The following is a 72089-nucleotide window of genomic DNA, read 5'->3' on the forward strand; positions in this document are numbered from 1 at the left end:
TAACCTCTTACATAACCCCCCCCCCCCCGAACTATCAAAGTCATGGTGTCCATCTGAGTATTTGTTAATGGTGGAGTTACATAAACCTAAAACTAGGATAAGTGCATAGAAGGAGACTTTCAGCAGGGATTTTAGATAAATGTCAATGTTTCCCACCCATGTTGTTATTCAACTGATTAACATCAGTAATATGGTGCATATGCTTGCACCCAGCAATGCATTTACACCCCAGCCAATCCCCTTCTCGTTGGAGTCTACAATGCTATAAAAGGTGCGCTGTGCGTTTAATACATGGAGCTCCGGAATATGATGTCATATCCCTGTATTCAGTGTCTTAAATGCATGCAACACCTTCTATTGCAGACTATGGGGTCTTCTCTGCGTCAACACAGCCTCCATCGTGTAAATAGACTGGTGTGTGTGTGGGTATGTCGTTGTGTGAACATGTGACTTTGGGTATGTTAGTATGTGTGTTATACATTTATTAAGTAGATATCACAGTGCATAGCAGTGACCCAGGTGCACCTGACAAGTTGGGATTTATTTATTGAAGAGAGCATTTTCTGAATTAACTATACATTGTACAGGGTTAGCCAAGCTCTTCCACTAGCAGAAGCTCCCTGCGGATGGACCTTCATAACATATAGTGAAGTCAAGGAGCTGAAACCACAACTCTCCTACAAACATTCCTGTCAACTAGACCATTACATTACAGACCCCGATGATGTTTTTAATCATGATACATTGGGCCTAGCAGTAGTGATTTCTGCACTCTGCCTGATATGCTATATCAAGAAAATCTTAAACAATCACTGAGTATTAACCCTTTCATTTAGAATGGACATTTTCTTTAGACTTCTTGGATGAAAAAGTGTTTATTAAACTGAGGGGCTGAAAAATTTCTGTTTTTAACCTTAAATCTCCCATTAAATTCTTTTGTTCACCTGTTGTAGTTTTATTAATTTATGTTAAGCTCCTTTTTAGCGCTGATCTATAAAATATACCTTGTAAATTGTAGATCATTCCAAATAAGAAATGTTGCACATAATTGCAAGAATAATAGTGTTTAATAAAGGCCTCTTTGCTTTATTACACAATGTTATAGCAGTGCGTTCTTTTCATCAACGCCTCCACAATCAATCTTTTCTTAATGATTACATGACTGCATTCCTTGTCACTCACTTTTGTGTGATCGAGACAAGACCCACCTATTCTGAGCAAAAATCTGTTAAATCCTTTGACAATGCTGAAAGGCTAAAAATAGAAGTGTGGAATGATCGAGCTTTGTTCTTGGCAGTGGGGAGATTTGCAGCGTGGCACAATGGTTATTCATTGTGGTGACGTTTATTGATGAGTGTTACCCTGGCTTAGCTGACGTTAGTCTGAGTTGCACTTGAGACTAATAGAAATCAAGAACAATCAGATACAGGACTTTGTGATTCCCACACTGCCCATAAAACAAAGATCATATTCAGTGGCTTTTATTAAAAAGTATAATAGAAAAGAATAATCCCACTTGACAGTGTTTTGTTATTATTATTCATTGATTTATATAGTGCCATCATATTCAGCAGCACTGTTTTCAGGGATGTAGGTAATTTTGCCTCAGTTTAACTGTGAATAAAAGAGGTTATGTGTGTGTATATATATATATATATATATATATATATATATATATATATATATATACACTAGGGATGCACCGATACTGGTATCAGTATCGGTGCCGATACAAGCGGGATTGAAAGCCGCCTCCTCCAGCCGCCGGCGCCTAATGAAATTAAAGAGGCTGGCGTGCACGCACCGCGCCGCCCAATGGCCGTTTCAGCACTTCGTCCCACGTCTTAAAAGGGGTGGGATTGGGCAAGGTGGGATTGGGCAAGGTGTACCTAATAAAGTGGTCAGTGAGGGTATATGTGTATGTATGTATGTATGTATGTATGTATGTATATATATATATATATATACACACACACACACAATACCATTCAACTTTGTTTTTTGACAGAAAAGCAAATTTTCGCAATTAAAATCCATCAAAATCAGAAATACAGTGGAGACATTGTTAGTGCTGTAAATGACTATTGTAACTGGAAACGGCTAGTTTTTTATGTTCGCTAATCCAAGTTTAAGTTTAAAAGGCTAATTGGTCATTAGAAACATATTTTACAATAATGTTACACAGCTAGAATTGTCCTTGTTTTTTATTTTTATATGCTAGACGTGTGCACATTGGCCAAAACTGATTTGGTCAAATTTTTGGTTAGTTTTTGGCCCCTTTGGTAGAGGGGCTGGTCAGACAGAAGAACATGGAGGGAACACCGGACACTTGTCCTTGTGGCAATTGAAATGCTGGGCAGGATGGGGTCCAATCAGGGTGTAGCATTTGCATTTGGTCCTTACTTTAAGCCCTACCCAGCGTGACTGACCATTCCCATGGTAACAAGGCTAATATACACAGATTAGCAACAACATTATGACCACTGGCACGTGGTATATTAGGCAGCAAGTAAACATTTCAGAGGTCATTGGGTCTGGGCTGTTTTGGCGGCGAAAGGGGGACCTACACAATATTAGGTAGGAGGTCATAATGTTATGTCTGATTGGTGTATATATTATATTGAAATTACATGGCCAAAATGTCTTTCCTCCTTTCTCTCTCTCTCGCTTTTTTCTTTCTTTTCCTTACCTCTTCTCTCCCCCTTTTATCTCCTCTTATCTCACTCTATTTTCTCTCCATCCCTCTCTCTTTTGATTCCTCTAGTTTCCTCTCTCCCTTATCTCCTTCTTGCACACTTCCTCTTTCTCCTCCTCTCCCCTCTCTCTCTCTCTTATCTATCTCTTCATTCCATCTCTCTCTCTCTCTCTCTCTCTCTCTCTCTCTCTCTCTTTACCTTCTTTCTCTCTCCATCTTCCCTCTCTTTCTCTTTGTCCCTTGCCACTTTCTCTGTTTCTTCCCATCTACTCCTGCACACCTACTCCCCCCCCTTTCTCTCTCCCCTACTCTTTTGCTCCTTTCCCATCTCTCCCCTTCCTTCTATTGTTACCACTAACATACATTAAGATACACTGGTTGACAAAGAGGAATGAGGCAGAAGGTGGGTGTCTGGTTGGGCAATGATGGGCATAGGTGATTGGATTGTAGTGAAGGTGAAGTGGAGAAGTAAGTGGCCAGGGGTTCTCTAATATATGGGGAAATATATTTTCTTTCAGGATATAGATTGTGGGTATTTTAAGGATAGTTGAACTGAAAGTTATATTGCTTGGTGAGAGAATAACAAAGAGACCTAGAGAGTTAATTATTTCTTAAACTAATGTATGTTTCTGAGGTGGAATTATGGCAGCTTTCACTACAATATAACTTAGCAACATTGTATAGCAAGTACAGCCAAGTTCGATGTGAAATGCTTTGTGGTTAACGTGGAATATGAATCAAATGATTGGCCAAAGTAAATTTAGCTTGATCCTGGTGCACGATTTAAAATGGATTAGCAACAGCAGAGCTCAGTCCCAATAGGCAAAGGCTCCAAGGGGAGATTTATGTCTGATATCATGCCGAGGAACCTTAGTTATTTAGTGCACTATATGGACCCAATGAAGTGATAAGGACATTTTCCTCCAACATTCCTCCTCTATTTCACTTCTCTCTAACCTCTCCGTTCTTCTCATTCCATTCCTCATTTGATATCACCTATTTTTACTCCTATAAATGATCCCCATTTTATTAAATCCTTCAAAACCCATTGACCGTCATTGATTCAAGGATATTGTTGCTGTGAAAAAAAAATCACAAAACTTGCCAAAACCTGACTACACTACCATTATTTCTCTTTACGGTAAAAGTAGATAGTAAAAAAAGTTACAGGTGATTCTGAACAGAAAAACAGATACATTACTTCAATAATGTATCTTTAAATGTAAGAGTTGCCAAGTCCAAAATGAAAACCATTTCACAACAGGAAAAAGATAATAGCGGTATTCTCCTTTCTTACATTGCTTCAAGTACTGAGTTATCTGTTTAGGAAACTGCAATTCATCAACTGCCAGACACATCAGGTATTTTTTGCTGGGCTTGGCAAAACAAGAGATGAAAGGAGATGTCTACACAGAAATGTGTATTTTTAGCTCTCAACAAGAATTCTGTATGCTTTAATTATGGCTTAGAACTAGAACGGGCTTTTAAGAATCTACAATTTACAATCCAGAGGCATTGCTAAACTTTCCTGTAACGTTTACCATCATAGTACAGGCTGTCATTCTGTAGGAACTGACATATGCAACGTTATATTAAAGGATGCGCAAAAAATGGAAAATCTGGCACACGAAAATAGGATGCAATAAAAGAGTTCTTTATTAAAGCGTCAGTGGGTAAGACAGAGAACCTGTGGGAAAGGCTTAACGTGTTTCGCGCCCCAACTGACGCTTACTTGAAAGTTCTGCCTTATTATGTAATTACAGAATGGTGTAATATTATACTAGTAATAACAAATGGTGGTTTTTCATTTTTAAGTTTAAAAAAAATGAAAATGTGCTTCTCTTATTCTTGCTTACAATCATTTAGACACTGCATTTTGATATTTAATCCTCCCTTATATGTTGTAAGATAACGAAAGCTTGAAAGCAGGTACAGTGGATGAGCACACATACGGTAGTTCTTAACGGGATATCATATACACCATGACCTTAAATGACTCTATATTTGTTTATTGTTTGGGTAACAACAAACACAGTAATTGTTTACCTTATTACCAGATGTGTATATAAAATGACATTTACTGAATAATTATAGAAGCAGATTTTTCAGTTCAAAGGTTCTGTATGTTTGTAATGATGCACAGTTAATACACATAAAGAGAGCACATATATAGACATATGTGCAATGTTTAAACTTGTTTTCTCACTAGGTAATGAAGGGTTATATGTGTTCCTTCTATTTTCAGCTTGCCTGTGCTTTTCTCATCTGTTTAACGGTGCAGAGTTGCTTGTGTCAAGTTTATGAAGGAAGAATATTGATAAATTTATATATCACACCAGCAAAAAAATAAATAAAAGATGAAACATATGTTCACAAATGAAAAATTGATTAAATATACATAAATACATAGATTATCCACTTAGCGTGGGTTGCTTCATCAGTATACAAGGAACTTGGGCTGGAGGCAAGCTACACCTTATGACCAGAAGTATGTGGACACCCCTCCTATTTACTGAGCTTAGGTCACACCCCTTGCTAAGTGGTGTATCAAATCAAGCACACAGGCATGCCATAGGTATACTTAGCAAAAGAAAGGGTCACACTAAAGATGTCAATTACTTTAAACATGCCACTGTCGTAGGATACCATCCCTGCCACAAGTAAATTTGTGAAATCTTCTCTGCTAGATCTGCGCCAGTCCACTGTAAGTGCTAATATTGTGAAGCGGAAAGAGTAACAACAGCTCAGCATTATATTAACGCCCTTGGATTTTGAATGGGATGTCCAACAAGCTCAAAACATACTTTTTGTCATATAGGGTATCTGCATAAATACTCCCCTTCTGTTTTTGGATCCTTGTGTGCACCATTTCCATAACTAGTATGTGAATACAGCTTTTATTGTGCTTGTATCCATGCCTCTGTCAGATCAGGTGCCAGAGCCCTTATTATTAGATTTTTCTAAAACAGATATATGGGATTTGATGGCAGAGAAGAACGATTCGGTCCATGCCCAGTTTTCCTGCTATAAAGTCTCCAACCTTAATCAGTCTTTGGTCTTCTCTTAGATCCAGGATAGCCCAATGTCTATCCCATTCATGTTTTTCTATGTAATAGTGGAATAAAGATACATTGGATGCTAAGACAGAGCTACAATTCCGAAGAATGGAGTGGGGTTCTATATTTAAAGTGCATGTGGAAATTGATACATCTTGTGCTTTATGTATTTTTAAATCATTCAAAAGTTATTTCATTTAGTAAGTTAATGGTACTCGTCAAATTGAGACCGGTACTTTGTAAAGCCAACAGAACATATCTTTGACATTTCATGAAAAATTAACATGATACATTTTGTACACACTGTGCCAAATAGTTCACACAGAATGAAACCACTAGCGAGCCTTGTGAAGATTGGATGTAAAACTCTCCAAATTATTTCATTGAATGGTTACATTACATAAATTTAAATAGCACCAGTCAGTAAAATAACTTAAAGTTACATACAATAAAAAAAAAACTGGTACAAAAGGCGAAGAGGCCCCTGCTCTTGCGGGCTTACAATCTAGTTGGTGGTTGAGGGGGAAGTGAAACAGTAGGAGACGATCTGAAAGGGGAAAAGGCTTCATTGGACAAGTAAGGCATTGCCATAAACCATAAATCATCTTAGTGTGGTGTTTGGTCAGGGAAATTCTTCAGAATATTACATGACTGACAGCAATGACAACCTCCGGGTAAGCAGATAAATGCGATAAACTGTATTGGAGCAAAATGAAACCAGACAAGTTTTCTTTAATTTATCTTTGAGAAAATAGCATCTTGTTCCATGAGACTTCACCTTAAAGGTTAAAAAATGTGTCTACTCAATGGGTTAAGCCTTTAAATATATGTATCCTTCATTTGCCTTTGCTTGTATGTCCATCATTGTAAGGCAATCCCCTAGAATCTTCTTCAGTCGAGAAATGGTACCCATCCATGAAACAATGAATCCTAAAATGTACTAATGTACTATTTTTGCAATAAAATATAAACACATTTTCACTATTTCCAGGACCAGAGCCATTATTGTTATAAACCCAACAACTATTTAATTTAGGAAATTCAGGACATAAAACGTACAGACCACTGAGCTGTGCTGTTGGACAAATGTCAGGCTATTTGTTAATGGATATCAGGCTTACAAAAGAATAGAGAAAGAACATTAGCTTGGAGAGTGGATTAGGTCAGATAGCGTTTCTATCTTGCAATGAAGATTCAACTGGGTTATTCGTAAAGGTCCATTCCAACCTTACTTCTGTGGTAAATGCATATTGAGACTTTTTGCATTTTATTGCAGATTGTTGCAAACATTATTTAGTTTAGTATGAAAATGTAACTACTGTCTCATTTAACTCCCCCCAGCTACTCAAGCAGGAAGCATTTTATGTAAACTCCTTGCACATGCTCAGAAGCATTCCCATTCTAGTCAATGGCAGTAGCATGGGCCAATCACATGTATGTTAGCTGAACGCTGTTAGCATAAATGGTTTTGAATGCAGCTAATCCCGCAGAATGGGAGTTCAGCAGAAGTATGCTTCCTGCTTACACTTCCTGGTTTTACTGGGAGGACTTAAGTGAGACAGAAGTTTCATTTTCTAACACCAACACCTAAGGAATACATGTACCAATTTGCTTTCTATGAAATGTACAGTAAAATAGACTCCAATGTGTATTACAAAATAAAAACTTGAGTGTTATTTAAGCACTTCATGATGATGGGCACTGTCTACTGTCATGAGAACTATGGCCCTTTGTGATCACGTGGATGACATAAAACTTCCTTCTTCCTTCAATCTACTGCTTATCATTCATGCTGTCAATATCACTGGCTCGGAGAGAAAGTGTTCAGTTCAAGCACCATTATGTTGACATTTAAATACCCAGACTGAACCGTAAAAGAGACCTTGTAGGGTTCATACAAACTCTGCTGGAGTCTCTGATGACTCTCGCTGATACTGAGTACACAAGATGTGATTAGGAAAGCAGGGCCATTGAGCCCTACTGCTGTTCCATTATGTGATCATCACAAAGTTCCCCCCTTCAAAAATAAAAATCTTTAAAAAAGTAATACAAATAGTTAAGACTTTCATAAATAAACCATTTAACCCATGTGATGTCACTACAACAGCTTAAGGTATACCTGTTAGTAACAAGAGATCTCAAAGAGAATCTCTAGTCATGTTGCATTGCTCTTTCATAAGGGCAAATAAGTAAAAGAAAAAAACTGAAAAAAGCAAATATTATATCAAAATGTTAATAAAAAGCACAAAATAGTCCCTTAATATCTCTTACCCCTTCCAGTAAAATAATGAAATAATAATAATAAAAAAAACTAATGTGTGGGGAAGGTGTAAGAGTTTTGATCCTCCAAAACATAAAAAAAAACCCTATGCATGTGAGAGATTATTGTACTCAGGAGGTATAAGGGGACATGAGTATATGTTTAGCAATGACACCTATACACAGTATACATAAGTGGTAAAAATGCTTTTGGTACATAAGTGTAAAAGTCATGAACCAGCCTTTGATCCGTAAGTGGTTGCATTTTTAATTATATGTTCACATAAACTGCTCAGTGCTATTTTTTTTAATAGTCATAATATGCCTTACTTAGGAAAAAGCTTTGTGCTGTAATAATTTGCCGACAAGAATTGTTGTAAAGGTTTCTGGATGAGTTCTCGGTAAAGTTATTTTTATGTGCTCTTTCAAACTACATTTTCCCTTTCCGCAGTAGCGATTTGCTGTAAAACTAATGTCTGATCCTACTTCCTTGATAAATTTCTAAAAATGCCACACATATGATAGTCTAGGTAATTACATCCATTAAATAATCATAAGAAGTATTTAAAGGTCATTTTAAGAAGGACATGTGGCACCTTAAGCATTATGCCTTTATTAATGTGTTAAAATATATCTTAATATTTAATTCTAATTTTTGTAACATAAAGAAACCATTGGTTATTTTGTAAAAATGCTCATATAGCTGTCCTTTATTGCCTACAGTCACTCTAATATCTAATTATAAGTGTGTTTCTAGCTGGCCATTATTTGGCAAGTGACATTCCACGAGAGAATAGGACCATTCAGCCGTGACTTACAGATGAAAATCAAAGAGAGGTAAAACAAACAAGCCGGTAGATTGGAATATATTGTGAAAAAAATATGACTTCTGAGTTAAAAAGACAGAAGACAGGTCTGAATTAATAACCGGAATACAGTTTTGTGTTCATCATTTTCTATTTTCTGTTACTACTCATGTGGAACAAAGGTCGGCTTGTAATGAGGTAGACAGTTAATGGCATTGGTAAAATATATAGCGAGAGTAAAAAATATTTCTTTTGGATGGAAGTTTTTAAGGGGGGAAAAATGTGGAAACCATTTTTTCCTGGAAACTTAGAATGTTTGCTAGGTATAAATTATATCACAGTGCCTTACAGCCATAACAGCTACAGTGTGCATAAAAACAGCAGATTTCCGTGAACTAAATTGTGTAAAAAAATATTATATATAATATATAATAATATTCTAAATGCCTCAATAACATAAATAGCTAGCAATAGGACAAAAAAGTCACATTTAAAGCCCCATGTGTCACATTTAAAGACCCTATTGGTCATTTAATATGCAGCTCTCACAAGACCAATATTACCCTTGAATAGTGTATTAATAATACTGCATTTTATAAAATGTACATATAGTAATAGCTAAATAATTCTGAAAGAGTGTGTGAAAATATTAAACCAATATCACATTCTAATAACAGTCTAGAACTGCTCTGGAGTAAGAAGATCAGGGGGATGGATAGCATGACTGTGTTGCAAGAACAGACAGGGGCATAACTAGAAACCACATTACCCCTGGGCCCCCAACTTTACCAAGCAACATGTCCCAAAATCCTACAGAGCTTATTAGTACATCCTTTGCCCCAAGCAGCTTATCAGTGCCCCCTAACAGATTGTCTTTGCCATCATTGCCCCTGTCCCCCCTGCAACATGCACTATGACACACATATGTAATCAAACACAAATTTACCCATGCTAACAAACATACTCATGCTAACTACTCATACTCACTGACACACACACACACTTATTCTAATATACACACTCCGTCTCACACCACTCATGTTAAGACACACTCCACCTCACAGCACTTACACAGCCACACACATACACTTAAACATAGACATCCATGCTGACATACACTTATATATAGACATCCATGCTGACATACACTTATATATAGACATCCATGCTGACATACACTTATATATATACACCCATGCTGACATACACTTATATATAGACATCCATGCTGACATACACTTATATATAGACATCCATGCTGACATACACTTATATATATACACCCATGCTGACATGCACTTATATATAGACATCCATGCTGACATTCACTTATATATAGACATCCATGCTGACATTCACTTATATATAGACATCCATGGTGACATACACTTATATATATACACCCATGCTTACATACATACAAACATATATACCCCTCTTTTATAAAGGGGAAAGGCTTGGTTGACATTACCTCAATCAAGGACAGAATCAGAGGTAGAAGAATAGGGGGTGCAGATACTAGGTCAGTGGCCGCTGCCTCACTGAGTCTGAGAACTGGGATATGACATAGTTTCCCATTCTCAATTGGTTGAGATTGCAGGCGACCAATAGAGTAGTCGCTCCCGTTAACCCCTGCAATGCTGCTTAGACAAGGTAGGCTAGAAGGGGAAAGGACCAGGGAGATTAGTAAATGAAGACGAACAAGAAGATTCTTTGTGTTGTGTTTCTTCGTCTTTGTCTACGTTTTGCCACCGCCATGTTTGTTTCTTTGGTATTCAGGCTGAACAACGAAAACGCACCCTTCGTGTTTGTTTTCATGTTCACCCGAATATGAATGCACAAATCTAATTTTCATCCAAGGGTTGCATCTTACTGCAAGGCTAAAGAGATCATTAGTATCATAATCTACCCATACATCTTGTGATAATATACAGGATATACAGTACCTATAAAATACATAAAAATGAGTTTTCTCCCCATGATTCAATCACTATTTGAAGCATTTTTTTCTTGCAAGTGACAGAATTAGAAATCACATAACATGCTTGCACAGACAGTTTGGGCGAAGCTATGTTTGCAATGTCAGGGAAAGAAACTAATTTGACAGGTGACATTCCGATCTCCTTGCTGCATTTTTCTAGGAAAGAAAAAAAAACAGATTTATTGTTTAATGGACCAAAAATTCTCGAATGAAAAACTGTATAAGTTGTCTAGGTAATAATTATATTTTATCAAATATCAAATGCCCGTGGATTTTCTAGAATTGCAAGCGCTACTATTCAGAAACCTTCTCTGAAAATCCAACATATGAAATACAGTTCACTGCACGAGAATGTTATATTTTATATAGTAGATTTCTGCATTGTAATGTACTGATATATTAAACAAGACCCCTATCTTTGTGTTCAAAGGTTGTTGTAGTGAGGGGTGCTGGTTGTAACCAGCCTTTAATGCTGTAACCTCAATATGGTAAGCATCAACTCAAAACAAATAACATGCGTATCTTCATCTCCCTAGGTCTGCATACCTCCCACCATCACCCTACCATTACCCCGACCTGCCTCCTCACAGTGTATTAGAGTGACAATACAATGTCCAGGTTATGAAGATATTAGACCTAGAACACATACGATTACTAACATGTAGAAAGGGTTAATGGGAGCAATGTGTGTGTAGCTCATTTTCAGTAAAAACAGATTACCCCTTCTTCTGCACTGTATATTCTTATCTGAACCCCTTCTAGTAATTTAGTAGCCCATCTGACCCTGTGTTCTTCCTCTCCTTGTCATGCCTAACCTGCGTCTTTGGGGCTGCCTTTTTCGTTCATTGTAAAAGTTTAAGCAGATTGCAATACAAGTGTCAATGCAGAATTAGAGTAAATGCCTAATATTCCTTTTTGAGAGATATTTTGCTGCCAACAATAATGTAGCTCTGTGAGTAAGTATAATCTATCCTTTGCACTTTAGTGCTTTTAGTAAACGGCATTTAATAAACCTGCATTAGGAACAAAAACATAAAAACATCCTCATTGTTTGTTATTTTCCACCAAATATAAATCATCCAAAGTTACATCGTGATGGTTTATTCAAAGGCTTTTCCCCTGAGTTTAGATAGAATGCCACCAATCATTACTAATCTAGACAAAACAATTAACGTCTGCTTGTAAAATCTCTCACCCAGCTACATTATTTTATTTTTAATTGTCTGAAAGTTATTTTTAAAACTGCAAACATTTATTTAATGACTTGGTTATTATTACATTGAAAACCTCCTCACGCATTGGTTCAGACTATCCTGAATACTTGTGTTTTTGAACTAAGATTATAGTGTAAAGATGACTCCTTTTATAATGCAAAGTAAAGCCACATTGCCAAAACTGGGCAATTAACAAACACAAGGTCACTTCTATGGTGTGTCTATTTCTTTCCCACTTGTGGTTCCTCTAATACATGTGTTGTGCTATGAGTCTACAAAAACATGCAGTGATTTATCCACTGTGGTAAAAAAATCTAAACAAGATCAAGAGAAGATCAAAAAACAAAAGTAAATATATTAATTTACTTGTGTTGAGTTTGGAAGCGTATTTATACCTAGGGTTTATCTATCACTAACCTCCTTTGTTGCAATCTTTTTTCCCCAAAATTTGGTATTCTGTGGCTGGGGCGCGACAGGGGATTAAAATTGGCACGCAGGAAAGTCAAGAGCTAAGAGTCACTACCAAAGCTACAGAATCCAGAAAATATGCAAAAAGTCCAAAACCAAAGCTCTTAATATAGAGAATGTGAATTTATCCCAGAAAGCAACTGAATGACTTGGTAAGCCTGTTCTGACAGGATGCGGTGGGTGTGAAAACCAGGTCTGTAGCGCTAAAGTATTAGTTGTTTGCAACACATGTGGGTGCATGTTTCAGGAAAATTGAATGAAACATGCATTCAGCAACTGAAACCCTCCATATAACCCTCCTTATAATAACTAGCACCAGCAGGTATAAAAGCCCAACAAACAAAATTGCAAGCAATTGACAGAGTTTGGGGGCTTATTTGGTATATATGTCCCCCAAAGGTAATTTCGGAGTCATTTTTTGATTCAGAGATGACAGTCTGGGGTTGTTCCCAAAGAAGAAGGTCCCTGACACCGTTTGGACGTGCCTTTCACCTACAGCAGCACCATCCCAAGGTTTAGGACTGGGAGTAGGTAGATCCTAGCACATATCCAGCCCCACCATATAGGGCACTGAATTTCCCCCCAGACTGAACCCCACATATTAGAAACAAGAATTGACCCACCACAGTCAGGAAAAGCATTGAGGCACAGAGTAGGACCCCTCCCCGTTTTAGAAAAAATGAGAATTGATTCCCCAATGTAAGGGAATATATATTGCTTACCAAGAAGCTGACTCAGTGGGGTTTCCAGATGGTCTGTTCAAGCTCTTTTGAAGAAGAAAAGAATGTTGAGGACTGTAGACGCAGTGGTCGGCCAAGCAAATAGCACACCAGATGAAAGGTACACCATGCTTACTTCCCTTCACAATAAGAAAATGTCCAGCAGTGCCACCAACTCAGCATTGTCACAAATCACTTGGACCCTGGTACACCTATCTACTGCCCAGAGAAGTCTGGTCAGAAATGGTCTTCATGGAAGACACGCGGCCAAAAAAAGTCATTTCTCTGACGTGGAAACAAAGCTAAGTGACTTAACTATTCACAAAAACATAGGAACCAGGGTACAGAAAAAATGGCAGCATGTGCTCTGGGCCATAGCAGAAGGCATTTTGTTTGCCAAAGGGCTGGAGCGCAGTACAACAATTAGTGTTTGCAGGCAGTAGTGAAGCATGTTGGAGGTTCCTTGCAAGTTTTGGGTTGCATTTCTGCAAAAGGGGTAGGGGATTTTGTCAGAATTAATTAATGGTCTTCTCAATGCTGAGAAATACAGGCAGATACTTATACATCATGTATACAACCCCAAACATACAGCCAAAGTCATTAAGAACTATCTTCAGTTTCAAGAAGAAGTCACTGGAAGTCATGTACTGGAAGTCATGGCAAGGCCCACACAGATCTCTGATCTCAACATCATCAAGTTTGTCTCAGATTACATAAAGAGAAAGAAAGAGAGGCTGCCTAAATCCACAGAACTGTGGTTATTTGTCCGAGATGTGTGGAACAACCTATGTACAAGTTCCTTAAAAAAATGTGTACAAATGCACCTAGAAGAATTACTGTTGTTTTGAAAGCAAAGCATCTTTTATGCCAAATATTGATTTAATTTATATTTTTCTTCTGTTCACTGACTTTGCATTTTGTTAAATAATTTGTAAAATAAACTATTAACATTAACAAGAAGTTTTTTTAATAAATATGGAATACAAAGTAATTTTTTCAGCTAGCTGCTTCACAATTCTAACACCTTGTTCTTTCTTTTCAATGTTTTGCTATAATTATATTTCTGACTCCATTTTAGTCTTTCATATGGAAAATCCTCTTGCATGTTTCAGTAGTTCCATCAAACATAGGATATCCGTGTGAAAAACACATGCCTTAACATTACTTCTCACGGTGTAAAATATATCTGTGAATATAAGTATGCGTACTATATAAAGTCATTTGTAAATGCATTCTTAAAAATCATTCCTGTTCTCTGACAATGATGCAGTATTTTAACTAAAGCAAGATTAAAACAGAAACTTTTCACTTAATGGGTTCTTTTATTAGCAATGTTTGCAATATATTGGGCTGGATTTGATGCCAGAGATAAATCGATCAGAACTAATTGAATTGCAATAATTGTATACATTACAATGGAAAATAATAGAGTAAAAACAGTGAAACGTTTTATCATATTTGATGAGTCTGGGCCAAGATACCTGTCTTTAATCTCATTTTTTCCATTGACATACGTGTATACAGGATATTGCAATTGAAATATTTGTGATATTGTGTGGCATCAAATCCAGACCAGAAAATACAACATGGAAGGGTTTTAAATTAATATTTTTTTCATTTATTTTTATTTAACATTTTTTTGTATAAAAGAAAGTAGGACAGGGTGAGTTATGGTCCCCATAATATGATTCCTGATCTTTAGTGCAGCGGCAGGGAGATGTCTCACTCTCTACCCATGCAAAAGGCTGGATTTCATATCACAAACTATCATAAAAGAAATATCACAAGCCCATAAGCTTCTTCCATGCCACAGAGTCATATTCTCAAACAAGGACTGAGCTTTCTGTCCATAGTTGCCTGATTTTAATGAGCAAAACCTGCTTTGAATTCTAAACATCACACATTAAAAAGTGATTTTTAAAGAGTGCTAATGCATTCACGTAAACACGTAACTAGAAAAGATACCTTCTCAATTTTTGCATGCTACTATAATATCTGCCATGTGGGAATCCAAGGCTGCATTTTCCAATGTGACTAGATTGTTTTTAAACTTATTTATGTGTTTTGAACTCATAATGGACATTTGGCCAGGCTTATCATGATTTAGATAATATGGATGGCTAGAACCTTTTAAAACCTTTTTAAACACTTGCGCTAAGTTTAGACACCCGTATTACTCAGTGCTTTATTAGTAAAGTGGATGAAAAAAATAACATTATGACTGATCCTCTATTATAAATGTCACATGCTTTTCCAACACCATTATTCCGTTGAGCCACAAATTGTGCCTTTCTGCATTTTTTGTTTTTTAACATATTTGCTTTTCCAAATATTCAGATTCAACACCATTAAATCCTCTGATTCCGCTGATGGAAAATCACTGGGCGATGCATGCAAACGGTTGTAAAAAAAGCCAGGCATTCATGTGAACTGGCAGGAATTATAATGCTGGAAGTTTCATGATCATTGAGCATGGAATAGCTGACAAGCTGAATGCTTTCTTCCCTCAATTGGCCAAATCTATCGGTGGCTGGCATGCGCTAATTTGCTCGCAGGAACAGAAACGCGTAGTCAATATGGCTTCAATTTACTTCATTAATCACAAGCTTTGCTATTGTTGGTATCTTGATAGCTATATCATCACAACAAACGTGACTACTTAGAAAAATGTTTAAATAGTTATTTATTTACCCAGACACAGATATATTATACCCATTCAATGTACCAATACCTCATGAAATGTGAGGTGTTTCCCTATGACATCCAGCCTTTTATGCATGAGTAGAGACATCTCCCTGCCGCTGCACTAAAGATCAGGCAAGATGTAACGACAGTCTGGACTCCCACTTGTCAGCAGAAAAGGGAGAAGTTCCTTCTAAAAGATCGATGTTAACAGCACCCAGTACAAGCCAGAGGAACTTTGCAGGAGAGAAGAAGAAACATAGGAGGTCTCTCTAGACTATGGAGCTCTGTTTGCTGATCACAGTGTGCTTGGTGAAGGTGAGATAAAGGAAAGAGAAAGACAAACAAAGGTTCTCCCTCTTTCAAGAAATGGAAAAAATGAAGAAAATGAAAATTTAGTATTTTCACCCTCATGTTTTCATTTGTATGTGTATTAAGAATGCCACACTGTGTAGTGTATGTGTAAGTGTTACTTTCCTAATCCCTTCATCTCTGTTGTGTATTTGCCATTGTTGAATGTGTGAGGAGATTAGTATGGTGCCGAAGTTGTGTGGCTATATAAACTAGACTTGTACATTTGGATTTGTACGAATTGCATATTTACAGAATTTTGGTAAATTCGACGATTCTCATGAACCCCCTGAAAACGAGGCCAGACCCCCACAATCAGACAAAAACAAAGCAAAAAGCTCAGAATTTGTGTCCGAAATGTGTGAGCCCACATTCTCACACTCTCTCATACTCTCACTCTCTCTCTCACTAAATGTTTCCCTACCTTCTCTGCTGAGGGATTCTGGATCTTCTTCCGCATTTTAATACCAAACCAAATGTGCAGGGGACAAAATTTGTTGCCCAAAAACAAATGGGCCAAAAAACGAACCTAAAAATTCATCTGACTTGTTTTTGGTTTGGTTCAGTATGTGTATAATATACAGTATTTTAGACAAGTGTGCATAGACCACTAAAAATATATTTAAATGGATTACATGTCTGCTATTTTTTTTTAAATGTAGAACAAACACTTTTCTGTTTGAATAACATTTTAAACAAATTACATGCATATGTAAATAGGGCTGGTATGTGGTTATTAGAATCATCCTATTAATTGACCGTGTCAATTTTGAATGGGCCCAGAAAACACATATATTCAAGCTTACGTAAAGGTTTCAGATAAAAATAGGTTAAAAAATAGATGTTGAAATGTATTGATTTGTCTTAATTTACTGTAAATATGTTTGCTGGTTATGTGCTGCAATGCATAACATACAGTAAATATGTTTCTCCTTGCTATTCACCTTATCACAGAATTGGCGTGCTGTCATGTGTTATTCATGCATCTTAATTGTTTGTTGAAGAGCTGTCAGTAAGAGCGAATGACTTGGAATGCATAATGATTTATGTTTTCTAAGTTCATTTTGCATTTGGAAATTAATAACGTGCTGAATAAGATAAGAAAAGCACAATACCTATAGGATGATCTTACATCAGTGTGCAGAATTCCCTTGATGTGCTAAGCATACTCTACACAGGTTCATTAACAATATTGAATTCTAGATTTATTGAAATCCATCAGACTTAATAAGTTATATAGTTATATATGCTGATCACACACACAATGAGATTTCATCCCTGCTAGATATTCCACTGTCAACTGTAAGTGGTATTAATGGAAACTGGAAGCATTTAGGAAAAGCAGCAACTGTAAAGACCATGTAAAGTTGCAGAGCGGGGTCACCGAGTGCTGAGGAGCATGGTGCGTAAAAGTCACCAACGCTCTTCTGATTCCATAGCGGAAGAGTTCCAAACTTTCACTGGCATTAATATCAGCACAAAAACTGATCTGAGCTTCATGAAATGGGTTTCAATGACCAAGCAGCTGCATGCAAGCCTCACCATCACCAAGTATAATTCCAAACTTTGGATCGAGTAATGCCGCCACTGGACTGCTCTGTTCGGCAGTCTGATGGGCACGTCTGACTTTGGCGAGTGTCAGGAGAATGTTACCAGACCAACTCTTAAGTTTGGTGGAGGAGGGATAATGGTATGGGGTAACTGGCTCTAGTTATAACTCAATCACCATCTACCCACATTTACGTGTATTTGTAGTACTCCAGCCTGCTCTGACCTCTTCCCTAGATACTTTGTCAATTGACAATGGATTTGTCAATTGACAAAGCTCTTTAACTCGTTAAAAGTTAAGGAGTTTCCTTTGTGTTTCTCACACCTACAGCTTCGTCTCATGTCTTTCTTCAGCTATACAAAATACCTGAATTTCATGTTCCCAAACTTTTGTAACGCTGTAGTGCCGACGAAGTTAAACATACAGCTGAAAAATCATGTTTTCCTTATATCCCTTGTGAACAGCCTCAAACATTTGCAAACTCATAAATATTCATACCAAGACTTTATTTTCCCAACCATGTCTTCTTACTTTGAAATATTACTTTGTAATTTTATGTTTCAAACTGTGAGAGAGAGAATTTCATCTAAGGCCAAAAATGTTCCCAAATTATTTCTACAATAAAAAAATCTGAAAATTACTTGTGTTACTTTAAGAACATGTTTTGCGTGGCACTGAATTTTTTACTGGTTTTTACACTGGTGAGAAAAGTATGTGAACCCTTGGATTTAATAACTGGTCAACCTTCCTTTGGCAAACAAGTGCTTCCAGTAGCTGTAGATCAGACCTGCACAACATTCAAGAGGAATTTTACACCATTCTTCCTCATAGAACTGCTTAAGCTCAGCCATAAACTTAGGATGTTTGGTGTGACCCTCTTTCGAGGTCATTCCACAGTATCTCTAATGCATTAAGGTCTGGGCTCTGACTGGGCCACTCCAAAAGTCAGATTTACATCGATGTTAGAGTCATTGTCCTGCTGCATCACCCAACATCTACTGAGCTGAAGGACAGCCATCTTCCTTCATTAGCCCCCTCGACAGTAAAGCAGCCCCATGTTCAGCTTGTGAAGATCCAAGATTGGTCTCCAATCTCCTGAAGCCTTGGGGACTAGCAAAAGGGGGTGAGTACCCCTGAATTTCTGCCAGCATGGCACAGGAACGATGACCTCTTGATCTAAGAGATTGGACACGTAGGATTCCAGGGCTGACATCTTTACAACCTTTTGAGGAAGAGAGGTTCTTACAAAGGAATCTGGAGGAGGATAGCTTTGAAATTCTAGGACATATCCTCTTCTGACAATAGCATTGACCCTTCGGTCCAGAATGTGGGCAGCCCATGTGTCTGAGAAAGTAGAAGTTGAGCACCAACACCTGGGACAAAGCCACCTTCAGAATTGTGACTTGTTGGGGTGAAAAAAAATTGATTTGCCACAAAAGCCCCTGGAGGAACCGGATGTCAGAGAGTGTAATGTGAAAAATAGAAAGTGCTAGGTCGATACTTATTAAGGGGAAGTACATGTATGTTGTATGTGCGTATATGTATATTGGAAAAATGTGGATATTCACTACTGCCAACTTGAATTTACTCTTGCATATATTTACACTCTGCTTACATATACTCAACTGTAGGTGAGAAAATTAGATCTGAGTTTGAAAAAAGCAAGCCCTTGGGGATTCATTAATACACGTTTCTTGTGAGTTGCAAATTGGAACTCACAAATTTGATGTTACATCCTCAGGGGCGATGCAAGGTGACGAGAGTTACCTACCTCACGTAAAGGTATCAAGCAATGCAATAAAGCATCTGAAAAAGCAAGTGGGTGCTTGGTGTTATAGTTGGAGGCATTAGTAGAGCTGGTTCTGTCACTCTACAGATCTTTGGTCTGACCTAACCTAGAGTATTGTGTAGAGTTCTGGAGACCCCAGAAGGATACGTGTAGAAGGATATTCACATACTGGAAAGAGTTCAGTTGAGGACTTTCCAGGATAAAAATAATCAGGAAAGACTAAGAGATCTAAATATGTATAGCATCGCAGAAATTAGAGAGGAGAGCTAAAGACATTTAAATACTTACAGTAATTTACAAGGTACAGGAGGGAAGTTTATTTCAGAAGAAGGAAAATTGTAGAACAAGAGATTATAATCTAAAAGAAGAGAGTTAGATGTAATAAAAGGAAGTTTTACTTTACCGAGAGGGTGGTAGAAAAGTGAAACAGCCTGCCAACAGAAATGGTAGGGGCAATGGAGCCGCACCTAGGCAGAATACGTCACTTGATAGGGGCTGAAACAGTGAGGGGATTTAAACAGGCATGAAGCTATCCTGAATCTGAGGCAAAATCTGAGTCTTTACATCCACCCTTGACCCCCAATCTCTGTCGCAGTACCTACTGGCCCTACCTGGCTCCTTGTTGATGGACTCCTCCTCTGTCCGCTGGCACATGTGCCTTATGTGCATGCACAATAAATGGGACAAATGCCTATTCAAATCAACGCTAGAATGCACATCATCAGTGCGCTAAGGGATGACACTTTATAAACTGACCAAGCACAACAATCAGTGCTTGGTTATTCCAGTGCCCCACTGAAAGCTTTCACACCCTTCCTCTGTGTCTAATCTTTTGCCCTTGTTCTGCTTCACATGAGACCCCAGTTTGACTGTTTTTGTATTATGTCTCCTACTGCCTGCCTTTTGAGATTGTGATGCTGCCTGCCCTGACATCTAGACCGCCTGAATATTCTTTTGCCTAGCCCCTTGGCACTGCGTGTTGGATTGCTTCTGCATTGGAAATCCTGCATTGGAAATCCAAATTCCAGACAATCTCATACAATGCCCATTGGGATAGTGGTAAAATACATATTAACTTTCTCTACTCCTTCCATGCCCTGACCGGTGAATAGGGTTGCCAACTGTCCTTGTTTCACCTGGACAGTCCTGGATTTACCTCTCAACATCTTGGGAAATACAGGGTTAGTGGTTGCATAAATCCATATTCTGCAGGTGGTGGGGTAGGAGGAGGGATGCTAGAAAGTCCTTAAATTCTGACCATCCTACTTAATAGATACGATAATCCAGGACTTTGAATTAGCCAAAAAAGTAAATCATGAAGATCATTCCAGCTGTCTCAAGGATACGAATGAGAGCTGCTACAAAAAAATGCAGAGTTTGGAAACTTACCTTTGATTTCTCTGTACTTTTCACTTTTTCACTAAAGGGATTTATGATTAGAGATTATAGAGTTTTTCTTCACACTACTTAAACCTGCATAAAATCTAATTTCATGTTGCAAAATAACAGGTTTGAAATGTTAAACAGTTCCCCCTCATGGCTGGAGAACTGACATAACCTTTCATCAGAACTTATCAGAACTTATCCAAAGCATTCCAGTAAACCTTAGAAATTTGCTGTAATACTCAAACATTTACTGACTACCCCAATGTATATCTAATGTTACACGTACCTTTGCAAAGTAATAATTTCAATAGGAATACACAGATTAGAACTCTGGTATGGTCTGTGCAGGCCACTGGAGTTCTTTCACACCAAACTCACCAAACCATGTCTTTATGGACCTTGCTTTGTGCACTGTGGCTCAGTCATGCTGGAACAGAAGAGCACCATCCCTTGGTGTCACAAAGCTGGAAGCATACAATTGTCTTAAGTGTCTTTGTATGCTGTAGCATTAACATTACCGGTCACTGGAAATAGCAGGAATTGAATGAACTGACTTGTGGCAAAGGTGGCATCCTATGATTGTGCCACATTTAAAGTTACTGAACTCTTCCATATGACCATTCTACTGTCTGTGTTTGTCAATGAACATGGCTGCATATGTGATAAATTATATACACCTGTTAGCAATGGGTGTCACTTAAATTTAAAAAGTGTAATAATTAGGATGGGGTGTCCACATACTTTTGGTCAAATGGAAAAGTGTATAAATGCCTAATGCATTTTTGAGACAAAGCAGTCAATGGAACATTGGATAAGGGTTTTCTCTAATTTCAGGGTAATATCTCATCCCCTGGTAAGTAATGACACCCTACATAAGGTTGATATATTTTCTAAACATCATAAGAAAAAATGAAAGTTAAATCCCATCAGGTCCTACAACATATATATAATTTCAAAATGTCTGGTTTTACAGCTGCCCTCCATACAATACACACAGCAGCAGCCTATTGTATACATGATATTTCACTCGGTATCACAGAGCTGTTCTTTGAAAAGAAATTGTGCATGCTTGTGCTGTGAAACACTACCCTCGGAATACTAAAACACAGCTTGATCTTTTCACAGGCTACCTAATTTATGGGGAACTAAATGCTCTATAAATACTTACCAACTGCTGCTGGCATCATCTGAGTCATTAAACTAGATAAAAATAAACCATAGAAAATCTTGGAAAACCAGCTTGAAATACATAAAGATAGATGCTTTCTACACAAATCCACAGCAATCTTTACATTGTGTTATTTCAATCAAGTCCCTAAATTGTCGATTTTGCTAATAGAAAACAGTCAAAAAAACAGAGTTTACAGCAGAAAACTTCCATAAGTTGAACAAAAATACAACACCTGTTTGGAATATACTCTTCAACAAGATAAAACATCACTTTTAATCATTTGCTGCCTTAAAACCTAATCATTCATACAGTTATAGCAATAAGTGGATGCTGGCCAAAAACAAAACTAAAAAAAAAATGCTGGGGATCTCTTCCCTGGTCAAATACGATAACTACCTAAATAAGGTCAATACCACCTTAAACTAGTGACATATATTCAATAATGAATTTGGATTTCTACACTTACTATTATACATAGTGTGGAGGTGGCAGACCAAAAAGGACATCAAAATGAGCAGATGAGTGCCAGCAAACTAAGTGGTCCATTATAGCCTGTGTCTTCTTTCACGGGATGACAAAGCTTCCGAAAGAGTTAATTATGTTTAGCACTATTTAAATTATGACTTTAAAAAGGCATATGTAACACAACATTTACATTGGTGTAGTCAGTAAATGTTTGGGGTTTTTATTATTACAAAGGTGACAACCCAAACCAAAAGACAGGTTTAAATATACCTTAGCAATAGGCACGGTATATGGTGTTGAAGTATTTACCCACTAATGTACAGCAGATTTTGTTTTATGCAAACCTTTGTATACAGTGGGTCTCACCCACACCTTTCGGCACATTTGCAGTGGATCCGCACTCCCCTTGTCTGTCAGAGAAAGGACGGGAGGATTGGCTGTATAGTGTTGCCAATTTTAAGTTTGCTGGCACTCGCCTGCTCATTTTGTTTTTGGTCTGCCATCTTGAAATGATATAACGGTAAGCGTAGAAATACCAATTCATTATTGAATATATGTCACTAGTTTTATGGTGGCATTGACCTTAATAAGGTAGTTATTGTATTTGATCTGGGATAAGATTTCCATTCAGTAAAGCAATCTTTTTATCATTGCTTACTGCCAGGGCCTTTCATGAATATACAACTACCCCCATCTTATCTAGTCTTAAACCTTGTGCTCTGTATGTAATTACTGTTTCATACTACCAGGGCTTTTCTAGAATGAGCAATATGCAACTACAACTCATATCACGGAGGGCTCTTACCTAGTCTTAAAAATAGAATTCCTGCACTATGTATTGTTTATTGCCTTTCCCATGCTCAGCCATGTAGCCCTTTAATCAATGCTTAATTCCAGGGCTTTTCTGTACATACATTACTTTGCACTTGACAATATTCCTTTATGTACAGTGTCACATGTAGAAATATGTCAGTGTAACAGTTGGATTGTTATAGTCCCTGAAATAGTTAAACAGGACTGGAAATCAACCTTGTGATAATCCAACCGTGTCAGGAACCCTTATTACAAAATCATCTCATCCACATGCATCATTCAAGACTGAACCATAAAGACCAATTGTCCTTAAAGAGAAGAGAAATAAAATATAATTGACAGATGTTTGAAACCATTGAATCCAGATGGGTTTATAATGCCGAGAGGCAGGAGGGCACATACCTAGGAACTATGTAACTAGGCCAGAGTCTGTAGAGGAAATGTGTGGAAACAAATATCAGTGAAAATATTAATTAGTATGTCAACTTTTTCTCTGATTTTATGATTAATTTTAATGCAACCAGAGTACACTTAATAATGAACATGATGCAGGAAATTATTCATTTTAATTACATACACTAGAAATATTGATTTTCACTTTTCAGGCTATTAGTTAAATTAAATGTTTTTAAAGTTGATCTTTAACCCACTGAGTGACACAGTCAGTGACAAATGAACTCTGTCCTATATGTGCTAAAGATGAGCATTTTTGTAATGTTCCAATAGTAGTATTAAGGAGCAGAACCTTTAAACCTATCTGTCATTTTAGAATCTATCAACTTTTATTCCTACTGGTCATATTATGAATCAAAGGAGAATGTTTACCTCTGATCAGTGGCGTCGCTACAGGGGGGCAATTGCCCCCCCTAGGATATTCCTTGCCCCCCCGCCGAATTTGGAGCCACCCAGGACAGTCCCCTTGACTGCTAACGACGGCATGGTGCCGTCGCTAGCAGTCCCAGTCAGGTGCTAACGACGGCACCATGCCGTCACTAGCACTACCCTACCTTGAAGGAGGTCTGTGGACCTCCATCACCACCTACCCCGGCGATCTGCCCCTCAAACTGAAGGGCATCACCGGGGCCACCCGATCCGGCCGGTGACGGCACGCGCAATGACGCGATGACGTCACCGCGCAACTTTATTAACAACTGACAATTGTCAGTTAAAGAGGTATGGGGGCATGCTGCTTAGATGCCTGTAACTACAGGCCCCCAACATATACCGTTGGAAAGGTAATCGCCTCACCTTTCCAACGGTATATAGCATGTAAAAAAAGAATACAAAATATTACGTTAAAAAATAAAAATATAAAAAATTATTATTATGATTATTATGATTTAAACATAAAGTAGTTTAACTTAAAAAAAAAAGAAAAAAGTTTACGTATCCTAGCTTAATGATCACTGTGGTAGCCAATGTTACCACGGTGATCATATAGCTATAAAAAGTCACATTCCCTTTTTAAAAATGGCTGATACTAATTTTTAATCCCATGATCCCTTTGATCATGGGGTTAAATTTAGCCAACGGTAGAGGGAGGCAATTTTTTAAATCCTGATGAACTGCAAATATTATTAAAATCAGCCATTTAGCCTGTGCGGTACGTGAGTAACCATCTCATCCCTGGAGCGCCTTGCATTTTTACTGCAAAACTTATTTTTGCTGTAAAAGTGATTTTTTTTTCCTCCCTTTACCATCATTTCTTTGGGAATGGTGTGTGCTTCTGTGAATGTATGGAAAGTATGGTGTGTGCTTCTGCGAGTGAATGGAGATATGAAAGGCGTATGAATGATCAGTAATTAGGGTTGAAGCCTTGACGTGACATTACTGCTCATGTAGGAAGTTAAATTATGGCACATAAAGTACACATTTGCAAGAACTACACCCCTTGGCGCATCAAATGAGGGGCTGTATGTGTTTCTAATACAAACCTGGAGTGCGCTAGACACAAGTGAACATGTCGCTATGGATAGAAAAAACATATTTTCTAGCCAAAGTGACATATTCCATCATTATTTGCGCATTCAACTTTTGTCCTAGAAATACATGTAACCCCTCATTTGAAGCTCCAAGGGGCGTAGTTTCTTAAAATGGATGAATTGTCTGAATGAGGGAGAGCATGAGTTAATGTGTGGATGAATTGTCTGAATGAGGGAGAGCATGAGTTAATGTGTTTGTGTGTATCATAGATGTATAATTGTGGAAGGGCAAAGATGGCACTAGCAGGATGTTTGAGCCTTGGGGACCAAGATGGCACAGGCAGGGTGTATACGGGACAATTGCAAATCTTATCTGTGTGATCTGGGTGCTGGTCAGGTTCTATGTGGACAGTGTGGACGCCAGGGCTTGCTTTGGGGTGTGCAACCTGTGATCTATGCCTGTAATTGAGGGGGCTTTAAATATACCTTTAATGCCGTGTTTTTATGTGAATTCCAATTGACCTGTACCTGCAAAGCTGGGTTTGTGTGTTATTCTGTAGATCCATATCTGCTATGCTATGTTTCCATACATTATTTATGTATACCTGCAAATACAGGGTTTGTATGTCTTGTTCAGTTGATTAATACCTGCAATGCTGTTTCCATGTATTTATTTGATCTATACCTTCAATGCTACGTTTCATATATTATTATTGTATACCTGCAAATACAGGATTTGTATGTCTGATTCTGTTTATTTGATATATACCTTCAGTGCTGAGATCACAAGTGAATTTCAATTGATCTATACATGCAAAGCTGGGTTTGTGTGTTAATGTGTTGATCTATACCTGCTATCGGCAGCAGGGTCTAATATTTATATATATATATATCGGCAGCAGGGACTAATATTAATATATATATCGGCAACTGGGGCTAATATTAATATATATGGGCAGCAGGGGCTAATATATATCAGCAGCAGGATCTAATATTAGGCCCTGAAATCATTTAGTGCAAAAGTTAAGGCATTGTGTTGTTTAAAGGATTTCAAGGATTAGTCTTACTAAATTGTGGATTCAGGCTTCCCATGTTGAATTATCAAGTATTGTATTGTCCAATAACAAAAGTATCATTCCATAGCACATTACTTTTGGCAATATATATATATATATATATATATATATATATATATATATATATATATATATATATATATATATATATATGTGTGTTTTTTCAGTGGTATGATTAATGCCCCCCCAGTTTGACTGTGGTATCTTGTGTGCCCCCCCTATATATTGTTTCTAGAGTCGCCACTGCCTCTGATACACATAAAACTAACTCAGAGGATTCCCCTTTAAGACACTGGCGGTTATGTACAAAAAGTGAATATGGTGTAAATCACGATGGCAACTTTACTATTCCTCTCCCTGATTTCTGGGCCTAGAATGTTATGTCCTCTGAAGTGACTACAAATTCAGGAGGGCGTTTTATCTTTGGATAAGTAAAAATTAAATAGTTAAATGTATTCCTGCAGTAAGTAAAGTGCCAGGAAACGGATGATCAAACACACAAACAAGGACAGGCTCTGTCACACTGACCCCCAAACACACACACACCAGAACAGGCTCTGCCACTCTGACCCCCAAACACACACACACCAGGACAGACTCTGCCACACAGACACCCACATCTGGACAGGCTAAACTACAACAATAAAAAATGTATTTTCCACACTGCTTTGTGATTGACCCCCCCTCATTTGTGTTTTTGCCCCCTTGTTAATAGCCTCCAGCCTGCCCTTATGTGTATTTATGCCCCCAGCCTGCTCCTCCCTTTAGAATTTATTTATGTGATGCCCCCCATCAGCCCCCCTTGTGAATTAAGGCCCCCCTAGGGTGATCACATCAGCCATGTTTTCCAGGACATGTTTTCCATGTCTGACCAGCCCAGATAAAATAGGGGATGTATATCTGACTAATTGGTTCCCTTCCATGAGTCTATACATCCCCCATACTGCAGGGTAATTATCAGCAGTTAAAAATTCTTGTTAGGAGAAATCAGTACATTATTCACAATTCCAAATTTCACATTGGCAAACATTGCATCGCATCTTAGACACAAAAATACTATTACCCAATCCACCCCCAAAAGAATATATACAGTTAGTCTTACTGAAGGTAATCGACAAGTCACAGATGCAAAATCTAGAAAAAAAAGTGCAAAACTGTGATTGCGCCAATGCATAAATTGTGTGAGAAAATTTTCCACAGTGTGAACGTCATGCCAAAAAAGCAGATCTAATAATAAAATGATGCACAATCACCAATCACGACACCTCATGTACAAGTAAAAAACATTTGCCAAATTATTCAAAGAATTGATACTATCCATAATGAAAACCCATGTAGTCATGCAGTCCTTCCCAACCCACCAACCTTAATGTTTGGTTCTTTCTCCATGGTCTCCAGAATCTAAATTGAGTTGCATAGTTGGATATATATATATAGTATATAATATATATAATATATATATTTTAGAACAAATACACTAACTCTTGTGCTTGCAAAATATATATTTGTTTATCATCATTATCTATAATGCATCAATCTTGAGTGAACATGTAGAAATATTTTTTGCTGGGAGAACAATACAGAAAGATACATATGTCTTATATTTACAGAAGTGTTGTCATTTGCAATAGATAATTCCATAAAAGTATTATTTTTCCCCCAGTTCAAAGCTCAAATGAGCTTTCATCATCTTTTCATTATTGTATTCTCCTCTCTATGTGGGTTTGATCTGAAATCTTGTTACACACAGGCAGGATAAATATATCAGTTTGTGCTGCTAGCTTTCCTATGCTGCTGATAAGAGTGGGTTAGAAAGGTAAATCATTATCATTATCTCTGCTGTTTTCACTCAAAGCAGTTAATGTCACACATTTTTAACTGTGCAAAGCTCTGTGGAAAGCCAAACAGACAAACATCCGGCCAATGGGAGAGAAAAAAATAAAAAAATCATTTAATTTAACAGTATCACACGTGGTTATTGGCAGATTTCTACAAAGTAACCATGTGTCTCATGGCAGCTATTGTTATTTCAAAACTGTATTGGTCACTGAAAACATTTATATTCACATATTCAATTGAAGCACATCCGTAAATTCTTTTGGGGCAAATCTAATGCATTTTCAAGCCTGTGGTTGTTTTTGTGAACTTTGCAGGTAACCTGGAGGTCCTTCCCACCTGCACCATATGGGTACTGGCTGGAGATGGCACCGAGAAATCTGATAACCATGCACAGATGTGGGACTAGCCTTCACCTTGAATAAAAGGGGTTACGGAATTGGCAAAACTGGGTGACAATGGGGAGACCAAAAGTCACCCCTTCAACCTGGAGATCAAAAGACCTTGCAGGAGTCTTCAGCTGTTGTTCCCAAAGCCCCTGGGACAAATCGAGAAAATTCTCATGACCTAAGGTTTTAAGTAATTTATTTCTTATCATATGATTCATAACATACTTTTTTTTCTAAACGCTTGGATTGTGTGCTGAATATCAGCTAATCACATAGCTCTATAAAAGTACAAATCAAATAAGTATTCATTAATGAGTGTGAGCTTGTTCATTCTTGTTCCAAATTAATTACATAAATAGCAGTCACAACACCATTATGTAGCCTAAAACGTCACATCCCCTACCATATCACTCACTAGCCATTTGAAACACCAGGAGACATATACGTCATCTTTTCTTCTTCCATATTAAGTGGACATAATGCATCATTATACAGTTACCATAGCTGTGGGAATTACCATATAACAACAAACCTATATAATATATCGCTAGATGTTTCTCACATGAATTCATTACATCAAAATGTATGTCATGTCAGTAATGACACATTACATAGTTACATAGTTACATAGGCTGAAAAAAGACATGCGTCCATCAAGTTCAGCCTTTCCTATATCTGTTAATTTGTTGCTGTTGATCCAAAAGAAACCCCGGTTTCGCTCTTTCCAATTTTGCACTAACCAGGGAAAAAAATTCCTTCTTGACCCTAAAACGGCAGTCAGATTTCTCCTTGGATCAATAAGCTGTTTCCCCATACTTAAAGATTATATGCCCGAATATTACGTTTTTCCAGGTATCCATCCAGTTGCAGTTTAAACTTCTGTACAGACTCTGATAAAACTACCTCTGCAGGCAGAGAATTCCACATCCTTATTGTCCTTACTGTAAAAAACCCTTTCCTCTGCTTTAGTCTAAATCTCCTTTCTTCCAGTCTAAATGCATGACCACGTGTCCTATGCATAGTCCTGTTTATGAACAGATTTCCACACAATGGTTTGTATTGGCCCCGAATATATTTATATAACGTTATCATATCCCCTCTGAGGCGACGTTTTTCTAAACTAAACAGATTTAAATTAGTTAACCTTTCTTCATAACTATAGTGCTCCATTCCTTTTATTAGTTTTGTAGCCCGCCTCTGCACCCTTTCTAGTACTATGATATCCTTCTTTAGAAAAGGTGCCCAAAATTGCACAGCATACTCAAGGTGCGGCCTTACCATTGATTTATACAGAGGCAAAATTATATCTTTATTCCGCGACTTGATGCCCCTTTTTATACACGACAATACCTTACTGGCCTTAGCAACCGCAGACTGACACTGCACATTGTTGCCGAGTTTGTTGTCTATAACAATTCCCAAATCCTTCTCATTTGTCGTTACCCCTAATTCACTAAATCTAATTCACATTAATCTTACTTTAGGTGATAACTAAATAACTTAAATAACTGGATATACTTGGCCACACGGTACATGAGCATAAAAACGCAGTGTGTGTCCGCACATATCCAACTGTCGGCCATAGCTTCGTCATCAGACGACCACTGGCTTTAATGTGCCGGGGCAATCAAGATGTAATAACCTTCAGAGCCAAAAGTATGCGACAATGTAGAAAATCAAACAGGGACAAGTGCCTTTTACATAGGTGTAGTTGAAGAATTCAGATAAAATTTGTAATTTGTCTCTCAGTCGATATAGTGTAAATTGTTTGCTTATAGTTGATTTTAAACTCTGTAACAGACAGCTACATTAAGCGGTCTGATCATGGACAACACTAAGCTGAAGTTTTATTCAATTCACTTGTGCTGCTGAATATATTCAGATCTGACATCTATTCCTATAAGAAATAAAGACTTGTCAAAAGTCGTTGAGGAAAAAAAGTAAGAGTATTCCCTTTATTGCTGCTTCTAAAATCCCATTTCTTCAATGATTTAAAAGTGACAAGAGAACAGTGTTCTGTAATTGACAGCCCCATTATATGTCAGACATTTAGTCCTGGAGAATAAACCAAAAAACAAATGTCATTCAAATATTAATAATGCTGAAAGCACTGACAATGGTTTATATAATTACATTGTTTATGTACCTTATCGTGGAGATTACTAAGTGGTATTTAACTAAAACATACAGGACGGAAGACATTATGTTGTGTTACTGTGGTTGTCATTAGTAAGGTCACCCATCATATGACATATATAATATATATATATATATATATATATATATATATACATATTATATATATATATATATATATATAATATATATATGATTGTCTTTCATGATTTTCATACAAAATACCGCATACGGTGCTTATTTATTTACTGTGGAGACTAGCTACGTAAAAGAGAGTAATGTTTTAGAGATGCCACAGATAATAATGTTCATTTTGTTTCATCCCTTTCCCATCCATTTTATGCCTATGCCACTCTTCCATTTTTTTTAAAAGCATACCTATATTAGTGGTCTTTGTTTAGGAGTGAGAGAGGGCTACCAAAGGGGCAGGGTGGCAACTGCTCTCAACTGCTGTGATTTGAAGACTTTGGGCCACTTCCTGAAGCCCCTTATGTGTTTTACTTGCAATTCCAGATATAGCCACTAGGGTTGTGGAAATGTTCCCCTGGATTGAATTCCTACACTCTCAATGTATTGTTACCTGTATGTGTTTGGGACAGCTACAATATTGGGCAACTTGACTAGACTTGCACCATGTGCTGAATGTTGCCAGCACTCCCCTGTTTTGGGATGCCTGGAGCATACATCCTCCCCTGACTGCATGTTGTGGCATGTTCTATACATTTCATTATGCTTCAATGAGGAGAGGTATGTTTACAGAACTCTTCTACAAGCTCTATTTGCTCTATATTACACAGCCGTATGTTAAAGGGAAAAAGTTGTATTTTCCAAAAATAATAAATGTCTTTTTTTTAAAAAAAAAAATCTTGAATGATATTTTAAAGAGCATACTATTGCTATTATCTCTGTTGTGCTAAAAAGGTTAATCATTTGGTTTATGCTTATTTTGAGTATGCCCAACGCACTTCACTTTGCGCTATTTTTAACCAATGATCTGTAATAGAATATATTTTTTGTTAGGTAATCTGTCAGCAGGCTCAGCTTATATAATTTTTATTGGCCCCGTCATCTTATCCATTTCCACAGAGCGTTGTGGCACATTATTCAGAGGTGATCATCTGGTTGACAGAAAGCTTTGATGACTTGTCAGCTGCATAGCTGCACACAGACACAAGATGCTTGAGAAGAAGATTCTAAAACATGAAGTAAATAGGAAATTCATTCCAAAGACACTGGATTTTCATAGTGTTTAAATTTAAAATTGATTTGCCCTAAAATAACCTATCTTTGGACAGAAAAAAAATGCACATTTTTCTGATCCTGTTATGCCTATGTCATAATGCTTAAATTATAGTGTACATATTATCCTGATGTATTTAAGAAGACCCAACATATCATCACTACAACATCTTTTGTACCATGCGCAATCCTAAGCAATGAAATGATTAGCAACTCAATATGAGTTATTGAACAGGCTGCAGTTATTATATCTTGATTTTGCTTTTATTAATATAAATGCCACGCAGCACGTCAGATATTACAATATTTCTTGAGTACCTGGCAATTAAAACTTGGATATATTTCAAAATAGCAGTCTGTGTGGGTGACGAGTAAGTCATATGTATGCTTTATATGAAATATTCCTTATTAAATCCCACTTTTCAAATATAATAAATATGAAGTTCATATGAAATATGTGTATCTAGCCTGGATCCAATTATTCACAATGTATCAACTAATATTGTCTAATTGAAGTATAGTACTAGTATTGTCATGTTCCTCTCAATAAGAGCAAGTCCCGCAGAGAACCTGATGAAGCCGCCATGTAGCGTTGGGTAGTTTGTTGTCTTATGAATCATAGAGAGGCTCAGTACTCAAGTTAGGGATTCTTTGCCTTGTTTGAATTTACAATAACTTTATAATTACACAACTTAGCATCCCCTATTCCCACTACATGCCTTTTAGCCTTCTGTGCCTTTTAACCAGTATATTATTGCTGCAACTCATTGAGAGGTAGAAGACCGTTCTATTACTGTACTTCAATTAAACAATATTACTAGCTTTCTTTTTTCTTGATGCTCCCTTCTTTTAGTGATTTAATAAGTTAGGTTTAAAAAGTTAAGCTTTATTGTGTTTATTGTACTTACATATTTATTAGTGGATTTAATTCCAACTCTGTATATTAGGAGTAGGCTTTTACCTTTTCTTTTTTTTGTACAAGAAAATGTTTGCAACATTTATTAGAAACACACATGAAATTAAGGCAATATATTATAGCAAGCCAACAAAAGGTTCAGTGCGGAAAAAAAAGAAGACCAATGAAAAATGTGAATTACGTTTTCTAGAAAATTTAGAAATTTAAATTTGATGTTTTATTGGATTGTTTACAATTAAAAATGCTATATACTACAAAAGTTATAGCTTACATACGAACCAACAGATGATTAGTAGGATGGCTATACTCAAAAAGTGCTCATTATGGAAATAATGATGGCATCTGTTCTTTTTTTAGACTTCTAGTATAAATCACAGGGAAGCTGCTGTCAAAGTGTTTCTAGGATTTGTGAAAACAGACTTTTTTCTATTATTATTATTTCCTCTGTTTTAAAATAACATTAAGATATTTTTGTTATATCATTTTAGTGAAGTACTCAAAGATTTTAAAAATGTTGGATTGGAAGAATATATTCAACAAAGTATTATTAAACATCTATAACCGAACACAGTAATATGACCATACAACTAACTAATTTGACTATTTTGACAAGGTCATCTACTACTGCCCCCCCCCATCCACAGCAGCAGACAATAAATAGAATTTGTGGTCATGATTAAGGTGGCACTGGTAGAGAAATGGGCAACATTTGTAAGGAAGAGCCAAAAGATAGAGTTCTTGCGCTAATGTATAACCTACACCTATGGGGCTCCTGGCAGGTTCTTAGCCTGTTTTATTGTGAAATGTTAATGGAATGGTATAAAAGTTTACTTATATACAGTTCAGGCTCTTCAAGCAGTGTCTGAACCAATATACACTTGCTACTGCATAAAGAAAAGACCCCATGTGTGTCTATGTAGACACAAACAAGGGCCAAAGTACATCTTGCACTCTTCTGTCTTCGACGAGGCAGACAAGCACACAAGGCTATACAAAAAGGAACATTTCCCAGTTTTCTTAAACCACCAGGTGCTGTACAGAATGTTTAAATTACACCCCTTATCAATGAATTAATGTAATTCGATAAATTCATTTTGTAAAATAAAATCAGAAACATTCGCAAAATGTCACAATCCAGCTTCAAAACAATTAAAATATATTTCATAATGTTCCTCCACTAACAATGTCATTTGATTTTGTTTCAGACACCTTCACTTAAATATATTGTAACAATTTTTAAAGTAACTTTAAATAATTATGTGTCTACATTTCTTCCTGCTGACTCATGTAGGATTTGTAGTTATGAATACAACTGTATTTTGCATTTTGTAAAATGTCTACACCTGTGTAAAAAAAATAATTAGCACCTGAGAAACCAGTTGAGGGCCAGCCGAGGCAGAATACAAAGATGGTCTAATTACTAGTCAAGAATTCCATTGGCGACTGTGCATAAAATTCCAAATGTGCCTGGTTTAGAAAACTCAACCAATACAAAGTTGAGCTTTTAGAAAATGCAATTTTGGCTTTGTTCTCATATATAAGGAACAATCAGACTTCTTGCTATTATTATTGAATGTGAACACACATTGGAAATACAGAAAGGTGTTGGCAGCAAACAGTAAGACATACAACTAATATTTAAATGGTACTCAATCTAGTGCTGCAGGACAATATTATAAACCGGTATCAGCTGTACAAATACTTTTGGGGGATTTTCTGTATGTATTATTGTCACTTCATAATAAAAGAAGCAGGGACATTCTATTATTTGAGAAGACAATCAATAAGCTAACAAAAGCATCGATGGAGGATGTGGTAGCAGATATTTCTTAGATTACAACAGATGATTAGCAATTCTGATCATGACATACAAGAACCTTTTGAAGGAATTCTTTGTCTATGCTGTAATTACCACAACTGATAAAACAATGAACAATCCAGTTTAGTGATGCTCAGAGCTCCTACTGCGGCTCATTCACTTCAGCTCAAATGGCAACGAAGCCGTTTTCTCCTGCAGAAATTAGATCTCGTGCCATCATTCAGTTAAGAACACTAATTTCTGTATTTATGTTAAATAGATATATTGGAACACAATACTAATAACATAAGGCTGTAATTATTTCTAATAATAAATATATTTTTGAACTGTAAAACAGTAAAAGTGATTGGGTATCAGTATTGAGTACAATATGTACTCATGCATAAAATGCTTAATTAAAGTTTAAAGAAAAAAACCTGATAATCTGGCTAGAGATCAGAACCATTTGACCAAAACTGGCCATCTGGTACATGGGTAAATGCTTGGTGGGCCGCTGACCGACAGCACCACACACCCACCTGATGCTGCAGAATGTGGCCAGCTACTGAATACGCTCAGATGCACGTTACGCGAGTATACAAATGTAGCAAAACAATTGGTAACACACTATGACGTGAAGGACTGAAATCCTGCAACGACCGCAAGGTCCCCCTGCTCAAGAAAGCACATGTACAGGCCCGTCTGAAGTCTGCCAATGAACATCTGAATGATTCAGAGGAGAACTGGGTGAAAGTGTTGTGGTCAGATGAGACCAATATCGAGCTATTTGGCATCAACTCGCCATGTTTGGAGGATGAGGAATGCTTCCTATGACCCCCAAGAACACCATCCCCACCGTCAAACATGGAGGTGGAAACATTATGCTTTGGGGGTGTTTTTCTGCTAAGGGGACAGGACAACTTCACCTCATCAAAGGGACGATGGATGGGGCCATGAACCGTCAAACCTTGGGTGTGAACCTCCTTCCCTCAGCCAGGGCATTGACAATGGGTCGTGGATGGGTATTCCAGCATGACAATGACCCAAACACAAGGCAACAAAGGAGTGGCTCAAGAAGAAGCAGATTGAGGTCCTGGAGTGGCCTAGCCAGTCTCCAGACCTCAATCCCATAGAAAATATCGGGAGTGACCCATATGGAAGTTTAAATTCCCTTACTGTGTTGACCTTTACCACTTATTCTGGGAAGCTTTGCTGTACGTTTTAGGATTTCAGATATAGATGGACTTCAGGTAGCATTCTCCTTCTGCATTGGACACATCACATTGATTATGCTGTATTCCAGTTATATTTAGGGACATTCAGCTGAAACTGCCTCATGAGCTAAAGTGCACCAGCACATTTTTTTTTCGAAAGAAAAGGCTCTGTTGCTTACAGAAAGATAGGGACAGCAAAGCAGGCATGATTGATTTATATGTACATTTGGAAAGATGTTTTAAGTGCTGAAATGTTAAACTTAGGAAAGGCCATTGCTATTCTACTGAGCAAGATTTTCAAGTTAAAAACCCCTATTTAGAGCTAAAAATATCTCTGTTCTGGTTGGAACTTATGAAAACTATTAATACATTTTCTTTGTGAATTAAATATAATTCAAAAATGTAACTTTTTGGATGGCTTTTCCTTTCAAAAACACCCAGCTAGTGGTTTATGGCAATAATAAAGAATCCCTGCTTATCCCATAAAAATCTCTCTTCTCTAGAATTTCATTAGTTGTGGTAATCTATGGGTCAAGGCTGTATGGTTATAAAGTGACTTTGTTTGTTTTGTAGATGAAGCAAATATAACAAAGCTGGGTGAAAACATTATATTATGTTAAAAGAAGAACTGTTTAAAAAAAAAAAAAAAAAAGACCACGATATATTTTTTAAATCTTTGAAATGGATTATCTAGTAAGAAATATTTTGGTGGGAATATCCCTTTAATAATAATTTTAATACACAAATCATTTTGAGGTCTAAATTAACATAAATTTGGGTTGATTTGGGTCTGCTAAGCTAAATAGCTAGATAAAGAAAATCACTATAATCAAACAAATAAATAAATAATCCCAAGGGGAAAATTCTACCTTATTCTATCAATTTGCCATTGAACGTTTACAAAATGTGTCTAGACAATAATTATTCTAATCAGTGTTGATTGCACTGGCAAGTAAATGGATTTTATATCCTTCAACAATGACGGACATTTAATGTATTCTGTCAAAACAACAGAAATAAAATAGAGTTGGCATACGTCAATTTTTGATCAACATGGAAGCTCAAATAATACAACACTCAATATCAACCTATTAATTAACTTTAATTCACACACTGCTTATGTAGTAGCATAGTTTGTCCAAAGTGTATTGTTATCTATTTTGATTTATTAAGCCATCCGGGGATCAGGCTATACCTGATTGCTGATTCACAAGAAGCTGCTCTGGACAGGAGGCAGGAGTAATTGTTTCGGCTTTTAGGATGTCACCAAATTAGTACTTATTGTGCGAGGTTTTTGTGAACTCGTGTTTTAAAATAAGCTTATTACTTAATTTTATACCTTATTTTATGTTATTTTACCTTATTTTATGTCTTTGTTCTGCCTTTTTCTTCCTGTAAGTTGTTTGGAGGTAAAGCTTTTGAAGATTATGTATCTTGCAAGCTCAGGGTTGGCTTCAGTGAATTTACAGTACCCTATTTGTGTAACAGTAACACCTCTTCAGTCTGGAGCATTCAGAGTTATTATTATACTTGTGTATATACACCGATCAGCCATAACGTTATTACCACTGACAGGTGAAGTGAATAAGACTGATAATCTTGTTATCATGGCACCTGTGAGTGGGTGAGATATATTAGGCAGCAAGTGAACATTTCGTCTTATAGTTGATGTGTAAGAAGCAGGAAAAATAGGCAAGCGCAAGGATCTAAGCGACTTTGACAAGGGCCAAATTGTCATGGCTAGACGACTGTATCTCCAAAACTGCAGCTCATGTAGGGTATTCCCGGTCTGCAGTGGTCCAAAGAAGGAAAAGTGATAAACCGGTGACAGGGTTATGGGTGGCCAAGGCTCATTGATGCGTGAGTCTGATGAATCACATTTTCTTTTATATCATGTAGATTGCCAGGTGTGTGCGTCACTTACTCGGAGAACACCAGGATGCACTATGCGCAAAAGGCAAGCCGACGGAGGCAGTGTGATGATTTGGGCAATGTTCTGCTGGGAAACCTTGGGTCCTGCAATTCATATGGATGTTACTTTGCATTGTTCCAGACCAAGTTCACCCTTTAATGGACATGATATTCCGTGATGGCATTCACCCTTTTCAGCAGGATAATGTTCCCTGCCACAAAGTAAAAATGGTTCAGGAACCAATTGGTTGATGCTAGAGGAGGCCCCCGCCGGCAACCAATAAAGTCGTTCCTATAGAATTGCTTGCACGGCCCTGTAACTCCTGACGGCGGAACTTGGCCTGAGGAGACTATGGTCTCTCCGCTTCAAGAGTGGAAGGTCCGTACGAGTGACTCTATTGGTCATTCGTACGGACCTTTAACTCTTGGAGCAGGGAGACCAGCGGTTTCCCCCGACCAAGTTGCGGCACCAGGATTTAAAATGTCTGTACAAGCGACTCTATTGGTCGCCAGCAGGGGGCTCGTCTGCCATCAACCAATGAAGTGCCAGTGCACTTCATTGGTTGATGGCAGAGAAGGCCCCTGCCGTCAACCAATAGAGTTACTCGTACGGACCTTTAAAATCCTGGCACCAAAGCTGCTACGTAGTGTGTACCGTGTTAACCCCGTATTAACTCCTTCTACAAAAGAGAAGAAAAAAACTAACACTAAGAATGTACACTAATATTTGCCTGAACCGAACACAGGAACGAGCGAATATTCGTGGAATACGAAGATTTTTTTCTCCACAAACACGAAGAGGAACACAAAGAGTTTGCCGGCGCCCAAGTCCACTACTAACTATATTGTTACAGTTCTTGCACAAGTAAAGTATAGTTACAGAGTAGTAACGTGTCCCCTGGATTTTCATGGCAGCTTTTCTCATCTTGTCTTTATTCATATACTAGGTATCATTAACATCCTACATTTTCCAGCATGGGTTTTCATTAACCAATTTATCAAATATTGTCACTGTTTGCTTGTAGTACACTGTTCCCTCAAGTACATTTCATGTTGAAGAAAAAATATATACAGGATTTGTCATTTTCTGGACTCTTCATTATATTTAACATTTTTACAGATCAAAATAAGAAAAATATATGAATTAGAAAAACTTTTATGTGTATATAACAGGAGCATCCATATTCGATTCATATTCTCAAAATGTGCATGAGTAATCATTTTTATTTGGTTATTGTTGCTAGCTATTTTTAATTTAGATCTGTGGTTCAGCTTATTTATTTAAGATAATGTAAAGTCATAGAAATAGTTAAAAAAAAATATTAATCAGGGTGGATATCTACATTTTCAGAGTTGTATAGGATTGCTATATTAATGATGTTGAAAGCTAAAATGGAACATGTGATCTTTACCTACTATCTGATGAGGCGATTTTTAGCTCAAAATCTTGCTTACACTTGTAAAAGTCATGCTCAAAAATGTTCTTCATTCTAGATTCTAATTTCTGAATGCAGACAAGGTGCTTTGAGTCTTAACCTTTCCATGGTCCATTGGCATTTAGTCTAAATGTGAAATATACAAGCTAAAATAATTTTTTTTGCATTTCAGGTGAAAAAGTAAATATGAAGTGCTGAACAAAGTATATTGGAACAGGAACAGTGCTCAAAGAAAGTATCTGTTTAATGTTTTATTTTGTTGCTGGAACATTTCATTACAAGAAAACCCTGACTGTTTTTGAAGTTCCAGATGCCAATGTCAAGATGGACATAGTTTCCAATGAATCAAACCTCCCAGTTCAGCTTCCCATACAATCAAACCTCCCAGTTCAGCTTCCCATACAATCATTTGTCTTTCTCTGAAATGTTTGATTAATTCCTCCGTGAGTTTAGAGCCTTAATATAAAATCTCTTTCAGAGATATATTCTTACCAACTTTTTTTGCACTACACACAAGACACCAAATGTAATATGTCATATGTTGTTGTTCATCTGAGGTTGTATTTACCTACTCGTTAGACCTGCTAAGGAACAGATGATTGTTATTACGTCTTGATATGATAACCATAGAATTCGAAGAGGGTGTACTTTCTCTTTCACATGACTGTAGCTTCATTTAATCTATTTGTATTCTGATGCGTCTGCTTGTTTTTAACAATAAACAGTGGCAGGCTGACAACTCGAGTATAATCATTGCGACTTTATAATACCATCCCAAGACAAATTTAGAGAAATTACAGCTTCAAAGAAAACCCAAAGTACCCCCCCAAATACTTTTTCTAAGTTGTCCATTGATGGAACACACAAAGAATCCAGAGGTGATTTTAAAGGCCTGACTGTAAATTGCACAAGGTGCCCACTGTAACCAGATGTGGATATCATAAAAAGAGGCCAATGCTCCTTGCTGCCCAATAGACAATTGCTCACTGATTCCCTAATTTATGAATCACATTGTGTATTTATACAGCTCAAAAAATATAGCAATACAGGAATTTTATAAAACACTTTATCTGTAACATCAGATTCACAGAAGCATTTCAACTTACGAGTTATCTAGGGATAAGTTATTATACTTAATATTTATCAGCTTCTAAGATTTTGTCGATCAATCTCATTTATTTTCCTGGAAAGTGACATGATTTGTCTCCCCATCGTCGTTTTATGCAATGTTGTCACTTCTGATAAGCACAAACCAATGTTATATTTTCCACTCTGGGTCACCTAGTCTGGTGACTTGCTGCAAGGGAAAGCTGAATTTAATGTGGTTTTTTTTTGTTTTTGCATTGTTGTGTTTGAAATGAAGGACTGTGGTATTTTAATAGTCTTTTGTATCTTATATACAGACTATATACACTAGAAGGTAATATAATGTGTACATGATATATATACATCAAATACATATGTACAGACATACATGGACATTCTTATGTAATATATTTAAATTTAATTTACTTATTTCTTCTGATAATATTTTCTCTGGCACAGTTAAATGTAATACATGACTTTTGGTAAATCAGGATAAAATGACAACAAATGCCTCTGGCGTACACCTCTTTTCCTACAAGTAGGATTTTTCTTGAGCCTGCCCAGTGCTATGAGATTGCTTTCCTTTGCCCATTTTGTTAAATTTGAATTTCCAAAGCATTACGCGTGTATAAGGTTTATTTTGTCACACAAATAACAACCATTAACAAGCCCATCTTTTCAAAAAAATCATATCCCAGCACATCATTGTCTTGTTTAATTGATCTTCTTTATTGTCTTCTCCAATGAATAACTACCATCCACCTGTCATAACTTACCTTCGTGTTCGTGTGGCCTTGCATAACGACTTAGCCATTCAGCTGCCTCTCTGACGGAAAGGACGCCGCCCCTCATTGGCTGACTTTCGCATCACTCCCCCTCCCGCAGGTCTTCCGAAGTCTTGACACCATGCTAGGCCACATTTAAGCCTATGCAATAGTATACTCGGGCTGACTTCGTGTGACCTCAGTTTTGGCCAGGATTTTCTATTTAAGGCCTTCAGTGTTAATTTTATTTTATTTTTAAACATGTGTCTTGTTATGTTGGCTTGTGTGTCTGGGTATGTTACTATGTGAGCATATCTCTTTGGGTATGTTAGTGTGTGCATATGTGGATATTTTAATGTGTGACTGTGTCTTTGGTCATGTTAGCGTGTGTATCTGGATATGTTAGTACGTGTGTTTAGATATGTTTGCAAGTGTGTGTGGGGTTATTTTAGTGTGTGAACATGTGTCTTTGGGTATGTTAGTGTGTGTGTGTGTCTGGTTGTGTTTGTTTGAGCATCTGGGTATGTTTGTGTCTAGTGGTGAATGCGTGTATATTAGAGTGAGTGTCTGTGTGTGTGTCTGTGTGTGTTAGTGCAAGTGTCTGAATGTGTGTCTGGGTGTCTGTAATTATGTTAGTATGTATTTCCTAAAGGAGTTCCTGCAGAAATGTTGTGTTTTCCTTTTTCTCTAAAATATTGTATTCTAATACTTGTAAGCTTTGCAGTACATAAATCCCAGTTCTTCCTGTACTTGACTTTTGTAGGGTGACTTAACTTCCTCCAATCTGATACTGTATTGGAGATGTCAGTACTTATTGCCAAATGGGAAACTTTCAGTGCTATTTTGTTGTAATTAATGCTCAAACAACAGGATAAAATGTTTATATTGTTATTGTGCTCCATTTTTTAGTTTCTTTGTACTTACCTTTTTTGGTTTGTACAGATATAAAAATTGTAAAAAAAAAAAACCGAAATAAAAAAGTATTGTTAACAATCTATTGTATGTTTACTACAAATACATAGTTATTGAAAACTTGGATCTAGAACAATAAAAAACGAATGCATATGTTGTATACAATGTGCAGAAAGACCTTCTGTTCTGCGTGTTACAAGTCTGTATTATTTTCAGTTGAGTTACTGAGACAACTGTATCCTTGTTAACATAAAACCCCAGTGTAATCTGAAAAGAGTGGAGACCAAGAATTATTGGAAATTGTATAGAGCTATTCACAATTATACTCTGAACTAAATGAGCTTATAGAGAGTTACTAAATAGCTTTACTTAGAACAAAAATAATTAGTATCAAAAGAGCCTCATCAACATAAAGCATTTCAAGTTAAACTATAACCCCAATTAAGCAAATATACGTATTATAGTTGGTTGCATATCATTACTACATTCATAAAGATAGAGAGCACATTGATTTCAGCATCAGATTTAAAGTATGGAATTTTACAATTTAACTTTGGAAATCTTGAACAGGGAACACTTTTTTCGCTAAATTATATGAAGGAATATGGTTTTATTTTTTATTTGCTGAAATTCATTTTAGCAGCAAGGCCGCATGATATGTATACAGTAGTTGATACTTGTACCCTGGACAGAACAATTGCTATTTGGAAAGTATTTGGAAAGTCAGAATAGTTAACTTTGTGTAAATAGGTAGCATTCAAGAAATCTAAATGCAGTGACTTACTAGAGCAGTCTGAGTAAGGGCAACCAGAAGACAACTATATTCAAGTGTGACCATCATCAAAACTTAGAATAAGAATTCTTAGAAGCAAATACAACAGAGCAGGCTAATTGTCCTCCTAAAGGGAACATGACCTTAGACAAGAGGTGGTCAAAAAAGTATCCCACCACCATGCATCCTTCACCATAACCTCATCATATGATGTAGGGTGCACGTAAATGCAGCTCCATGATGGCAATTAGAAGAGTGGCAATGTGAGAGGACATGTCACTTCAGGACCTAGGGATTGTGTTACTTGTACTTTGCTCATTCTGTTCAGTCTTATTAGTAATAAGTAATTTATATGAAGTATGAAACACTTGACTTTATTGGTTTATAGGTATTTCAACCTCATGAGATGGATCTTTTATTTTCAAAAAATGTAATTATTTATAATGTCCCTACTGTTGTCAAAAGTAGGGACAGTCTACTGAACAAACCAGCCTCGCTGTACAAATATATGTGTATGTCCTGTGGGAATTTCATGTGGGCCGGTTGGGAGTGAGTACCTAGCGCATGAGCAGGAGAGACATCGAGTCAAATATATAATCTTGCTAGCTAAAGGTAAGGGGGCATCACATTCTGAGTAATTTCTCCATGTATTTGGGTAACATAAAAAAGAAAAGTACATTAAAAACATGTAATATATGTATGTAATATTCAACTGTCAAATGCATTAAATTGCATATGACAGCTGGAGTGTGCCTCTAGGCAGACTCCAAAATATATAGTACCACTATATATCTTTTCCCACAGTCTAGTACAGTCTGCAGGACCCAAAAAATTGGGTTCTTGAGGACCCCATTAACAACCTGATCTCCTGTTCATCGGCAGGGATTTAGCCCTGCAGATGCTTAAAGCTACAGAAGGTAATAATAATTCATCTGGTGTTAACCGCTCAAATTTTGTAACATACTATTAGGTCCTCTAGCTTTAATGGGCTAACAATACATGCATGAGTTGTTTTCTGATTGCTAGCATATGAGGCCATGTGTCTGGGCATTTGAGTTAATCCTTAATGTTACTAACCGCTCAACTTCTTAGTGAATGGACTCGGTATGCATTGATTTGCATTAATATGAAGACCATTTAAACCCATAAGATGTGGGTTTAACAAATAGGAAACTACACAGTCAATCTATCTGCACATAAATTGGTGCAGAAACAGACAATCAAATATACCAAAAAGTAATGAAACTGGGCATCTTTAGCCTTCATAAAGAAAAAAATAAACAACTTGTTTCCATTTTTTAGGGTGGAAAAGCAATTTCATGGGTTTTGACTACATGTAATAAAAGTTATTTTAAAAGTATATTTTCTGTAAAATTGAGTGATTAGCAAAAAAAGATGAAGTGAACAGCTACGCTATGATTTCCCTTTGGTTACGGATCACCGCAATGGCTATACACTATACTCAGCATATTTTTATCCAGGAGATATGTGGTAAACCACTAAGAAAAATATAGAGTTAATAGCAAATAAGTGTCTACAAAAATAAGAGCCAACTTCATGTTTGTTTCTACATTGAAGATAAACATAAGGTTAATTTCAAAATTCTGAATAAGCAATTGGGGTTTAAATTAAAAGCAACATTGTGTATAAAAATAGCAAATGTGTTACGCGAAAATAGGTTTCAGGTGTGTTGGTGGATCTTCAAAATACATTTTTTGTAATGTCACAAAATAGAAACAGTAGAATTCATCAGTAATCAAAGCAGTTCTGATAAGGGCTGCATTCTGTTCCTGTTGAAACTGAACATTCTTGTAATAATGTTAATGGTTTCCAAACAGAGATCGAGGCGGGGTTCAGTGGTTGCATTATGCGTGAACTGCAATGAAGAATGACTGAGGCTTCGTGCAGGGTAAGTGAGATCTGTATGTGTTAAAATGGGTCTCTCTGAGTGTATGGGGAAGTATCTAAGTGTGTGTGGGGATGTGTTAGTGTGTGTGTCTGCCTTTTGCCCTTCCCATCTTTCTTCCCTTTTCTCTCAGCCCACCCATCTCCTTTCCATCTTTTTTTCCTTTTCTCTTCCACTCTTTCCTTTTCTCTTCATCTTTTTTTCTTATCTTCAAATTTCCTCTTATTGCTCCATTTTCTTATCATCATCGTTTCTCTTGTCCTTCTCCTTTTTGTCTCCTCCCTCCTTTCTCTTTTTTATCATCTATCCTCCATCTCTCCCCTAATTAATTTCTTATTCCTGCCTCCTTTCTCTCTAATGAACAAAATGCAAAACTGGGCTCTACATTGTCTGCCAGTGCTTTGTGGCCCTGTGTGTATCTGTATTATATATATATATATATATATATATATATATATATATATATATATATATATATATATATATATATATATATATATATATATCCCTTAGTTTGTGTTACTGTATCTGTATGTAACTTTTTTGGTGTTCATTTTCCAACAATTGATATACTTGAGTCAATACACCCCCTCCCCTTCCTAAATTTTAATTTCTATCACTCATACTGGCTGTCCCCATCACCTACTTTTGGTGTGCAGTCGCATACTGTGATGCATAGTGTGTGTCCACACACTTGTGGTTTATTTTCAAGTGTACAAATATACACTGTCCAGTCTATCACTGCATAGAAATTGTAATAGAGACACAGTCAGGGAATAAATGCTAAATCTAAATTTCTTGTTAATATAGACTCCTGTGTTAATTTATGTAGAACTACAAGTAAAGCACAGAAATTGGATTCCGTAAAAAGGTTTTTAGTGGCCCAGAAAATGTAATTTAGTCCTGCTCAGCCCAGTTACCTCCCTGTCCAACTTTTCAGCCCTTTTCTATACACATAATATTTTAGGACAGAAGCTAAATGCCCATGGCTTAGGTGATAATACCTTTCTTTTCACTAGTCTTTATTTATTATTTTAGAAAAACAGTATTGGTCTATTGGATTTGTTACCCACCAGTACCGAAATTACCAAATGGAGAATATGATAATGAGATCAAGATAAAGAATATAAACTTCCACATATATTAACATATTTTCATTGTGGTGCTCAATGTACGTAGAAGAATATGCTACAGTATGCAGAACAATGCATGCTAATTCAGGCTTTCTGCCTCAGGAAAATTGTCTTTATTATTTGCTGCCTCTTTTATTCATAATGTCTGCCACTGACAGAAACCTGTTATGAGATTTTCTTTCAAAAGACCAACATATTTTTTTAAGATTAAGACCATACATAGCGTTTAACCTTTTGTGACTTTTTTTTAGAACAGCAATCTGGCAACCTGATCCATACATACTCAGGCAATGTATGTGATATTTAAAATTATTTCGCAGCACGACATCACAGAGGAAGCCACTCTCCAAAAAACATTGCTGCGTGTCTTAAATTTGCCAAAGACCACCTTGACACTCCACAACACTTTTGGGAAAATGTTTTCTGTACTGATGAAACTAAGGTTGAATTGTTTGGGAAGAAAACAAAGCACAACATATGGCATAAAAAGGGCACCGCATACCAACAAGAAAACATCCCAACAGTGAGGTATAGTGGAGGGATTATCATGATAATGGACAGAGGGGACAATGAATTCCCAAATTTATGAAGGTATCATATAGGATAATGTCAGGATGGCTGTCCAGCAGCTGAAGCTCAGTAGAATTTCTATAATGGAGGAGGACAATGACCCTAAACATCAAAGTAAATCTACTATAGGGTGGCCCAGTCAGAGCCCAGACCTTAACCTATTAGAGATGTTGTGAAATGACCTCAAGAGAGCCGTTCACAAAAGACACCCTAAGAGTATGGCTGAGTTTAAGCAGTTCTGTTAGGAAGAATGGTCAAAAATTATTCCTGAGCGTTGTGCAGGTCTAATCTGCAGCTACCGGAAGGGCTTGTTTGGAGTTACTGCTGCCAAAGGAGGTTACTAAATCCAAGGTTTCACTTTCATTTTCCATCAGCACAATGAATGTTAAATGGGTGTGTTCAATAAAAGACATGACAGATTATCATTGTCCGTTTGTTGTTAGCCTACGCACATTGTGTTTGCCTATACGTGTAACTTAGATGTATAAAGACACCAGAGAGAGGCATAGTTACTGGTAATCTTTGTGAAGATACTGGTACATCCATAGGTTAAGGAAGGGGTTAAAAAATCCCCCAAAAATCCTGTTTACGATCGTTGCAAATTTTTTTCCAAGTGCATTAAAATCTGATACATGCTAATGAACAGAGAGGACCTATGATTACGTTTGCGTAGGTAGATGGACAAAACGCATCATGTGTTTATTTCAATTGACCGTGTAATTGACTGTGTAATTGATTGGCATACCGTGGATTTTACTTATGAGATAATATGTTTTATACATTGACCCCTCTACTAATATTTGCTGATATTCTCTGGGCAACTGATTAATCTATACTGGGCCACCAATACTCCACTGGCAGGAGGAACTCAATGGGATTGGCTCTTCTATTTGAGAGTTGGAATTTCAACTTATGCTTTAGTGAACCCTAGAGAGTTCTAAGGTAGGTATATATATGTGACAGCATATGTAAAGAATTACAAAGAGCGCGGAAGATAACATTTTGAAGCCTCTACCAAAAATCGAAAAAAGGATACATACAGTATGGTTGTCCAGAGGTTTATATTGTTAAAAAAGATTGTGAGAAGCACATGACTTTGATGAACGAAAGATCATGTTTAGAAGGACAGACAGATGGGAGCAAATCGCATATGTAGGAAATAGACCAGTATTTAAAAAAGTGAATGTATTTCTGAAAAAATAAAATCTAAAACATAGGCAGACCTAAAACAGTACATTGCACATGATACATAGCAGTATGTGGTAGATATGTCAAACCAGTATAGTCACTAACTTGATCTTTCTTCCTCTTACATGTGTTAAGGCAAAAGCCTGAAATTTTTTTCGGTATTGAATAATAATTTTAAGGCCTGGGCAATTCTTGTAGGCCGCCACGTTTTCACTGTGTTTCACCTCAATCATGCCAAGCTTTCAGATCATCTACCCCAATGTATTTATTTCCTGAATTGCTGCACGACCTAGCATGTTTGTAGTCCCCTACATCCTGGAACAAATCCAGTTTTATATCTCTGTATCATGAGTTGCTCTATTTATATCCTTAAATACTTTAGGATGAACCTTGGTTAAAGCAAAAGAATAACCTCAAAAAAAAGACCTAGACTTATCTGCATAGACTGTTACAAGAAACGGCTCCTATACTAACATGTCTGAAAATACTGAGGTGGATATTTAGCTGTGGTCTGTGGACCACCACTGGTTTTCAGAACATTTTCAGGACAGTGCCTCTCAAAAAATTGATATGTGTCTTTAGAAAATGTCTCTAAATGCGAGAGCAAGAAGGAACAATGTCTTACCGGCACTTCATAATGCATTATACTCAAACTATGTTTACAAATAGCACTTGTTAGAATAGAATATAATACCTTAAGTTATGGAAGTGATCATTAGGGTCCAATAATCTCTAGACTCATAAAGTCTATTTGAACAGAGTTTCAATATTTACCTATAGAGGTGTAACCATTACCCTTCTATTATTATACTTTGTATAATGAAAAAATCCCCAGAAACCATTAAGCTGTTCAAGCTCTGTCTTCATAGTTAATGAAACATCAAAATCTGACTTTTAAGCATACATTATTCCAAAGTTGTTTTTGAGGCGAGACTGTTTAATTATCTTGAGTATGGATCTTTAAATGATATGCTGTCACATAATTGCAAAGATAATTGCAGTTGAGTCTGATTAATATAATTTGCTGTTTATTGAGGAATTCACTGGAACTGTTCATGTTGACTTTTAGATGACATTTTATAGGATTGTAAAAGTCTAATTCAGTCCACAAGAGGACAATCCACATAGGGGTAATTAAGTTATAAAATATATTTATTTAAACTATTTTGTTATGTTTTTAATGAATACATGTGACTGGGAATGATATTACACAATCTAAGTGACTTTCTGCCTTTCTTTGGGATATTTTACAGAGATTGATAAGGCTTTGTTTGATACGTAGAAAACTAAGGCAAAACTAAGCCATGGTTGTATAAGAAAACCTGGAGCGGCCCATGCTTTCTAAGATCCAAATTTAAGACTTTGCTCTGTAACTGATTTATTTGCACCGCAATTTATATAAGTGCTTGCAGACTTCTATTATAGACCCTGTTCCCAGGGTTATAGCCTGGTAGTTGGATATTTTTAGTGACCAAGAGGAGAAATCGGCGAGAAATCGGCGAAAATTAATCAACTTAAACCTGCAAGAAAAGGCTCCAACATCAATAACCACATTAACAGTGATGATAAATTTGACTGTTGTGGTGGAAAATGAAGAAAAGTTGAGAGGAAGGTCAAAAGGTGACTGTGTTGTCATGAATCATTGCACAAGCTAATCACTAACATCAAGATTATTAAAAGTGTTTATTGGATTATTGGTCTATAATTTAAATCTTGATTTACTTGCTAACCATCTGCTGCCTGGAGGCAATTTCCACAGTATGAAAATTAAATCACCATTAGCTACTCAGGCTACATTAAGGAAGACTTGAAGGAGGTCTTTTATCCACCAACTTCGTTACCCTTATTACCAAGACCCCATTTCAATTTTGAAATATTTCCCAGGTTAGCTGCTAAGGGGTTACACTGGATTACATCGTTACAGGATATGATTCATATGGATGTCATTTTCACTTCAGTTGCAGGACTCCATTTATAATCCCCAATATTTTGCTAAATTCACAAAAGAAAGCTTTTAATGCTATGGTAATTATGGAACTACTCAGCTTTTTTTTCACTAGCAGATCTTTTTAAAAAATATAATTGTAGATGCATTTTTCGAGTTTCTTGTATAGATTTTACATCAAGTAAAATAAGACTGATTGTTACAATGTTCCATTTCTTCGTATATTTAGTAAAATACAAATGGGTTGGAGGTTTATCTCGAATGCTGTTTTACAAAGAACTGTTGCACTATGGCATTTGTCCAAAAGAACAACGGATTTGTGTTCCATGTGCCTTCTGGCATACAATACCATTGTCTCAGTTCTATTAGTTATAAGTGTGCTGTAAGAAAAGAAAAAAAACACAATAAATGTAAAACTTTAGGTGGTGATGCAGGTGTCCAGCTATCCCAAGACGTTGTTCCATATGATATATTAGCCTAGAATTGTCAAATGGGGCTATCCATAGTGCAAAATAGAAGAAAATGTAAACAAAACAATAAAATACATTAGATAAATCTATGAAAATATAAATGGGGCTTTTGCCATTTTTCAGGTGTATATGAACAAAATGAAGCACTAAATAACAGCAAGGGAGAATAACAAATGAATAAAACCAAGGTAAAAAAATTGCCTTGATAGCTAAGAAGTTTAAAAGGTATTCTTTTGGGGGGACAGAGACATTAATGAAACATGCTTCTGTGTACCCAAATGAAAAGGTCTGAGTGTTAAGTTCCATATCCTTATGTGTTTCCAATTTAAAAATAAGTAACAGTAACAGTATATTGTACCTTTTCTAAGGATTTTGGTTTGGGAAAATGATTCCCTCTTTGAAATAATGGAGCACTATCCATATCTACTGACACACAATATGTATCCCACAATCGCTAGCTATTCCATAAGGCGAACTAGGCTGTGGATCTTTTGGACTCTACATTTCAGCTAAGCATGACCCCCTTCAGCATCTTAGGAACAACTACGTACAGTGTTAAGTTACCTTTAGACAGACTGATTTTTTGGAACTAAAATATATGGCCTCTTCCAAGTTCAGCTAAACCAAATAAAGTCCATTAATTTTTGGGACCTCAGTGTTTGTTGCTAAGGAGCAACCTACAAAGGGGGATTGTATGCACCTGAGCTCTATGTTAAATTACCGTTAGACTGCTGGGTTTAGCTGAACTTGGTTGAAAAATGCCATTTATTCTAAAAACCAGAACCACCATCTGAATAATCAGAATACGTGGGTAATAAGATTTGTAATGCATTGAAGTGCATAAAGTAATTTTTATTGTTGAATATATATATAAATATATATGAAATATATTTTTTGGTTTTACTTTAGTATCCTAAGAGCATAACATTTGGGTACTCCGTTTCCTAGATTTCACAAGGGAACAAGAGTGTTGGGATCTGTCTATCCATTCCTTATCCAGAAGTAAAAAAACTATTTACTTTTTACACACTATATAGAGTAGAGGCAAAGTGTAAGCTCCAAAGCCCAGAAAAATGTATAAAAATAATACACAGAGGGACCACAAAAAAAAGAATAGCATACACCGGCCAGTATTCCTTTTACTCACGGACCCTACATTTCAAGATGGTCGTAAGTTTATGCTCTGCATTTTACATGTTAACCGTACAAAATATTAGATTTACTTATATCAAAATATGTGGCGACTAATGTTTTTTTATCAAGCTACTGACAATTTCAGAGATCTTGAAAAAAGGGCTTGTGCTACAACAATTATCTATTTTAAACCACACAAAGTAACTGAAAGAACAAGTGTTTTTATTGTTAGGAACAGTAAGGGACGTTTTCATGAGTTAAGCATTAGTGGTTTATAAGAGGGGTGCATGCGTAGGTTGCAAGATTAGAAGAATATTTTTAGCTCCTTTCTCTGACCACAATGTGTGTGGTTTTTCTAAACCTAAGCAGTTACTGGCAAATAAAAGCAGCAGTCTCATACAAAAAACTACCTTAAATGTTTTGCGATGAAAGATGTTTTTTGTATACCAATTTGCAGGAATATATATATATATAAAATAAAAAGAGAAAATAGAAAAATACAATAGTGTAATATTGTAATTATACTAGGGCCATTAGTATGCGCTCACATATTCCCCAAGGATTGCTGACATATGCAAAATATTGCACTTCCAATATTCCAATTCCGCAATGCTTTGAGGCTTTGACTAGGCAGTATATTGGAGCAGTGCGATCAACTACTTTACATAGTCCCCAATTTACAAAACATAATTTTCAGATCTATGTCTGTTGTTTGAAATCTTGCTGAGTTTTCGGTGGCCATCTTGGTTCTCGGAGGAGATCTCACGATTTTACATCAGAAATCTTGGTTCTCAGAGGAGATTTTGCAATATTACGGTGGCCATCTTGGAATTTCCATTCATTCCTATTCTTGCAACTCTTTGGTGGCCATAGGCATTCAATTAAATAGACCACATTGGTAGAAGAACATGTAAGAGGTTTTATTGAATCTCTTTTGTGAGTTATAAAGGAGGAAAATTCTTTTCTTGGTTTGTTTTGAGACTTTACAAGCATGGAATCCTACAGTTCGTGTTACGAAAGGCTTCATTTTTTTATGTTTTTTTTTTACAGGTGTATTTTTGGCAGTACCAGTTTTGGTCTCTCTAGAAAAAAAGACCTGCCAAGAGAGGTAAGCAAACCATATGCAGCTTTTCATGAGCCTATCCCAACTTGTAAAGCAAGTGTACAAGTCAAGTTTACCCACCCGCTATGAATGCAGGTTCTCTTCCAGGGGGTTGGATATAGTCATTTCCAGTCAAATCAGGTATCACCCAGACTTAGTTGCCAACTGAGGATTTGCTGTCAAAGTAGGATAAATCAATCATAATTTGAATGACTAACCAGAACATTATTCTCATTTGTAAACTATGATCAGGGGTGAGCTACAGAGCTTTGGCATACTTTCATATGCCATTGCGCAAACCCTCCATCCAAAACACGCGCATTATAACAACATCATTCACATGCATACACTCACTTTCTAAAATGCTTTCTATATAATTGTACATAAAATATGCAAATAGATACTAATGGTGTTAAATATATACTCTATATCCAACCTAGCCCTGTGTTGAAAGGGCTTCCCTTAATTTCACCGGAGGCATTTTGCTGCCACTGAATGGCTACTTCAAGAACCCAGTCAATGGCACGAAATTTCGGAGCACAGATGAGGCATTCTGCTGCAACTCTGGAGCTGTTGCTTCTTATGGGTACTTAGTTTTAAAAGAATGCGTTTAATATGCTTTCTTTGTTTATTAGACTTCCTGGGACAGTGTAATATTTCGAGCACACGAAACAGCAGATAAAGAAGAAATAATAAGGTATGTACAATGTTTACAAATATAATGATGTTACAGCTCACCTTTTTTCATCATTTCCCTCTTAAGGGAACAAATCATGTGAATTTACTCTAACCTAACTGTACCTTCCGTTCTTTGCAAACTGTGAAACACTCTACAGGAAACATATGTTCTGCTTTACTGTCTCCTAAAAAAAATCTGATTTATTTATACTCTACATATAAGAATTTTCATCATTTTGCGTCTCCCATAGCAAGGGACGTCTGGTAGTGATGTTCCAAACACATAAATTGGGCATTCAATGTAAATTATCCACTCCTGACCAGCATACACATTTATGAAGAGGGCAGAGTACAGAATAGATATATTATTATAGCAGTAGATATAATAATATATCTATTGCCCAAAGTCATTATTAATCTAGACATACAAAATAAATTAGGTCCATAGTTTTTAAGTCAGAGCAACCCAACCTCTTTGACAGGCTTCACCTGGCAATACTGCTGGATGCTGTGCGCAGCCAGCTCATGTCTCTTGAGACTGTGTCAGACAGACAGCTGTGAAAAAGAAGACTGTTGCCGAAAAAAATTCTATAGTCCACATTCAAGTATTTGTTGCTCATCAAATCAGACATATTGAAACATGCTGAATCAAAGGTGAGGGTACTCAAAGAATAAACTCCTGAATAAGTCATTACGTTTACTCCAGTGCAAGAATTGTGTGAAAATAAAGGTTTTAGGAACAGAAAATCAAGATTGTAAGCTTGTGGGCAGGGATTTCTTTAACTAATGTATCGGTTTGTCTTACGCTTTCAGTTTTGTCATGCCCTTTAATTATATGTAATGTGAGAAGCACTGTGTAAATTGCTGGCGCTATATAAGTAAGTAATAATACTGCTTATGGTTTCCTTGTAAATTAACTCTGCGTATTGCACATTTGAGACAGCATATGTGTTATTATACATTGCAGTATATTGAAGAAAACCACCATATATGTGGTATTACATACCGTACATGTTTTAAGAGGGTGAAGGTCCACAGGACCGGACAGAACTGGTACTTCAGAGAAACCAGTTACTAGTTACAAAGAACATATATCAATAGCACAACAGTTAGTTAAAAAGGGTCTGTCAGAGACATTAATGAAGCAAATCACTTAAAATGTCTCTCAATTAAACTCATGCCTTATCATTTCTAACCATATGCATATATATTGGGGAGTACCCAACAAATATCTCCGCTAGCTATTAATTAGATACCAGCTCCCTGTCTCTGTTGGTATTGGGTTAATCTAGTACATTCAAGAGAGTATGATAATAATAAAATTAATATAATTTGCTCATATGTATTTAGTGTGGCAAACAATTGAGTAATTGTGTTTTACTGTGAGGTTTGTTTTCAAGGTTGTCACCTGAGAAACAGCTTTATATTAATAAAAAAGAGTATATCTATATATATGTACACTTATAAATACAGTGTGTATGTATGTATATATATATATATATATATATATATATATATTAGCATATAATTTTCCTCTCAATCTGCATTTCCTTATGAACTTGTACAGATACTAAGTAATGTAGTAATCCGATTATTAGATGCCCAGATAATAATAGTCTTCAATAGCCTAATAGCTCATGCTTGGGCAATGGTGATGCGCGTATTGCTGTGAACTATCTTATCAATCTTATGTGGAGCCATACAGATTGCAGATTTATTGATGATGCTTTTTCTGCCTTTTTGGGTTACTTTTCTGCCTCCTGACCTTGTTTACAATTTGTTTACAACCTTTTAGCATTTCTCCTACTGCCTTTAAGCAAAGGGTTGCAAGTTCTCAGAGGCTTGACCTGCTCATAATGCTAATTGCTGTCCTATTTGCATTTTGCATATAGCACCTACATTTCTTGAATGCCTTATTGTCTATCTCTGTTCCCATAACCTTTGTGACCTTTTACATGTCTCTTTAGTGCCATACAATGTACTGTTACATAGTAACAAATTACCACACTTTTTCAAACTGTTTGTTTATCTTCTGTTTGGGACTTGCTGCTTTTGAGCTGCTGTTTCTGAGAATATTCTTGTTGGATTTACCATGGAGCTGTCAACTTTCACACTTCAGGGGTCTCCTCTGTTGTCAATATATCCAAAGAATGTAAATACTAGGTACACTGCCTCATTATGCCTTAAAGAAATGCTTGTTTTCCTTTATCATTAAAATGTAAAGCAAATGATTGTAATGGAACCATTTCTCATCCAGACCAGTATGACAGACCAATGTGCTAGGCAGGCCTTAACCTTGCTGCGTTAGAGTTAGTGGTACCAGTATTAAGTAACAGATTAACTGACACAAACACACAAATGAGCTATACTTTGTACCACAGATAATAAAGTATAATAATTAAAAAGTATGAAAAAGAAAAGGGTAGTAAGGCCTTCATCAGTGAAGCGAACTACATAGCTTGTTAACTCTTCCAGCAGCTGCAGTCTGTGTTTTTTTTGGCAGCACCGAGCGAGATTCTGGGATGTGTCTCAGGAGGAAACATGCATTAACCCAGCCCCAGACTGGCCACCTGGCACACCAGGAAAATGCCCATTAGGCCGCTGGCCAGACACAGCAGAAGCCGATCTGCTGCTGGTTTGCCAGGTTGGGTGATGGGTTCACCAAGAGAGCTGTAGTAACTCCCAGAGATCACCCTGATGTATCCTCCTGTTGTCTCCGAAATCACTTTCAGCACCAGTCAGCATGCGCACCTTCCTATGTGTACCCAATAAGTAGACACAACTACCTTGAATTGAGCACAGCAGAAATGAGCATTTTATTGTTGTAAAATATAGACTCATATATCCACAGAACTTCATTAACATAAATTAACAGATACATGTATTCAACCCAACCTTTAATTCCACGGGCAGCAATCCTATTGATGGGATTAATTAAACAATGGAGTTCCTACCTGTGCTTTCTTTGTTTGACAGTCAGGCTGGAGCCATCTCTGACTACCTTGGGGCCCTGTATGACAGCTCATTCTGTCACAGGTGAATATGGAGCGCTTTATTTAGGTGGCCACTGGCCTTAAAGTCCCATCATCCCAGTTTGACCTTGCATTTACCGGAGAGAGAGAGATAGATAGATAGATAGATTGCTAAACTGATAAATAAAAAAATAAACAAATGTAGTTTGGCCTACAATAAATTAATTCACAACAAAAATATATTCTGGCAATTAGAGCTCTCTGTATTAAAACAGTGCAAATCAACAATATGCAAAAAAAGTCTTGGAATGCATTTTATTCTAAATTTAGTAGCAGATACTTTAACATAGTTTAATTCCATTTGAAATCAGTGGGCTTAAATAAATACAATTGCTAATTTTCTAAATAGTCTTTTTTCCACTTTTTTGAAACTTAAATTGTCATTTGTAATATTCTGGTATCAATAAGGTGATAGCCTGAATTATCACATTTTGAGTTTAGGTTTTATGTCTGTGATTATGTGATGGACATTATAAATCATAGAGTGACAGTCTGAAACAATGGTTCAGTGGTTCACCAATATCTGATTCTAGAGAACTCTTTGAAAAAGGCATTGGATCACAGTGATAACACAATATATATATATATATATATATATATATATATATATATATATATATATATATATATATATATATATATATATATATATATATATATATATATATATATATGCGTGTGTATAAAACAACTTAAATGTAATAAACTTGGGATCTAAGAATATTCATGAAGTAAGATTTGAGAAGCACTCCTAGTTATTGTTATATTAAATATCTGTGTGTAATATCTTGCAGTAAGAACTATTTTGATATGCTTTTTCTCTTCATAGAAATTACAAAGAATGTTTTTCCACAAAGATTGTGGAATTTTTTCCTTGAGCCAGACAATGTAATCGGTAATACCCATGTTTGTCCTTAGTTTGATTATGTTCTAGTCTGCAAATTATGCATGCAAGTGTAGATATGTGTGAAGGTCACTACTTCTTCCGCACTAACTTTCGTCATCACAGGAAAGCATGAAGATGTACGACAATCCTGGAACATTAAATTTCTAAATGTCTGGCAACAAATATTGATCCTGTGTTCATACATAAATATTTACTTTTATTACTTAGTTTATTCTGTGATTGATATCAGAATATCATACTTAGTTAAACACAACCTCTTATTAGATGTTCTTTCCATTCAAAGTATAGAATATAAAAAAGAGATAATTTACTTTATAAATAACATATCACTCTTAAGTTAAGGAATATCAATGCCTTCAAGATGTTCTAATAAAAGATAAATATGTACTTGAAATGGTCAATACTGCATTAAGATTGATAATGATAGGATTTGAATGGTATTTTTTTTGTGTACTTATTGGTCATTATTATTCTAGCCACAATCCGGGAATCTGAATGTGTATGCCCTTAATGCTTTTTATGTTGTGCTCTCCCTTTTCTGTATATTGTTTTGTGATGCATATTTGCAGGTTCTGAGCAAACCCTATGGTTGAGCAGCCCCATCTACCACACAGGTGCCTCACTGATGGTATCCAGAGAAGGCTTCAAATTGCATGAGAGACTCATTGGGTTAAAATGCAGAGCAGCCCCACTGATTCAGCTCCTTGTTAAGCAATTAAAAATTAGATAGGACTCACCAAACCTATGGTACTTTAACAGAATAAGCAATTTATGGCCATAACCCGGGCATGTTCTGAATTCTTGCTTTGGTTTGTGTTAAAAATATTAAATGAATTTTAACCACAGTACTTTTTTACTTTTATTTTTACTTTTTATTAAATTTCTATTAAATATGAACCAACACTTGTCTGGCATTTTTGTTGGAGTGTTGAACATACTGTAGAAATACAATGTCAAGGACATAAAGATTGGTGAAGGGCATGCAATACACAGATTAAATTAAATAGAATACAAAATATTTGATTGCCAGTAGTGGTTCCTTTGTCTGGGTACTTAGCATGTTTATAAACAGACTTCTTGTTAGCACAAATGCTTAACAGCCATCAGTGGCATTTGGTTATGTATTTTTGTGCTGTTTCTATGGGCTATCGATTGTTGGAACAGCGATGACCATAACTAGCTCAAGTGAATTGTTTCTGAATCATGTATACATGGAGTTCCCACTGACAAGACATTAGTATTAAATGACCAATGTGATATTAGTGATAGAGGGCTGTCAGTCTTGATAGCTGTCCATGGTGCTGATATCATTGTTGAAGCAGGCATACAAAGGCATCTCAAGTTTATATTATTCCAAGTATAACTGGATCATACCATAGGGTGATCGTGAAGAATTCATTTTCCCCTCTAGTTTAATCCTCTATCTCTCTAACCCAAACTATCTAACTATCCTTATTGCTAACTAACTTAATGACCTATGTTTATCCAAATCAGTGATCTCAGTAATGTTTTTTTTAATTAACCCATGGATACTCCATTGCAGTGGTTCCCAACCCAGTGCTTAAGGCACAGCATCAGTCCAGGTTATTTATCTTTCCATATTAGAACAGAATGTAGCAATTACTACGTTATGCACTGTTAATGTGCCTTAAGGATTGGTTTGGTTTTTTTTCTCACAAAAATATCACCCATTACTTTAGGGGTAAATTAAAATATCTCTTCTGTAATCATTTTGTCATTGTATTATCTGCGGAGATGCAGACGAAGAAAGGAGAGAGAAAGGAGATTAACAAGAAGATGCAAGACATGGAAGTGAAGCTGCGAGATATGGAAGCGGAAGTGGTCAGCAGAGAAGGTAGAGAGACATTCAAAGAATGTGAGAGAATGGAAGTAAAAGAGCTCAAGAATTTCGGACAAAAAATCTTAGCTTTTTTACTTTGTTTTCGTCAGTTTAATGAGGGTCTGGCCTCGTTTTCAGATATTCATACAAATTGACAAAATCGGCAAATTCTGAATTTACAAGTCTAGTAAATTGAAATGTTGTCAGCATAGAGGTGGAATGAGAATCCAAACTCACACTAACATACCCAGGTACTCGCACTGACACATGTTCACATACAACATATCCAAACTCACACATTAACATATCCAAAGACACATGTTCACACAATAAAACCCTGATAATATTTTTCTTGACTACTTCTCTCCCCTGATGTCCCCTCTGTCATCCTTGGGAACTTCAACATCCCAGTAGACACCCACATGAGTCCTGTGGCTTTTAAATTCCGTCCATTACCTCTGCTTTTGATATCACTTAATATACTAACTGCCCTACTCACGACGATGGATCTTATCTTTTTCAGCATGTGTTCACTTACAAACGTCTTCTCCTTCCCTTTCCTCCCAACAACCTCACCTAACCAGAGACCTTAGCTCTCTCAGTCTTCAGGAATTCCCAACCAATCTAGTCCCTCCCCTTTCATGTTCTAACCGAATTACCTCTCCATAGAACTCCATCCTCACATATGCTCTTGAGGATTGCCCAATCACTACTAACTTTTCTACTACTCTGATCTCACCCTTTCTAAGGCAACCTACTTCTCCTCTCATATCTCATCCTTGTTAACCCTTGATATCCTTGATAACCCTAGACACCTTTTCAGTTCCCCTTTTCACCTTACACAACTACCCCTTTCCAATAACCGTACTGCCCTGTATTGCAAAAACAACATTGAAACTCTACTTCCACTTCTACATTATCCTGTCGCTGAAAACGAGATTGGGCTTCTCTCCTCTTGCCCAGCCATATGTCCACTTGAACCTATCCGCTCTCATCTTACCCAGTCTCTCTTATGTACTATTTTGGTTACATGGAGTAGTTTGTGGTGGTTATTTTAATGCTTATTAGTAGTAATCTTCCCCAAATCACAAGGTGTGCATTTCTGGTTCAGCTATGAAAACGTCTTGGTTAAAACCCACCTTGCTATTTGGGAACATGTTGTAAACATGCAATTATGTAATAAAACACATATATAGTATTCACTATTGGACATTTATATGTAATATATTTTACGTATATCATACATAATTTCTTTCATTCAGCTAACATTGGAGGGATCATCTATCCCAATGTTGTATTTCTTGTGTAAGAAAAATATAAAAGCATGCAAATAACTAGCATTTTAAAGTTGTTTGTGTCTTACTGCATAAGAAGAGATAAATGTATGCTTGTGTTATTGCCCTTGAAAAGAGCTTTCAAGGAAATATATACTTTTGCTTATTTATTTTGATACTTTATACCCGTTTGACCATGGAATTTCTCACGTGTGGCTTTTAAAAAATAATAAAAGATGATTGTGTTAACACAAATTTTCAGTACATGTTTACAGGAAAATATACTTAACTCTACATGCATTAAAAAAAAAAAAACATTTGTACCATCCTCATGCATTTTGGTATTTTTATTATACAAAATAGTAAGAAAATATGCCATGTTTTCATATTTGTTTTTGTACGTAATTAATATCTTGCCTCACAATTCAGAATGGTCAGCTACCGATGAGAAGATGAGCTTCTGAACAATATATAGTTTTTCACAGGTACACTGAAAAAGTTTCCAGGAACCTCAGTTAAAGACCCCATCACTTGGATATTTGGTAAGGATTACACTGCACTATCGTTGCCAATTAAAATTCTTCATGGTGTCTATTATATATGCGTATTTGTGTGCTTCCAACCGAACATGAAAAAGAAGTATTATTGCAATTTAGGAGAAACAGCACTTTTAAAAAAAGGCAAACAGTATTCTTGTTTATTAACATCTAAATGTGCTTGCTATGTTTTTAGGGTTATTCCCCTTCAAATTACATAGATTATATTATATGACATCATGACTATAGCTTTTAATCTACATTTTGAATGAATGGTCTGAATCAAATCTGCCCAAAATATTATCTGTTCATTATATAATGAAAACTACAGCAGTGTAACATCTTGCAGGCCAAGACTAGCCATGAGCCACACCAGACAAAAACCCAGTGGGCCTCTGGCCGACAACACCTCATATTCACCTGATCTCCTCATCTTCTCACCTCTCTGCATATGTCCGGCCACACACTACATGACCATAAAAATATAACGTGCAGCCCGTCATATATTCCATCGGCCGCCCCTACATCATTAGGCAGCCGTGGCTTTAAAATACCAGGGACAGGGAGGCCGACAAGACGCATGAGGTAACACTTACCCTTGGGTTCCTATTATCCAGAAAGTGTAGGCCACTAACAAGTCCATGTGTAGTTGTAGATGCAGACTGAAATCGTAGGCAGCATTTCTACTATTTTTATATGTCCTTTATACAGATAAACTTTTAATCTGTGTTGGAAAGTAATGAACAATGTACACAAACGATTCTGGGATAGCCTTAGAGCCAGTTGTGTTTTGGGCCATTATACTATTCACTGGTAGGAGTAGTTCACCGACCTGACCCCCTGACCTTGGACAAAGTTACAATTTCAGGTCAAAAAAGCTTATTGAGAAGCTGCCATGCTTGTAAATTCCTCTGCTAGCTGCATATTCTGGGCAATTTTACACTGTTTCTAACTTTATGTATCCCTATTTTACTTAAGGCCATGGCACAGACAGAAACTAAAACAGACAATACGGGTAACAAAAACAAAACAAAGCATTAGATCCACGTGGGTGATGTATCTTGTTCTTGTTTTGTTACCATAAATATCTAACAAGCATACTTGCAGAAATATCTACAAAAGAGTTACTTTTTATTTTTTGGTATAGGTGCTACAATGTACCACAATATCATCAAATACTTTGAGGTTTATGTTTGCACAGCAAAAACGCTGGCACACATGCATGCCAGCACACACAAATAAACATTTAAGCCAATAAGACCAAGGATACCATGTCTTCCCTTGATTTGTTTAAAAAATACATCTTTTCAGACCCGGTGGGGAGTTACACATCTCTGTTTACATGTAAGAATGCTGATAAAATGAATCAAACAGACTGGAGTTCAATCTATCACATGTATCATTTCTCCTTTAGATAACAAAGGAAGAAAAGATTAGACAGATAGATGCATACATACATACATACATAATCTGGAGACCTGGGCAAACAGAGCCTTACCAGGAGACTCCAGGTATAGTGAAGGACTTATCTCTGGCATTGAATCCAGGCCAAAATATAAGACTTGAGATAACAGTATAAAAATGAAATCAGTCTTAGTGGAACTGCTGCCAGCCAGGAAACAACCTGAGCTGGTTTTTACACCAGAATATTTATTCTTGTATATATATCAAAACAGCATAGTTATTTCAGTAATATGTGATATGACATTATATATATATATATATATATATATATATATATATATATATACTTGCATTAAAAGGTTAATGTTCCATTTTGTTCTAGATTGTATGTGTTTACTATGCCGATAGCGAGACTGGAGATGGTGAGGTGGCTCAGAATGCCCTTATCCAAATTGATCCTAATGCTCTGGTGATATACGTGATATAACCCTGCAATTTATCTATTTTTGTATCTACAATTTACAAAGAAAATGCTGTATATGTATGCCACTGCCAGGCTTCTAACAGAATAGAAAGCTTTCCTTTATTACATTAAAAGAATAAACCCATTCCTCCTTGGTACCCAGAAAGTAACCATGGCAACATTGGCTGGTACAAGTTCCACTTAGCTACTAAGCATGTACAGCTGACTTTTCCCTACACCCTCCTTCTCTCTCTTGTTCTTACAAACCACCACCTCTCCCTCACATCTCTCTTTCTCTGTCTCCCTCCCTCTCCTATAACCCCCCCCTATATCTCTTGCCTTCTCTCTCTCTCTAGTCTTTGTTTTTAAAAACCTCTCTTTCGCTTTTTTTTAACATTTTAAAAAAGTGGAGTGAGTATAGTATTTAATCATCCAGGAATGTCAGTGTTATTAGCTGAGCAACTGAAAATACATAATAACATAGGCAGGGCCGGCCCTATAATGGGGCAGACTGGGGCAATTGCACCACCATTAATAAAATATGCACTCAAAATATATTAGATGCCACTAAGGAAATCTATTACTTCACATCATTTTTATTTATTATTACAGTTCTTATTCTTTCATCAAAAGCCTTGTAATTGTTATGCGTTAATGGGAGATGTAGTCCACCAAAGCTGTAATGCTCTAGCACAGGGGTGTCCAAGTTTTTTCTGCAGTGGGCCACTTCATCAGAATTGTATACGTGCGCGGGCCGCACTCATTTTTCACTGTGACAAAAAATATGGCCTTTAATAAAATATGCAGATTAAAATAAAGTAAAATGACACAAAACCTTTACTCTTCCTCTCACTGATTTCTGGGCCTAGAAAGTTTTGAGACTACAAATTCAGGATTCCCTAGATTTATTCTAGGGATGAGCTAAAATGAAAATTCTGGACCAAAACATTCAGGGTTCACTTAGCCAAAACCGAAAATGACCCCCACCTTTAAAAATAATAATAAAAACTCACATTTTTAATAAAAGTAGGTAACACACAACTGGACAAAATTAGCAATATGACTTGGCAACCAGTAAATGCTGGCAACCCAGGCAACCAGTAAATGCTGGTACCTAGGCATGATGGGACTGTGCTCGCTGTGATTGCTGTTAGCAATCACACTCCTATCATGCCAAGTCAGCCAGTACATGCTGGTACAGGGTGGCTGTAAGTGATGTGCAGACCCCATGCTGCTGGCAGCATCACTACACAAGGAGGGCAGCTAGCTAGGTTTCAGCATGTACTGGCTGACTTGGCATGATAGGAGTGTGATTGCTAACAGTAGTCACAGTCCCATCATGCCTAGGTTCCAGCACATACACATCCATCCAGTAAATGCTGGAACATAGGCATGATGGGACTGTGATTGCTGTTAGCAATCACACTCCTATCATGCCAAGTCAGCCAATACACGCTGGTACAGGGTGGCTGTAAGTGATGTGCAGACCCCATACTGCTGGCAGCATCAATACACAAGGGAGGCAGCTAGCCAGGTTTCAGCATGTACTGGCTGACTTGGCATGATAGGAGTGTGAGTGCTAACAGCAATCACAGTCCCATCATGCCTAGGTTCCAGCACTTACACATCCATCCAGTAAATACTGGAACCTAGGCATTATGGGACTGTGATTGCTGTTAGCAATCACACTCCTATCATGCCAAGTCAGCCAGTACATGCTGGTACAGGGTGGCTGTAAGTGCAGACCCCATACTGCTGGCAGCATCAATACACAAGGGGGGCAGCTGGCCAGGTTTCAGCATGTACTGGCTGACTTGGCACGATAGGAGTGTGATTGCTAACAGCAATCACAGTCCCATCATGCCTAGGTCCCAGCACTTACACATCCATGCTATCACACACACACACTCATTTATTCATATAATCATTCATTCACAGATTCATTCCCTCAATCACACACACTCATTCAAACACCCTCACCACCCCCTTACCTGCACTGCAGCTCCTCGATGCCGCTTACAGACTTCAGCAGGGGGCGCGGCCTCCCTCTGCCTTCTCTGCTAAAGCACAGGGGAAGTAGGATGTCACGTGAACTCCGCTTCCTCTGTGCAGTCCAGAAGACCCTCCCACAAGTAAGTAGCAGGGCTTGAGGTGCGGCTCGCGTAAGATCGGTTGCCCTGGCTGCCGATCTTACGCGGGCCGCACCTCGAGGTCTCGCGGGCCGCATTTGGCCCGCGGGCCGCATGTTGGACGCCCCTGCTCTAGCATATCAACTTGAAACTATGGAATTCTTACAAATGATAAATATATTGTTTTATTCATTTATATAAAATTGTAATGGGATAAAACTATCAGAAGTAAATTTGGTACCAACAGCTTTTGTGTATAAAGAAATAGAAAAAAGAAGTCGCTGTCCAAAATAGGGCAGACTGAATGGGTCTTATCTGCCGTCAAATTGACATTGGACATAAACACAAAATGTTGTGTAGACTCTATTCAGACTTACTGGACACTACATTTTAAGAATAACATATACCAGTAATTAGCAGTGAGGATGGTGGAAAGTGAAACAGTAGGAGAGGACTGCTCAGATGAGTTTGAGTTTATATCAAATTAAGATGATCTGTAGAGGTTGTTGATTATTCAGATAGCTTGATTAGGATCCTGGCTGAATATTAGGAGGAAATGTCATATGCTTCTTTAAAAAGATGTGTTTTCAGAGAGCCTTTGAAAGTCACACAGAACAGGGTTACAGGACGCGTGAAATCCTGAATATGGAAGTGGGAAGAGGTAATGATTGTAAAAGAGAGATAAAAGTCATTAGAGGAACGAAGAGGGCGGTTAGGGGTGTATTTGGATAAAGGGGTAGAGATATAGAGGGTGCAGCGTTGTTTAAGGCTCTGTACAAGTTGTTTGGGGATAAATATGGCACTGTGGTCTACACTACAAATTGTAGTTATTTGTTTCCAGAATACACCTAACCTTAGATTCTAATTCTCAATTATAGTTTTTATTAAATATGAAAAAATAGTTTACATGTGAATTGATATTTAATAGTAAACATTTTTTCCTATAGGGTAGTCTTTTCCTATAGGGAAAAATGTATGCACATGTAATACATTTTTTGTGTAATACAACCCAAATCCCTCTAGACTGTAAGCTCGTTTGAGCAGGGCCCTCCTCACCTGTTGTCTCTGTTAGTCAATTTATGTTACATACTACTTGTTATGTCCTGTCTACCCATTGTACAGCGCTACGGAATAAGATGGCGCTATATAAAACAATAAATAATAATAACAATAAATAATAAATCTCTCAATTGACATACATTAAAGTTATCTGCATGGTGTACATAAGCTTTTGTAATGAGTTATGGTTCTTCAAAACCTGTTTGTTGGTATTTCCAAATATGTACACTCTAAAGCTCACTTAAATTTTTTTTTTAGGTTTTCCAAAGTAAAGAAAAAACTCAATGTGAAATACTGAAATATATCACAAATGAAAATATGTAATTGCATTTTCCTTTAGTCATAACCTTTTTTTCCTAAAATACTCAAAATGCAGGTTCAAAGAATTGAATATCAATCCAGCATGAATAATTGATTCCATTATATGTGGTTAAGGTACAAAGGATCGTGATTAAGAAAAACTAGAGAAACTGTGTTGTGAAGTTAACAGGATTACAATATCTAATTTACTTGGCACCCCGTTATGTTATTACATTTTCCTATCAAGGATTTTTAAAAGAGTTTTCTGATTATTAAAGTATCTGATCATTTCTTTAAAACATAAGAATAAAATCTATGGAGTTGCTATAGATGAGCATCCTTATAATCCATTAGACTTGGGCAGCGGCCAACTCTTCGTGTTCGTCTTCGTGTTCGTCTTAATAGGGAAGAAAATCTTCGTACTCCACAAATATTTGCCCGTTCCTGTGTTCGGTTCGGGCAAATATTCATGTACATTCTTCGTGTTTGTTTGTTTTTGTTTGTTTTTTGCCGTTTTTTGTAGAAGGCTTTAATATGGTGTTAACGCGGTACGCACTATGCAGCAGCTTTGGCGCCTGGATTTTAAAGGTCTGTATGAGCAACTCTATTGGTCACCAGTAGGAGCCTCCTCTGCCATAAACCAATGACGTGCACCTGCACTCACCGGCAGAAAGCTCCTCTCCCATTAACCAATGAAGTGCAGTTGCACTTCATTGGTTGAGGGCAGATGAGCCTCCTGCTGGTGACCAATAGAGAATTGGTTGATGCCAGAGGAGGCCCCTGCAGGCGACCAATACAGTCGCCTGCAGGATTTCCGCTCACGTTAACCCCTGCGATGCTGCGTAGATAAGGTATGCTAGATAGGGAAGGGAGCAGGGAGATTAGTAAACCAAGATGAAGACGAACACGAAGATTCTTTGTGTTGTGTGTCTTCGCTTTCGTATGCGTTTTGCCGCCGCCATATTCGTTTGTTCGGTTTTCGGACTGAACAACGAAAACGCACCCTTCATGTTCATTTTCGTGTTCGCCCGAATACGAATGCACAAGTCTATAATCCATTTCCTAAATATAACTTTGATAGCAGGGGTTCCCTTACTATATAGAAAACCTAAGCAGTTGCTTCGGTGAACCAATATGGTGGAGGCCCCATCATCGAGTTAGAAAACATATGCATGCAGGATGTGGTATTGCAGATAAAGTTTGCCTAGGGTACTAGAGACCCTAAGCCTGTTCCTTATAGCAGGGATTCCATACGCATGTGAGAAACAAAAAAACATTAAATTTTATGGCAGATAAGAATCATTCATTTTCCTGCTGTGAAGACCTTAACTAGACTTTGGTCTTTGTCATAGATTCAGGATAGCTTTATGCCTATCCCAGGCATGCTTAAATTCCCTTACTGTATTAGCCTCTAGAGCTTCTGATGAATGGCTGAGCAATTTATCTACCTCCCTCTCTGTAAAGTATTTTTACATCTTGGTTCCATTGAAACAAATTAGACCTGGAATTTTACTGGAATCATTTTTAATTGATAATCCCAGGCTAAGTGAGTATTTGTCCTTTATGTCGTGTGGTTAGTCCACACCTTTGAACAGTAGAACACTAGGCTTGCAGACTCTAGCTTAATCTGACCCTTAAGAAAATGCTAATTGTTATGCGCTTTTTTTTGGGTGGGGGGTGAAGGCATAGACACCTAGTCTGCTGTTTTTGCTAACATGTCTTATTGAATATTGTATGAATCGAGTTACATTGACAAACTGATCAAACAAACAGATAAATGCTCTTATTGAGCTGAAGTGTGAAAGCTGTTCTCTGATTTACAGGCAATTTACCCTATTGGTGTTATTCAATCAATTTTTTTCATGGCTGTAAAAATATCACATATTTTCCAGCAACAACTTTAGCTACCTTTGCCTTTCTAAAACATTTTGCAGCAGTGTATTGTTTTAAACAATAGGGTTCAATATTGTAATTCTAAATTCTTATCACAGTTTATTAACAGTGCAAAATAAGGGAAACTTCAGAGACAAAGCTTACTCAGTGTACCTCTGGCCATCTTGCAACCGCAGGGCATTAATAACTCATTCAAAACGTTCCCAGGTTTAATAACTCCAGTAGAAGTTTGGCAATATCAGGGGACTTCCAGAGCTGCTCAACATATAAAAAAATTGCAGAGTGCTCCAACCATGAACAACCATGGTCCCCCAATTAGACCTTTTGACTATTGTGCTGCCATAAAGCCTCCATCAAATTGTGGCCTGTGATCACTGGTGGTACCACAACCAGCAATATTGCACATCAGTTGAGCAAAGTGACGAAACACAAAACGTTTCCTATGCGGTACTTGTGTAAGGATAAATAAGTGGCAAGATTATTTTCTATGGGCTCACGTGCAGATGAATTATTCATTGATGACCATTCATCAAATTTGTATGAATCTGAGCCCCATTCCATAGGAAGGAAACATCACTGTGAAAACCAAGGAAATGTCACTGTGAATCCTGGAGACTTTCCACTTACCCCTCAAGGTACTGTAAGAAAATCTTGAGGGCCCTGAAAGTTTATGTGATTCTGCATTGTTTCCTAGGTTGGGCCAAAGAAAGGTTATGGCCTTTGATTATTGACCTCATCTTCTCCTGAACTGGTATTACTATGTTAATCTTCCTTATTTTGACTTAAGAATAACTTGTTTTTCTTATGTATTTCATTTGTATTGTTTTTGTGAATGTATACCTAATTGATATACCTAATTGAATATCAATGCAGTCACTCATTTCCATTCCTGTTCAGAAGTGTAAGGCTTTGAATCAAGCTGTGCATCTTAGAGCCAGTCAGCAATGCTATCTTTCTATATTTCTATCTAAGACCAGACTGGCCATAGGGCATACCAGGCAAAATTGGGCTAGTACTCAATGGTGCCTCTCATGTACCTTTATTGCCACTTAAGCTAACAAAGCTATGCTTAATATAAGATTAATGTGGCTACAGGCTTCAAAAGACTATAATGTGTGGTATGCCGCCCTTAGTCACAATGAGAAGGCTGAGGTTCTTATCTCACAGATGTTTAATGCACATATCAGGTTCCAACTAAGACATTTACATCAACACCGTAGAACTAAATAAAAATAAATAAGAAAGACAAATCATCAGACATACAGTCAATTACATCAAAAAACACATGACTGGAAACTCATAATTAGACACAAATACACCTACATACCACTTTTGCCTGCTTGTGAACTAAGAGAGGGGTTTGTATCTTCAATTTTCTTAATCAGATGGCTTATGATTCTCAGAGATAACTTTATGACTTCTGATGACAAGACCATTCAATCCTTTTTGTAAGTGACTTGTAACAATGCATTATGGGAATAAAATACATTGACAATTATGCTCATAAGCGCCATCTAATGGACACAGAAAACTTTGTGACTGCAAACACACTCCCACCATCACAACATGTGATTCTTAAAGGAGCTGATAATATAACACATAACTTAACATGAACATTTAGAGGAAACGCATTTTGTACACATTAATCAGATACAATCACGTTACCCTTCTGTTAATCAGCTTCAAGTAATAACACTGTTTTGTGTATGGGTCTTTCTAGATACACTGGATCTTTCTGCCAGACCTTTTACACACTTTGCACAACGTTGGAGTCTCGCTAAGGCTTTCACTACCCTTTTCCAATCTGAAAATCTTTGTAGGCGATTTAACAGAGACCTTTCCTCCTTTGTCTTGGTTGCATGTACCTGTGTCATTTTGAGCTCCAGGTCTCTATCACCAATCTCTCCCACCTTGATGTCTTCTTCTTTAGGGAGTTCTTCTTGCCATAGGAAACTTGGTCCAGTGAACCAGTTTGACAATACAAGTTGTTTTGTGGTTAGTCCGCGAGAAGCATGGTCAGCTAGGTTATGTTCTGCACAAGCCTTGTTGTTTGGCAATTCTGGTGGCTCATCTTTAAAAGGTAATGGCATCTCATGGTGTCCATCTTGATTTTGTTTGATACCGTCTTTTAACGTTGCTAGAAACTGTAGGTCTTGTGACATAGAGACTTCTTCATTATTACTTTCAACAAAGTCTGACTCAAAAACCTTCAGTATATCTGCTGAAGTGATGATTTCCTTTACTTTGTTCCTACACCCAAAGTAGACTTCAGACTTGATTTTGTGAACTGGGTCAACAGCTGGTAGAACTTGCTTCATAATAATCTTATGACTCACACCGATTTCATCTTCATAGCCACTGTCGGGGTTATTATATCCGATAATGCTCCAACCTAACACAGATCTCTGTGCAAATGGCTGGTCTTCGTTACCGCTGAGAACTTCTCTGGGCATTAAAGCTTGAGGACAGTTGTAGCCTATCAACAACCCTACTTCACAATCAAGTTCAGGAGACATTTCATCTGCAAGATGTTCTAGATGTGACCAATTCCTTGCGGTGTCACATGTGGGTATATGTGATCTATTGGTAGGTATGTAGTCCCTGGTATAGGTTGTTGGTAGATTGATTCTTATTTCAGACTTGATGCCTCTTACTTGTAGTCCATTCAATTTGTGGCTAGATACAACCTTTGTTTTAGACGTTATTGTAGAAATTTTGAGCTTGACTGGTTCTCTCTTAATATCAAGTATTTCAGCTGTGTCTTTTAAGATGAAGGTAGTGTCACTCTGGGTGTCTAGTAAGGCGTACACTAGGATCTCTTTAGTTGGTTTGGCTATTGTTGAGATATATACTGGAATAACTGATGAAGTATGAGTGTTACTTCTTTCTTGAATAACTCTGTTGGATGTTACTTGCTTAGACTCTTGTATCCTCTGTAGTTCAGCTGTTCTTTCTGCAGGTCCTTGATTGATTTTTGACTGCTCTTGATCGGTTTTAACTCGTCGTTCCTGATCTTTATTCTGCCGATCTTGATGTAGGCATGTTGGGTGACGCCGTTCACATTTATCACACACACTTCTGGAGGTGCAGTTTTTGGACTTATGACCGGTTTTGAGGCAGCCAAAGCATAAGTTCTCTGACTTTACAAACTTCACTCTTTCTTCAACTGGTCTTTCCATAATCTTACGGCACTTTTGAAGAGTGTGGCCATGTCTCTTACAAAAGGCACACAGGACGCTAGTATTCTCCCTGGAACTTGTAGTGAATGTTTTGGCACTTGAGTTGCGAATGCGTTGAGAGTTAAAATAATCTTGATCGGTTTGCTTAGATCTTTCTTGTTCTGTGGGCTTTATCGCTTGCAGTGAGGTGATGGGGTTGCATGCAATTCTGGCTTCTTTATTAAGAAATTCAACAAAGTATTTGAAATCGGGGAATGCTTTGTGTTCATCTTGGAACTTTGTGACAGCTCTGTTCCAACGTGAACTCAACCACTCTGGTAGTTTTGCTGATATCCTTTGATTTTCAACGCAGTCATTTAAAGCTTGTAAACCTTGAACAAAAGGCATGGCTGAGTCAACACTGCTCAGGAAATCTACAAATTCACGGAGATCTTTGCTGTCTTTGGTGGCAATCTTATGCCATGCTTGTATTTTGTCACGATATGACTTTCCAACTACAAACGGATTTCCAAATCTGTCATCAAGTATGTCCCAGGCAGCATAATAAGCGGTTTCTGTTCCAACCATGAAGTGTCCTTCAATAGCTCTTTTTGCCGGGCCACTTACATACTTGCGTAAAAAGAAAAGCTTTTCTTGGGTTGGTAAGTTCTTTCGGTCAATTAATGTCTGGAAAGACAACTTCCAGTCATTATACTTCAGAGGATCTCCAAAGAAAATAGCAGGTTCTGGAATTGGAATCCTATTGGCTGTAATTGCTTCAACAAGTGCTTTCACAAGGTCATTAGAAGCGTCATGAGAGGTAGTAAATATAGCTGATTGAGAAATAGGATCTTTGGTGAATTTAACCATTTGAGGTGGATAAAGGGGTTGGTTCAAAGGAGCCTTTGCTTGGGTGAGCAGGAATGGCTGAGGAAGAGAACTTAGATCGCTAGGTTGAGAAACATAACCTTCCTTTGTTTGCTGAGGAAGAGAAGCCAAAAGCTGTTCTTCATCTTCACTTTTGATACTTTCAGCATACACATGTAGCCTTGCTTGTGCTGCATTGTGCCTTTTTAGTTCCTCCAATCGTTCCACTTCTTTCTTCTTCCTTTCCAACTTAATTTTTATACTGCTGCTTTCTGAAATAAATAGAGCTT

This window comes from Spea bombifrons, chromosome 3, assembly GCF_027358695.1.
Source record: "Spea bombifrons isolate aSpeBom1 chromosome 3, aSpeBom1.2.pri, whole genome shotgun sequence".
NCBI lineage: Eukaryota > Metazoa > Chordata > Amphibia > Anura > Pelobatidae > Spea > Spea bombifrons.